This window comes from Humulus lupulus, chromosome 3 (genome assembly GCF_963169125.1).
Source record: "Humulus lupulus chromosome 3, drHumLupu1.1, whole genome shotgun sequence".
NCBI classification, from domain to species: Eukaryota; Viridiplantae; Streptophyta; class Magnoliopsida; order Rosales; family Cannabaceae; genus Humulus; species Humulus lupulus.
In genome coordinates, this window is record NC_084795.1 from 262223830 (window position 1) to 262295918 (window position 72089).

At 39.2% G+C, this 72089-nt stretch overlaps 1 protein-coding gene across 1 annotated transcript; it reads left to right on the top strand.

Moving 5' to 3' along the window:
- Positions 1 to 30214: 30214 nt before the first annotated feature.
- Positions 30215 to 33536, top strand: LOC133823904 (rho GTPase-activating protein 5-like). Its single transcript, XM_062256757.1, has 5 exons — positions 30215 to 31152; positions 31799 to 31919; positions 32022 to 32141; positions 32293 to 32523; positions 32661 to 33536. The coding sequence occupies exons 1-5, from the start codon at positions 30686 to 30688 to the stop codon at positions 33282 to 33284; spliced, it is 1563 nt and encodes a 520-aa protein (XP_062112741.1). The 5' UTR covers positions 30215 to 30685; the 3' UTR covers positions 33285 to 33536.
- Positions 33537 to 72089: the final 38553 nt, after the last annotated feature.

Genomic DNA, 72089 nt, shown 5'->3' on the forward strand with positions numbered 1-72089 from the left:
CCCCGGACGAACGTTGTCCGAGGGTATAATAAAAAGAGGACCAAGCCTCAGGCTGGTCCCGCCTCGGACGAACGATGTCCGGGGGTATAAAAAAGAGGACCAAGTCTCAGGTTGGTCCCGCCCCGGACGAACGTTGTCCGGGGGTATAACAAAGAGGACCAAGCCTCAGGCCAGTCCCGCCCCGGACGGACGTTGTCTGGGGTGTAAAAAAGAGGACCAAGCCTCAGGCTGGTCCCGCCCTGGACGAATGTTGTCTGAGGGTATAATAAAAAGAGGACCAAGCCTCAGGCTAGTCCCGCCCTGGAGGAACAATGTCCGGGGGTATAATAAAAAGTGGACCAAGCCTCAGGCTGGTCCCGCCCCGGACGAACGTTGTCTGGGGGTATAAAAAAGATGACCAAGCCTCAGGCTGGTCCCACCTCGGACAAACGTTGTCCGGGGGTATAAAAAAGAGGACCAAGCCTCAGGCTGGTCCCGCCCCGGATGAATGTTGTCCGGGGGTGTAAAAAAGAGGACCAAGGCGTAGGCTGGTCCAGCCCCGGACGGACGATGTCCGGGGGTATAATAAAGAGAGGACCAAGCCTCAGGTTGGTCCCGCCCCGGACGGACGATGTCTGGGAGACAAAAGCATCCGGTATGCCCCAAGGCAAGGACATAGCCCACGACTGGTAGAGTGAGTAATAGTCTAGTCCAGGCAGTTGGAACCGGGACCGAACACTCAAATCAGTCATACACGGTGATATAAAAAAAAGGAAATAACAGAAATAACATAAACCAGATAAGGCACTACAAATTTTCTTGGACGCCTACGCGTCCGTAAAAGTTATTACAAAATAATAAAAAAAAAAAGAGGCGAGGTGAAGATTCGGGTCTAGGCTTCATCCTCCAGGAGCTCTGCATCTTCTTTCTCCTTGGCCTCGAATTCGGCTCTCTTTGAGTCCGGGTCGGGAAAGATCAGGAGGTTCATGCTTTTGTCTTTGCGCCAGGCCATGTAGATGGCCTCCTTGAAGGTGATGCGCAGCATGTCGTCTGCCCGTTCCTTTCCGCGGCGGGTCTCGTCATGAGCCACCTTCTCTTCGTGAAAAGAGCCATTCAGCTCACGGACCCGGGCCTCCAAGCCTTGGACCCTCTCCCGATCCCAGACAGACTGAGTCGCAGCCGCCTCCTGTGCGGCCTTTGTTTGCTATGAGAAGTTCTACCTCCAAAAGGGCTACCTTCTCATTGGCCTTGGTTTCTTTCCGGGACATGGCCTCTTCAAGCCTAGCCTTGACTCGGTCAAACTCCGCGCGGTATGCGTTGACCTGAGCAACCGCTTTGTTCAAGGACTCCTTTACCTGGGTCGTCTCCCTGGCCAGGGCCTCCTTGGCGGCCTCCCTTTGATTCACGGCCGCCTCCAGCTCCAGCTGGAGCGTCTCCATCTTCATGGCCGCCTCGGCCATCAGGTTAGCATTCTGATGCGACAACAGAGTGTCCTGGAACAAAGAAAAGTTAGAAGAATCCTTACTAAACAAAAAAAAGGGAAGGAAAAGACACGAAGCAAACTTACAGCGGTGGCCTGATGGCGGAGAGCCTGGGAGATGAACAACATGTCCGGGTTGGCGATGGTGGCATACCGTTTCAATTGAAGGTTGGACATGGTGTTCCCCACTTCGCCGCAAATGGTGCCGTGTCCTGCCCCAGCTTAGGGTGAAAGCCCGTCTCGGTGGCTGGCCAATCCACGATCGACTGTGGGACACTAAAGGCCGCTGGGCGCTCAGCGAACTCAACCTGACGACGAATCGACAGGGCCTTGTATGTCTCATCCCTCCTTTCCCGGCCACTCTCCTAGGTCCAGGAAATGAGATTAGACTGCTCGTCCCGCAAGACGGCTTCCCCCTCTTCAGGTAGGGCCGGATGGATGGGAAGGGCCGATGTTGCCGGAATGTCTTTCGCGGCGAGGTAACTTTCCTGGAATGACTCCCTGGCTGAGCCAGCCCACCTCGTCCGGGGCCTCTTGTTCCCAGTTTTGGCCTCCGCCGCGCCTAACTCCGCGGCCCTCTATCCGGAACTCTGGCTTACCATAGGTTCCGGCTCCAAATCGATCACCGGGCGTTGAGCAAGGTCGGGAACGGTGGCCGAGTCCACAGCCATAACAGGAACCGCGGCGATTGCGACCTCGCCAGGTCGAGGATCCGCCCCTGGCGCCTCCTTGCTGCGGGCGAGGTCCGGTGTAACCCCCTACTTCCTTAGAGCCGTTACTAAGTGAGTTTAAAAATGTGCATTCAACTCGCTAATCGAGGTTTTAGGTCAAATAGTGTAATTATGCCATAAACAGAGGAAAAACTTTTGGAAATAATTCCATTTCATTGAAAATCATAAAAGTTTAACACTTGGGATCCCAAAATACTGTTTAGAAACATTTACAACATATAAATTGAACCAAGTCGACTAAACGAAAAAATCTAGGTTTATTTACAATCATCTCCCAAAATCCACTGGCTGTGGCAGCCAGGCAGGCCAAACATGTACACGCCGCTTCATGCCTGCTACACTCATGGTTGGTTGGCTTTCTCCTTGCCCTTACCTGCACCACAGAGCATCTGTGAGCCGAAGCCCAGCAAGAAAACCCACAAACAGATAACATATGCAAATCATACACCAAGTACATAAACTGGCCATCAATAGGCTAAACACATATGGCCTAGCCGTCCTAGATGCTTTACCAGGCTCTGGGTTCGCGGTCCACACCGTGAGGATATCCCAGGTATCCTTTAGGGACTCGCCCTGGCAACTCGCACTCCACGTGCTCAACGCTGCTCCCGGCCCCTTGCCGTACTCGGCCTTGCACTCAACGTGCTTAACGCTGTTTCCGGCCCTTTGTCGTTCCCGGCCCATACCGTTCCCGGCTCTTGCCGATCATTCACATAATTGCATTCATAGCATAAAAACAAGTACAGAATACTAGCAAATTCAATCAAAGGGCTACGCCCTGCAACTCAAACACATTGGGCTCAGCCCTACATACAAGCTCTATGGGAACAAGGGTTTTCTTACCTGAGTCCCGAGCTCTCCGAGCACCGCCATCCCGAGTACAGTCCTCTAACTTGAGCCTCGCCAAAACCCTAGTTACAACACATTAACAATATCCATCCATCAAGTTCCAATCCATTAAATAACTTTCAGCCATATCTCTAACCTCCGGGACCTTGAATTCTATCAATCCGGGTGATAAAATCCATCCCGAGCCTTAACCATTGAGTTCCCTAACCTAAGCACCTTTAAAAACACAAACTGGCACTAAGAGTCGCGGCCCTTCCCACAAGCGCCGTGGCTAGCCTCGAAACAGAGGCCAGCACCACTCTGAAACCCACACGGGCCGTGACGTGCATCACCAAGCACCGCGGCGTGCCTCAAGTATCTCGGCCTCCCATGGCCGCGCGCGCACACAGGCCGCGGCATGCCCCTCCTAGGGCCGCGGCCCTAGCCTCCATCCCATAAATCTTCATCATTTTTCTGCATTTTCTTCAAACCAACTCATCTAATAATCAAGCTAACAATCCCAGATAATCAACACAAAGATTCTAGCCCAGTTTCAACATCAAAACCCATCAAAACCTGCTCTAAAACTCAACTAAAATACCCAAGAACATATCAAGTTCCATTCACATGCATATCCTAAAAACACAGCAGAAATTCAAGCTTAATTCCCATGGTTAGAGCTTACCTTTGCTAAGTTTAGTATCTGAATTTGATCCTTACTCCTCAAGCTTTTAGCTCCCAAGATTTCCCAGCCCAATTCTTGGTTTTAACTAGCTTCCACCAAAATTCTCCTTTGATATGCCTTAGAGAGTGAAAGCGAGAGGGAGATGAGAAGCTATCTATAGCTGGGAATGAAAGTGAATGTCGGTTTCTCCAAGTTTCCCAACAGTTCCTTTACTTTGTTTTATTTAACTTAGTCTATGTGGTTTCCTCAAGGCTCGGGGTACCAAAACGTCCCTGAGGGCAAAATGGTAAATTTTCCCAGTATTCCCTCCTAGACATTCTATCCTCAAATATATCTCCAAATATTTATTTCCACAACCCGATAATCCCATAACACATCTAATACCCAAATTACCCCTCGACTCGCCCGGAGTCGGAATTTCAACCTTGTTGTGACTTTCTGGCTAACCGCTCCCCAAGGCTGTCTCGGATCGTGCTGCACAGACATATCACATATATATAGCATTTATCACATTTATACCCCTAATATCCAGACAGAGCCCACATGCATATTTAACTCAACTAAACATGCATCACTATCATATATTCACATAAATTCATGTATCAACATATTAATTCATTTATTGCCCTCTAGGCACACTAATCAAGGCCCTAAGCCCTATTAGCAAATTCGGGTCATTACATCTGGGCCCGTCGCCTCGGATGTTTTCTTGGCAGCCTTTTTTGCCGCCACCCTGGCTGCCCTGGTGGCCCGAACCTCGAGAAGCTGCCTCATCTCATCCACAGGATCAGACATGTCGGAGTCTCCTACAACAAACGTAATTGAAAATGAGTTAGTACGATTAACAGGAAAATAGAGGTCAAAACTAAGAGTGACCCGGGACGAACCCTTATCTAAGCCCTGGGCGTGACTCAACTCATCTAACGTGAAAAAGTAGACTTGATCCCCCATGTCGTCCAGGTTCAGGAAATTCCTATATTGAAGGAACCTGGACAAGAACATGAGAACTTCCGAGCCTACGGGTGTGGGAGACGAAGGTCTCGTCTCCCCGTCAGCCCCGAACGCGGGGCCTCGAAGTGCTAACCTATCCCTAGCTAAGTCCCCAACTTGGGGAGCATAAGTTAAGATCAAAGGTGAGTTAACTCGTCCTGAAACGCTAGCCACGGGGGTCCCCGTGTTCGGAAGTGCCTCCTCGAAGAGGGCTTCCAGCTCCTTGGAAGCGGCCGCCTCCGACTGGGCCAAGTCCCTCTTCTGCTTGGCCGCTTTCGCGAGTGCCACAGCCTCTACTTCCCTGATGTGCTCCAGGGCCAGTTGCTCCCTTATGGTGGGATTCTTCTCGCACTGTATTCCCCGAAGGCTCGGGGCGTCGATAGTCTGGTGGGCCACGAGCAGTCTGACCAGTCGGAGGTTGTCGGTATTGACGTAGCCCCTACGTCCAGGTCCTCCGCACTCAGCCCGGAGTAGAGCTTCTTCCTGTCCAAGTTGAACTGGGTGAGAGGATTCTGGGCAAAAGGTCCTGCCACCCGATGTAATACAGTGAGAAATAAGAAAGAAAAAGAGAAACCGACAAAGTAGGGTCGAGAAAGCACTTACCCACTCGCTGGTAGTCCAGCATCAGCATGGGGTTCTTCTCCACGAGGAACCCGGACATCATGAACCAGTAATGTTGGACGTCCGGGGGATGCTTCCAGGCGCTTGTCGGAGCGGGATAGTTGCCCCGTGGCTTCAGCCGATAGAAGCCGTCCAAGGTCTTGTCCTTGGCGTTGACCTGCGGTTCCATCTTGTAGAAGTACAAGATTTCCACGGGGGTTGACTCCGCGATCTCCTTCGCGGCACAGAAGACGCTCCATCCCGCAAGCAATCGGTAGGCTTGGGGCAGAAGCTGGAAGGGTACGATCCCCACGTATTTTAGGAACCGCACGAAGTAATCGTGAAGCGGGATTGTAGCTCCCGCACTGATGTGGCCTGCGCTCTAGGCCCCGAACCCGTTCACGGAGGTGTGCGCCCGCTCCTCTTTCTTGGCCAGGCGGTTGTGGAAGAGTCCGGGAGTGGACTCTATGCCTAGGCGTTTCTCCAAGACGTACATCATCTGGTAGTTCTCGAACAGATTCAGTACCGTGTCCATCTCCCATCGGTTGCCTTTAGGAGTCCGGGACCCGGGAAGGAGGACGGGGGCCCTGTTGACTTCTTCCTCCGAGTGAAGGGTGACGCTCGACGTCATGGCTGATGATCTTGGAGCAAAGAAAAGAAAAACCAAGCAGTCAATACCGAAACCCAAGAAAGTCGGTTAAGGTACGGGGGGCCTCCTACGGACTGCTTGGAGTCCCCTTCGGATCAGGTCCGGGTGCACCAGAGAACCACGAGACCCAGATCGGGAACGAAAAATGGGCTACTAAATAGGTTTCACCGCCTGTCCGGGAAGCATCCAGACCCGGAGCAACTCGGACCAGGCAGCCTTCCTAGCACTAGTCCTAAGCATAAACAAGTTCTAGCAGCCTAAACATATGAGCAAAATGATAGAACCTACATTCATATATCTATTAAGGCAGAGGACAGAAGGACTTATTATGAATGGCTGGTCGTGAAAAATGGTGGTTGTCCGGCGATAAGGATGGCAGAATCTCGGTCTTGAACTAGCGAAGGCGGTTCAGCAGCTCGTCGACAGGACAGGCTGAGGACGTGCGCTCAGGGAGAGGTGCAGATGCTGGAACTGTTGGAAAAAGGCGACGACGCAAAATAAGCAGACGGTGGAAGATGTCGTCGGCAAGATCGGACATAAACAAATCCTCAAAGTTCTTAGAATGGCTCGAGAGTGTAAACGTTTCAAATGGATGCCTGAGGAGTATTTATAGAGACCCAAATCCTAGTCTCTGATCCAGCAGATAGGAAATCCCCCATCGAACGGTCCAGGATCGTGCAGGGGCATTAATGAATCCACTCGAGTGCTGGATCCATTCCATTTCGATCCGACGTCCCAAGAGAGGGGAATTTCAAAGGTCGCCCCATCCTACAGTCCACCTCAGCGCAGAAACATTAATGAAGGACCCCATGCGGATGAGACGCTTCAGAATCTGTGCTGACGCACTAGCCTAGGCCTAGCGACCCTTGAGGTGGTTGGTGACCTTTCGAGGTCAATTGCCATCATTGCAGCAGTCGCTGGGCGACACGTGTGTCCTTCGTCACGAAACAGGACTTCGGTAAACGGACCTGGACATTAGTAAGTGGTCCGGGCTCCGCGTGCGCTCAGTGCACACTGCCCCTTGCCACGGACCCACGATTCTAAGCAGGAACTGGGAAGGTTACGGTCGAGATGTATGCAAACAGTCTCGGAGCCTGGTAAACAATCCGGGCTCTAGGTAGATGATCTGGGCTTACGGTAAACGAAGAGGGACAGAGGTAAACAAACTCGGGTCAAGTCCTCAGGGTTGGCAGGATAAAGCATCCGTGACCCTGACTCCGCCCCATGAAGCGTGGGAGTTGTCCCCCACATCTAACCTACGGAAAAGGCCACCTCGAGATTGTACGCTGCTGGTTCAGACCTGCGCCGCCACTACTCTGACCAATCTTGTCCCCTGAATCTGCCTCATAACTCGAAATTCCCAGACCAAAAGCCCCAATTTGTCGGGTGACGAATGGGCTTTGGGCTGGTCTAGTGGGCTCCAGTTAATGTTTGTCTTTTATGTGTTTATCCTTTGTATTGGGCTTTCGATAGAGAAGCCAGTGGTATTTATACCTTTGTTGGGCCCGGGTCATCCCGGCCCAAGCCCAGTGCTCCTGTGAGCCTATAAGTACATGTGACAGAGCACTGGGGAATGAATCTCTTTTTGGCTTGTATACAGTTACTCCACTAAAACAAAGAGAAAAACTCCATTGTTATAGACTTTCCAAGCTTTAATACAACCGTCTCGTGGACTAAGGCTCATTAACACCCCAACCACGTAAAAATCTTGTTTATATCTTCTAAATCCCTTATCATTAATCTTGCTTAATTTTTATTAATATAGTTTCCGAAAATCTCGTTAAACAGTAGGCTATGCTAAAGGCACTAGAGGAGGTTATTTCTATAGTCTGACATATAAGAAGATATTAGTATCAACTAATGCTAATTTTCAGGAAAAAAGATTATATGGGAGACTTCAAACCTCATACTAAAGTTGTAACCAAGGAATTACTTGGTGATAAGATCACACCACAACCAACTTTGAAAGTTGAGAAGAGCAGACAACAGTTTCTAATCAAGAATCTCTAGTGGTTCATTGTAGTGTGAGGGTTGTTAGACAGCCCATTTGTTACACTAGATTCAGAGAATCACAAGTTTCCATATCCGATGACAATGTAGACGACTAGCTGACTTACAGTCAAGCGATGAATGATTTTGACAAGGAAAAATGGCTCGAAGCCGTGAAACTCTAGATGGAATCTATGTACTCCAACTCTGTCGTGAATCTTGTAGATTTGCCTCAAGACGTAAGACTAATTAGGTGCAAATGGATCTACAAGAGAAAAAAATGAGTGGAAGGGAAAGTAAAGACTTTCAAGGCAAGACTCGTTGATTAATGCTAAAAAATGTCAATTTATTAGTTTTAAAGTGTAAAATAAAATTAAGTTTTAATTAATATTTTCAAGAATTTATTGTAATATATTTTATAATTGAAAATTTTAATTTTAATTTAATTTGTGTTTAATTTTCAGGAATAAATTGCATTTGGACATTAATAAAAAAAGAAAGAAGAAAGAAAAAAGTAAAATTGAAGAAAATTAGGAAAAATGGCATTCTTGTGGTCCAAAAGCCCAGCAGAATTAACACAAAAGACCCTAGACCCGCCTGGTTTTCTATCACCCTAGCGCACCACTTGGCGCTCTGCATGCTCGCCACCTGTCCGCTCCCGACTTGCTCTTGCTCGCCCACGTAACCCAGCGACCAGCGAGCAGCCTAGCGCCTAACCTGCCTACCCACCTGCTGTTTTTTCCCTGCTGACAGCCGCAACATGTGGCGTGCTCCTATTGGCCGCAAATGGGTCAATGCCACCAGCCACCTCCCACCCCATTTTGTGTGCACTTTGGGCCTTGAACCCTTCCATTTTGAGCTTTTAAAGCTCACATTTTGTATTCATTTAGAAAAATGTGCATGATGACCATTTACTAAAATAGCTAGGTTAATATTAATAATAAGATTTTGTTTTTCAAAATCATATTTTATTATTAATGTTTCAAATTTATTTTGTAAACCTCATTTGTAGTTTAATTTCTTTTCAGCCATTTTCTTCTTTTATAAATAGGGACTCTTCTTTTACATTTGGTATGTAATTTGGAGAGTAAATAAACTATAGCAAAATTTATACTCACTTTCATCTCATACTTTCTTCTTAGAATTTTGTAAGAATGATTAGCATAATGGCCTAATCTTCCACGAAGGTTAGGGATGATTCCATATGCTAGTGATGTTATTTTATTGCTTCGATGTACTATGTTCTTAATATAATGCATTTGAGTGTTTATATTCTTTCAATCTCATCTTTATTTTGTGATCTTTATTTACTTGTGCTAATAATATATATGATTAGTCATGCTTTTTCTATATGTTTCTAATTACTAAAAGTAATATTGATACTAAATTTTATGTCTAATCTTCTATTACATTATTTCCCTTGGGTATTTTGTCATTTTTAGATTTTTCATATAAACTTCTATTAATTCACGAGCATATAGCTAATCATATTTATAGTGACATAATCGCAGTGGAATATAAATATGATTATATGTTCAAAATAAGTTAGTCCTAAGATTAGTCAGTGCACAGGATTTACACTGACTTGCCAATCTACGACATGATCTACTTACACATTGTAGTGTTATTTTTTTTCCAAAACATTAACAAGTAGTAGATAAGATCTGATGTATTTGTTGCATCGGACCGGATTGATATTGACAGTAGATAGGATAAGTAAACATACCGTTATTATCTATTCTAGTCATGTCATATAGTTGACCATAGGTCAATTCAATCTCAATTCTGAGTGGTTAGTATTCTAACAGATTGTATTATTTGAGTTCGTTGACTTGTTCGTTACCAGCATACCCTACGAACTAGCCCATACTTACATCTTTGGAACTCAGTAGTATAATTGAGTGGGAGTGTTAATCATAGATATGAACATCTATAGCTTTTAATGAAGTAAAATGATGGTTTTCTTTTAGTTTGGTTCAAGGTGCTAAATGATAGAAATCTCATTTCAATAATTAATATTAGTTAACTGAAATATCATTTACAAGGAACTAAGTGTTTTAATGATAAAATACAATAAGGGGTAAAACGGTATTTTAGTCCTATCTCATTGTAGACCGTCTATAGAGGATTGAGTGAAAATTATGGTTGTAACAATGGATAATTAATAGCGTATCTATATTTGTTATAGAGCGTTCTATGAATTCAAGAGTGCAATTCTGAGTCTATAGTGGAGTCACGAGGAATTAATAAGTTAGTAAATTTATTTGTTAGATTTATGATAACTTATTGGAGCTTGATTTCATAGGCCCATGATCCCCATTGTACCTTGGATAAAATCATCTAGATAGTCTCAATTAATTGATTGAATTATCAATTAGAATTATCAAAGTTGACCAGGTTAATTTTGGATAGTTTCACAGAGTTGTGTAATTTTGAGAAGAAAAGAGAAATTATGGCAGATTTATTAATTAAGATAAATTGGTATCTAAATTAATAAATAACTTTAAATCAATGTTCAAATTATAAATAATTTGATAAAGGATTTAAATAATTATTTAATTAATTAAATCAATAGAAAATAATACAAGCCTTGATTTTAAGTCCAATGAGCTTATAATCAAATGGGAAATTTCACTGGCCTATAGCCCATGATAATTTCGACTTAGGGCTTCAAAATGGCTGTTATTTTATTGATTTTTAATTAAATTAAATGGCCTAATTGAGTCTATAAAAATAGTGCTTAGAGAGAAGTCAAAACATAAGTCACAAGTCAGATTTTCTGATAGTTTTAGATTCTCTCTAAACACAAGTCATTTTCTAAGCCTCTTTGTTATTTTCTCTTCTTCTCTCTATATCTATCTCATGTGTTGAGAATTGCTCACACTAGTCTAGGTGGTTATAAGGATACATTGGAAGATTGTGAAGAAAATAGAAGAACGATTCAGTTTCTTGATAATACTCTGCGACAGAGAGGATACAAGAGTTAAAGAAACTGAAGGAAGAACTCTTTAATTCCGTTGCGTATACTGTAAGTATTATATTCTCTGTTTCTCTTTGAATTTAATTTTAGAAACATGTTTTAGGCTATCTCGTATTAATTTGTTTAATATTAGATATACATGAAAATAAATAAAGATCATGTATAAGCTAATCCAACAACTGGCCTCAAAGCCTTTGGTAATCTTTATTTCCATGCATGAACATGTTTAAAATTGAATTATTTGATATGTTTGAATAATTGGATAGTTTTCATTTTTTTATGAAGCATATTGATTTTATGTGAATTTTAGCAATTTTCAGGTTATTTTGTTGTGTTTTCTATGCTATTAATTTTTATATATGCTTTATTTTGTTTAAAACATGTTAAAACTTAATTAGAAAATTGTTTTGGTTTGAAAAATTGCTAAAATAAAAATAAAAATTGCACTGGCTCCCATGCGCGCGCACCCCAGCCCCGCGCGCGCACCACCAGCAGCCCAGCCAGTGAATAGTACCCGTACAGACGGGAACTGTTCATCAAATTTTTAAAAAATAAAATAAAATTAAGAATTGTTGAAATTTATTATTTATAATTAAAACCAAAAATATCATTTTTGTTTTATCATTTAAAATTGTTTTTTAAAAAATAAGATATTTTTGTTAGTTGAGATTTAAATAATTAAATATTTTCTACAAATATTCAAATTCAAATTTAAAAATAGACTAACAACTTAATTTAAAATCTTTTAATATATTAAAATATTAGAATTATGATATCAGATATTTAAGATATTTTCATTTAAATTCTTGATTTTTTTTTATTAAATCTTTATTTGAAAATATAAATATCTTTTTATTCTATAGTTTTTAATATTTAAATTATTTGAAATTTGAATATTGTTAGTTAGATATTTTTATTGATATTTGAATTTGTTTAACTATTTTGAGATATTTTAGGATTGTTATAACTATTTATATTTTATTTTATTTTTTAATTGTTAAAATATTAGCTAATAGTTACAACAACACAAGATATTTTTGAAAATAGTTAAGATATTGATTTTAAAATTTAAAATTGGTTAAATTTTGAAAAATATCATTTTTTTCCGGCCAATTAATAAAATATATTTTTATAAATGTGATTTAAATTAACTTTGGTTAATTATTGATAAATCCTATTTAAATTAAATTAATATTTTTTTTTCAAATTAACCTAAACCAAGTTGATTGTTAATAAATGGAATTTAAATTAACTATTGTTAATTATTGATAAATTTCGTTTTAATTGACTTATTTTTTTGTAAAAATTTAATTAATTTGAATTTTTTTTGATAAATTCTAGATAATAAATTGTGGTATTTTTGCATAAATTCATAGAATTGATCATATAGTAACATGATTAGGCCCACCCAATTATAACATGCCTATTTACACTATATGTGGTATTTTTGCAATTGGGCTTAGATGCATATAGTGGCCCATATGTTTGTAAGATATATGGTATTTTGCCAAATAAAATATTAATAAAATGATAGGTTTTATTTGGGCCCATTAGAAAATGTAAAGTTTAAATTCCTCTATTGTGGGTGATTCCACTTGTGAAGGCCCATTTGCTTTGCATGACTATAGTGAGCCTAATCAATTAATAAAACGAATGTTTAAATTCCTGTCTTTTGGACCTTGTATGGAAGATAGGGGGCCTTTGTAGTGAGAACGACATACTGGACCCAGCCCTCCTCCATACAAGCCCAATTGTTAAGGTCCATTTACCTGAGTTGGACTTAATTATATAGGTTCATTTTATTAGTTAAACCTAAATATTGATTAGCAACAAATTAATTCTAACTTAATTGAATTTGTTTCAATGTGACACTTTAGAATTAATAAAAAATTATAAGACTTTGGTTTTAAAAATTTTAATCTGTTTAATTTTTTTTGGGAAAACCATAGTCATTAATTTTCTAAAAATAAATAATAAAAATACTATTTTTAATTTTATAATGAGCTTATTTTAAGAATTTTATTCGATCTCCACCGTTGGTTTAACATAATCAATAGCTTAATGGGGCCTCGAGGCGCTTTGATTCGTCCCCCTACGGAAGGTGTTCATTAGTTATTTTGACAAGGTTAGATTTCGAAAGATAGATAATTATAGGTCAAATTCTACTAGACTCACCCCTACGGTGACTACTAGGACTAAATCTATGATTATTGAAACCGTGGGTCTAGCTCATAAAATAAGAGATTTTGTTTTCTTATTTTGATCGAATAGTAGATTGTTAATAGTGGTGTCCATTATTAAATGAGTTTACAACTCTATTTAACTAGTGGTATTTTTGACTCTCGCCAACCGGGACAAAAATATCATAGATTAGTTAAAAACCTAAAGAAATAGAGACATGATTGTTTTTTGTATTTTTTCTCATATCTTACATATTTTTGGTATGTGTTGATCTATTTCTTGAAATTTGTGTGAATAGAAGTTTTATTGAGCAAATGTGATTGATTTCTATTTTATTGGTAATTTGTAGTTTTGAGTTATGGCTGTGTCTACTCCCATCATTTCTCAACTTTTGATGGAGAAACTCACTGGAGAAAACTTTCTTAAATGGAAGCAAAACATCAACATTGTGTTGATAGGTGATAACTCCAAATTCGTCATGACTGAGGAATCCCCGGAAGTTTCAGCTGAAGGAGCTACCAAGTCTATGAGGGACAAGTATGAGCGTTGGCAGGCGGCTAACAACAAGGCTCGGTACTACATGTTGACTAGTATGGTCGACACTTTCAAGACAAAGATGGAGAATGTCGAGACAGCCTACGAAATCATGGATCAGCTCCAAGACATGTTTGGTGCCAAGTCAACGCAGACTTGTTTTGAGGCCACCAAGAAATATGCCAATGCTCGAATGGCACCTTCTCAACATGTTCGTGATCACTTGATCAAGATGACAAACTACTTTCAGAAAGTTGAACTGCACGGAGCCATAATAGATGAGGAAACTCAAGTTGGCTTAATCCTCAACAGTCTTTCTCCAGCTTTCCTTCCATTCACCACCAACTATGTGTTGAATAAACTCAACTATGGTCTGACGCAGCTCAAGAATGAGCTTCAGACTTTTGATTCTATCATGGGTGGACCTAGTAAGGGAGGAGAAAAGAAGACAACAACTACTACTGCTGCTGATCCAGTTAAGGCTGAAGCTAACCAAGCTTCGTCTTCAAAAGCTGGAAACAAGAGGAAAGGTGGGCAAAACAACAACCCCAAGCCTGCAAAGGCGAGTGCACATACGCCTAAGGGGAAAAACAAGAAAAACAAGAAAGGTAAAGGTAAATGATTTCACTGCAAAGAGAAGGGGCATTGGAAACAAGACTGCCCCAAGTTTCTAGCAGATAAAAACAAAGGTAATGATTATAGTTCATTTATCTTGGAAACATGTGTTTTAGTGAATGATAACTCTGTTTGGATTATTGATTTTGGATCTACTAACCATGTTTGTAACTCTTTACAACTTCTTGAATCGTGGGAAGAAGTGAACGAAGGCGACTTAAAGCTTAGAGTTGGGAACATAGCGTTCGTTGTGGTCCAAGCTAGAGGAAGAGCTCGTCTGAAGTTCGGAAATAAATTTGTAATTTTAAAAGATGTATTTTTTATTCCGGATTTTAGTAGAAATTTAATTTCAGTTTCTATGTTGCAATTAGAACGATTTGTTATGACTTTCACAAGTCTTAATATATCTATTTCTTTCAATGGATCACAATTGTGTATTGCATGTTTGGAAAACAGGTTTTATATTCTGCGACCTAACGAACCCCTCGCTCTTAATAATTATTTATTCAAAGTAGCTAATCCTAGGACCAATAAATGTCAAAAGACCGATAATAATAATATGACGTATTTATGGCACTTTAGACTAGGTCACATTAGCTATGATAGGATTCAAAGACTTACAAAGGACGGACCTTTGAGGGAACTCACCTTAGGTGAATTACCTCTCTGTGAATCTTGTCTAGAAGGCAAATTGACCAAGCGTCCATTCTCTGCAAAGGGTGATAGGGCCAAAGAACCACTTGGTCTTGTGCATTAAGATGTTTGTGGACCTTTGAATGTACAAGCCAGGGGTGGTTTTGAGTATTTCGTCACTTTCATTGACGATTACTCTAGATACTCATGTCTTTACCTAATGCATAGGAAATCAGAAACATTTTCAAAGTTTCAGGAATTCCTAGCAATGGCTCAGAACCAATTAGGTAAAACGTTAAAGATCTTGCGATCTGATAGGGGTGGAGAATGTTTGGATATGCAGTTCCAAGATCATTTAACTGAACTTGGGATTTTATCACAACTTACTGCCCCAGATACTCCGCAACAAAATGGTGTAGCGAAACGCCGAAACAGAACTTTATTGGAAATGGTTAGATGCATTCTTAGTTACTCAACTCTACCAACTTCGTTCTAGGGACATGCAATTGAAACCGCGAATGACATTCTCAATGTCGTGCCGTCAATATCAATCCTCAAAACACCTTTAGAATGCTGGAATGGTCGTGAACCTAGTTTATGCCATTATAGAATCTGGGGGTGTCCCGCTCACGTCCTGAGGAAAAAGGAGGGAAAGCTAGAACTGCGAACTGAAGTTTGCATGTTTGTTGGCTATCCTAAAGGTACTCGGGGTGGACAGTCATTCAGAAAAGAAAGTGTTTACTTCTACAAATGCTACTTTTTTGGAAAATGACTATGTCCAGAACTTTAAACCTCGCAGCAAAGTAGTTTTAGAGGAGATGGTTAAAGAATTGACTCCAACCAATGTTCCATCGTCATCAACGCAAGTTAATGATGAAATTCCCACTCTTCACGTCCAACCGACGCAAGTCGGTTTAAATGAAGAAACTACCACTGTTCCTGAGCAAACAGTCATGGAGCCTTGTCGTAGTGGGAGGGTTTCTAGGAACCCAGTTCGCTATGGTTTGGATGGTGAAACCAATATGGTTGTTGGTGACACTAGTGATGATGATCCATTGTCTTTCAAACAGGCAATGGCTAGCCCTGAAAAGGAACTATGACTCGAAGCCATGAAACAGGAAATGGAGTCCATGTACTCAAATTCTGTCTGGGATCTTGTGGAAGCACCTAGTGACTTTAGGGTCATTGGGTGCAAGTGGATCTACAAGAAGAAACGAGGTGTTGATGGAAATATTGAGACTTTTAAAGCTCGATTAGTGGCAAAGGGTTATACCCAAAGAGAAGGCATGGACTATGAGGAAACTTTTAGTCCGGTAGCCATGCTCAAATCCATTCGCATCCTCCTATCCATAGCAACCGCTCTCGACTATGAGATCTGGAAAATGGACGTCAAGACAACTTTTCTTAATGGAAAGCTTGACGAAGTCATTTTTATGGATAAGCCAGAGGGATTTAAAGTATCTGGACAAGAAGGAAAAGTTTGCAAGTTGAATAGGTCCATCTATGGACTAAGCAAGCTTCTCGTTCCTGGAATCTTAGGTTTGATGAAATAATCAAGACCTATGGCTTTGAAAAAAATATTGATGAGCCCTGTGTTTACCAATTGAAGGCAAATCAAATAGTGGTATTCCTGGTTCTTTATGTAGATGATATCTTACTCATTGGAAACAATGTTAAGAAATTATCATATGTGAAGAATTGGTTGAGCACTCAATTCCAGATGAATGATTTGGGTGAAGCAAGTTATGTTCTAGGTATCCAGATCATCAGGGATAGAAAGAACAAACTTTTAGCTCTATCTCAAGCAGCTTACATTGATAAAGTGCTCGAACGTTTCTCAATGAAAAATTCCAAGAAAGGGCGTCTACCGTCCCGCCATGGAATTCATCTTTCAAAGAAGCAGTCTCCCCAAACTCCTGAAAAGGAAGATGCAATGAGAAAAGTTCCTTACGCATCTGCAGTTGGAAGTCTAATGTATGCCATGTTGTGTACTAGACCAGATATCTGCTATGCAGTGGGAGTAGTGAGCATGTATCAGTCAAACCCAGGATCGGAACATTGGATAGCAGTTAAGCATATCCTGAAGTATTTGAGACGGACTAGGGATTATATGTTAGTCTACAAGGGTGGTGTTCTGAACCCTGTAGGCTACACCGATTCAGATTTTCAGACTAATGTCGATGACAGAAAGTCTACTTCTGGAATTGTGTTTACTCTTGGGGGTGGAGCTGTGATTTGGAGAAGCGTAAAGCAGTCTGCAATCTCAGATTCCACCATGGAGGTTGAGTACATAGCCGCGTCAGAAGCAGCTAAGGAAATAGTCTGGCTAAAGAAGTTCTATTCAGATCTTGGTGTTATTCCATAAATGGATAAACCGCTTGTGTTGTTTTGTGACAATACAGGAGCGATAGCCAACTCGAAAGAACCTCGAAGTCACAAGAGGAGTAAGCATATAGAAAGGAAGTATCACATTATTCGAGAATATGTGGCCAGGGGATATGTGAAGGTTATGAAGATTGCAACTGAAGACAATCTTGTGGATCCGTTTACAAAGACACTACCAGAAGCTACATTTGATAAGCATATCAAGGAAATGGGATTAGTAGAATTAAGGCATTAGTTTCAATTAGTGCAAGTGGGAGTTTTTTGGGGTTTTATGCCCTAATTAAAATCCAAATTCTTTGTAATCTCATTTTATTATCAATAAAAGAATAGAAATCATTTTTTGACTTGGTCAATCACTTTGCTCACATGTTTTATTTTCATGATTATTTGTTTAATATAAACTTCTATTAAATCCCGAGCATATAGCTAATCTTATTTATAGTGACGTAATCACAGTGGAATATAAATATAATTATATGTTCAAAATAAGTTAGTCCTAAGATTAGTCAGTGCACATGATTTACACTGACTTGCCAATCTACGATATGATCTACTTACACATTACAGTGTTATGTTCTTTCCAGAACATTAGCAAAGTAGATAAGATCAGATGTATTTATTACATCGGACAGGACCGATATTGACAGTTGATAAGATAAGTAAACATACCGTTATTATCTATTCTAGTCATATCATATAGTTGACCATAAGTCAATTCAATCTCAATTCTAAGTGGTTAGTATTCTAATTGATTGTATTATTTGAGTTCTTTGACTTGTTCATTACCAGCTTACCCTACGGACTAGCCCATACTTACATCTTGGGAACTCAGTAGTATAATTGAGTGGGAGTGTTAATCATAGATATGAACATCTATAGCTTTTAATGAAGTAAAATGATGGTTTTCTTTTAGTTTGGTTCAAGGTGCTAAATAATAGAAATCTCATTTCAATAATTAATATTAGTTAACTGAAATATCATTTACAAGGAACTAAGTGTTTTAATGATAAAATACAATAAGGGGTAAAACGGTATTTTAGTCCTATCTCATTGTAGACCGTCTATAGAGGATTGAGTGAAAATTATGGTTGTAACAATGGATAATTAATAGCGTATCTATATTTGTTATAGAGCGTTCTATGAATTCAAGAGTGCAATTATGAGTCTATAGTGGAGTCACGAGGAATTAATAAGTTAGTAAATTTATTTGTTAGATTTATGATAACTTATTGGAGCTTGATTTCATAGGCCCATGATCCCCATTGTACCTTGGATAAAATCATCTAGATAGTCTCAATTAATTGATTTAATTATCAATTAGAATTATCAAAGTTGACCAGGTCAATTTTGGATAGTTTCACAGAGTTGTGTAATTTTGAGAAGAAAAGAGAAATTATGGCAGATTTATTAATTAAGATAAATTGGTATCTAAATTAATAAATAACTTTAAATCAATTTTCAAATTATAAATAATTAATTTGATAAAGGATTTAAATAATTATTTAATTAATTAAATCAATAAAAAATAATACATGCCTTGATTTTAAGTCCAATTGACTTATAATCAAATGAGAAATTTCACGGGCCTATAGCCCATGATAATTTCGACCTAAGGCTTCAAAATGGCTGTTATTTTATTGATTTTTTAATTAAATTAAATGGCCTAATTGAGTCTATAAAAAAAGTGCTTAGAGAGAAGTCAAAACATAAGTCACACGTCAGATTTTCTGATAGTTTTAGATTCTCTCTAAACACAAGTCCTCTTTTAAGCCTCTTTGTTATTTTCTCTTCTTCTCTCTATATCTATCTCGTGTGTTGAGAATTGCCCATACTAGTCTAGGTGGTTCTAAGGATACATTGGAAGATTGCGAAGAAAATAGAAGAACGATTCAATTTCTTGATAATACTCTGCGATAGAGAGGATACAAGAGTTAGAGAAACTGAAGGAATGACTCTTTAATTCCGCTGTGTATACTGTAAGTATTCTATTCTTTGTTTCTCTTTGAATTCAATTTTAGAAATATGTTTTAGGCTATCTCGTATTAATTTATTTAATATTAGATATATATGAAAATAAATAAAGATCATGTATAAGCTAATCCAACACTAAAGCCCATGATAATTTTGACCTAATGGATGATATTATATATTATTTTATTGATTTTTTTAATTAAAATAAATGACCTAATTGAGACTATAAAATGAATGCTAAGTGAGAGTTGAAATATGATTTTTGAAAGACGATCTGTTAGATGATCAGAAGATCTATTCTTGATGATTTTTGATGCTCTAGGTTTACAGGCCTTGATTTTAAGTCCAATGGGCTTATAATCAAATGAGAAATTTCACGGGCCTATAGCCCATGATAATTTCGACCTAAGGCTTCAAAATGACTGTTATTTTATTGATTTTTTAATTAAATTAAATTGCCTAATTGAGTCTATAAAAAGGGTGCTTAGAGAGAAGTCAAAACATAAGTCACAAGTCAGATTTTCTGATAGTTTTAGATTCTCTCTAAACACAAATCCTTTTCTAAGTCTCTTTGTTATTTTCTCTTCTTCTCTCTATATCTATCTCATGTGTTGAGAATTGCACATACTAGTCTAGGTGATTCTAATGATACATTGGAAGATTGTGAAGAAAATAGAAGAACGATTCAGTTTCTTGATAATACTCTGCAACAGAGAGGATACAAGAGTTAGAGAAACTAAAGGAAAGACTCTTTAATTCCGCTGCGTATACTGTAAGTATTATATTCTTTGTTTCTCTTTGAATTCAATTTTAGAAACATGTTTTAGGCTATCTCGTATGAATTTGTTTAATATTAGATATACATGAAAATAAATAAAGATCATGTATAAGCTAATCCAACACTAAAGCCCATGATAATTTTGACCTAATGGATGATATTATATATTATTTTATTGATTTTTTTTAATTAAAATAAATGACATAATTGAGACTATAAAAGAAATGCTAAGTGAGAGTTGAAATATGATTTTTGAAAGACGATCTGTTAGATGATCAGAAGATCTATTCTTGATGCTCTAGGTTTTTAGACTCTCTCTGAAGCATAAGTTATTTTCTAAGCCTCAATATGCTCTTATATTATTCATAAGAAGCCTCAAACTTCATAACCCTAACTTATATCATGCAATAAAACTTATTCTTTTCCAAGCTATGAGCATATATCACAGAACCAGTCCTTATATCATCATTAATTCTTCCATAACATGTTTATAACATTAAAACATATTCATAAAATACCCTAACCTTATATCATCATCAATTCTTCCATAACATGTTTATAACATTAAAACATATTCATAAAATACCCTAACAAGAAATTTTAACACTTAACTCATAACATCTACCCTTAAACCCCATGAATAATTATAAACATGACCTATATTGTAAAAAGTAATAAAATCTTATCTTCAAGTTGATTCTTAGTTATCCAACCTTCTAGACCTCAATCTCAAAGATAATCATTGCTTTGATTGATACATAGATTTAACCTAATTTTATTTTAGTTGCAACCCTCTCATAATTAGGACCAAATCCTTTTTACGGTGATGTTGCAAGCTTTAAATGAGGACTTCGAAATTATACACGTTTTTTTTTAAGTTATGCTTGTTCTACGAGGGTCGGTGTAATTTGGGGAGCCCATCAAGACTAGTAGTCGAGTATTTCTGCTCAATACTATAGTGGAAGAAAAGCTCATCTTGGAAGACCCAAAATTACAGAGCTTGACATTGGGATTATAAAGGACATTGGAAGCTTTTGATGTCACCGTGAACGATTGACAAGTTGATTTTGCACTTGTTGATACGTAGTTATATACGTGTGTCTATTTATATATATTATTTATGTACTATATAGTTGTGTAAACTAAAAACAAAAGGCCACTAGTAGTGGACTTCGTGTTGATATACATGCAAGAGAGATGTTAGAATATTATTTATTTGGTATATAAAATCAACTAATTGATTTAATATATTAAAGTCAATATTTAATTTATTGACAAAATATTCTAATTAATGGTCAACATTGTTTGTTACCTGATTTTGTTGTTACCCGATTTTTCATATCCCAACTGATTGAGGAAATATCTCAATCTGTGGCAGAGACTCTGATGGTAGGTCTCACTCTATAAATATAGAGTACCGGTCCCCAAGCTCGCTGCTCATTCTGACTTTCAGTAACTCCATCTAAAAGAGTTAGTGAGAGCTTGGAAGCCCGTGTACTCGTTCTAACTTCTGTTCCTTTTCTTTTGTAGATCTAAAGCTAGATTGAGGTTATCAATAGCAATGGCTGGAGGTATACAATATTCGATTCTTTTTGTATATGTTCATTCTATATATTAATTCCGCCTACATGTATATAAGATTGTTCATATGCCCACTTTCATATTAATCTAACATTTGGTATCAGAGCTTGGGACATATCTCTATTGATAGAATTAGAAGGTTAGTAAATGATGGGGTACTCAATACCTTAGATTTTACTGATTTTGATACTTGTGTGGATTGCATTAAGGGAAAGCATACCTCCAAGTCTAAGAAAAGTGGTGTCCATAGGAGTTCTGACCTATTAGAAATCATACATACTGATATATGTAGTCCAGACATGGACTCATATGGTCAGAAATACTTCATCTCTTTCATAAATGATTACTTACGCTACATGTATATCTACTTACTTCATAACAAAAGCGAAGCGTTAGATGTCTTTAAGATATTTAAAGCTAAAGTAGAGAAACAATGCAACAAGCAAATTAAGATAGTGAGATCAGATAGAGGTGGAGAATATTATGGTAGATACACTGAAGATGGACAAGCACCTGGTCCTTTTGCAAAGTTTCTTCAAGAAAATGGGATTGTTGCCCAATGTACCATGCCCGGTACACCCGACCAAAATGGTGTTGCAGAAAGGAGAAACCGAACATTGATGGACATGGTGCGAAGTATGCTTAGCAGCAACCCTAAACTTCCTAAATCCTTGTGGACTGAAGCTCTAAAGACATCCGTGTATATATTAAATCAAGTTCCAACCAAGGCAGTCTCCAAAACTCCTCTTGAATTATGGAAAGGTTGGAAACCGAGTTTGCAACATGTACGCATTTGGGGATGCCCATCTGAAGTTAGGGTATACAATCCACAAGAAAAGAAACTGGACCCAAGGACCATAAGTGGATACTTTATTGGTTACACTGAAAGGTCTAAAGGTTACAATTTTTATTGTCCATCTCATAGCACTAGGATTGTGGAATCAAGGAATGCAAAATTTCTTGAAAATGCCTTGATTAGTAGGAGTGATCAATCCAAGGACTTAGGTTCTGAGAAAGATCCTTCAGAACCCTCCTCCTCAAGAGCAAGATTGATTGTGGTCGATAACACCCCTGCAGTCCAAATGGATGTTGAACCACCACAGCCAATTGTTGAAGATCCACAAGTCAATGATGAAGTTCAAATGGATCAAGTTGTCAAGAGTTTCATATAATTGTTGAACAACAAGCTGAACCACCGGCTCCTCAAGAGCCTGCTGGTGTAGTCTTAAGAAGATCCACTAGGACAATAAAATCGACGATACCTAGTGACTACATTGTGTATTTGCAAGAATCTGACTACAATATTGGAGCCGAAAATGATCTAGAAACGTTTTCACAAGCTATGAATAGCAAAGAATCGGAACTGTGGTACATGCCATCAATGAAGAAATGAATTCTATGAAAAGCAACGGAGTCTGGGATCTTGTTGAGTTGCCTAATGGGGCGAGGGCTATTGGGTGTAAATGGGTCTTCAAAACAAAGAAAGACTCATTAGGCAACATTGAGAGACACAAAGCGAGACTCGTTGTTAAGGGATTCACTCAAAAAGAAGGAATTGACTACACGGAGACCTTTTCTCCGGTATCTAAAAAAGATTCCCTCAGAGTTATCCTGGCATTAGTTGCTCATTTCGATTTAGAGCTACAGCAGATGGATGTGAAAACTGCCTTCCTAAATGGTGACCTAGAGGAGGAGGTATACATGAAACAACCAGAAGGATTCTCCTCTAGTGATGGTGAGCATTTGGTGTGCAAACTTAAGAAGTCCATCTATGGTTTAAAACAAGCGTCCCGCCAATGGTATTTAAAATTCCATGATGTCATCTCTTCTTTTGGATTTGAAGAGAATGTCATGGATCAATGTATATACCAGAAGGTTAGTGGGAGTAAGATTTGATTTCTTGTTTTATATGTGGATGATATTCTTCTTGCAACCAATGATAAGGGCATGCTACATGAGGTGAATCAATTTCTCTCAAAGAACTTTGAGATGAAGGATATGGGTGATGCGTCTTATGTCATTGGCATTAAGATCCATCGAGATAGATTCAAAGGTATCTTAGGTCTATCTCAAGAAACCTACATTAACAAAATTTTAGAGAGATTTCGGATGAAAGATTGTTCACCAAGTGTTGCTCCTATCGTTAAGGGTGATAAATTAAATTTGAGCCAGTGTCCAAAGAATGATTTTGAAAAGGAAGAAATGAAGAACATCCCATATGCTTCTGCTGTTGGAAGCTTGATGTATGCTCAGGTGTGCACACGACCCGACATTGCCTTTGCTGTCGGAATGCTAGGAAGATTTCAGAGTAATTCGGGATTAGACCACTGGAAAGCTGCAAAGAAAGTTATGAGGTATCTTCAGGGTACTAAGGATTACAAACTCATGTTTAGATGAACTGACAACCTAGAAGTAGTTGGCTACTCAGATTCAGACTTTGCTGGTTGTACTGATTCACGTAAATCAACTTCTGGTTATGTGTTTATGTTTGCCGATGGAGCTATATCATGGAGGAGTAACAAACAGACCTTGACTGCTACTTCTACTATGGAAGCCGAGTTCGTTTCGTGTTTTGAGGCTACATCTCATGGTGTATGGCTAAAGAGTTTCATTTCAGGCCTTAGAGTTGTAGATTCTATATCTGGGCCATTGAGAATGTTCTGCGACAATTCAGCTGCTGTATTCATGGCTAAGAACAACAAGAGTGGTAGTCGAAGCAAGCATATCGACATCAAGTACTTAGCTGTGAGAGAACGTGTTAAAGAAAATAAAGTGGTCATTCAACACATTAGCACTGAATTGATGATTGCTGATCCTATGACGAAAGGCTTGCCACCTCATAAATTCAAGGATCATGTAGTGAACATGGGACTTGGTTCCCTTTTGTAAATTTATTGTACAAACTGAAGTTATTATCAATGAAACTCTTATTTTGATGTTTTCTCATATTTATGCGCATCTTAATTTTATTTGAGAAAATTTTACCTTCATAGGACCTGAATAAACATAAGGTTTATTCGTTTAAGTACATAACCACATAAATTACATTGTTGTGTAATAAATACATTGTAATACATGGAAGATAATACTCATCATAAAAAGAGGACCTATCGCCATGATTCATGTGTTTATTATCTAACAGGGATGATCGTCGGGCTTAAGTAATACATTAATTTAAATGCTGACCAAGTGGGAGAATGTTAGAATATTATTTATTTGGTATATAAAATCAACTAATTGATTTAATATATTAAAGTCAATATTTAATTTATTGACAAAATATTCTAATTAATGGTCAACATTGTTTGTTACTTGATTTTGTTGTTACCCGATTTTTCATATCCCAACTGATTGAGGAAATATCTCAATCTGTGACAGAGACTCTGATGGTAGGTCTCACTCTATAAATATAGAGTACCGGTCCCCAAGCTCGCTGCTCATTCTGACTTTCAGTAACTCCATCTAAAAGAGTTAGTGAGAGCTTGGAAGCCCGTGTACTCGTTCTAACTTCTGTTCCTTTTCTTTTGTAGATCTAAAGCTAGATCGATGTTATCAATAGCAATGGCTGGAGATATACAATATTTGATTCTTTTTGTATATGTTCATTCTATATATTAATTCCGCCTACATGTATATAAGATTGTTCATATGCCCACTTTCATATTAATCTAACAAGATATGGGTTGCTTTTTGACTTGGGAAGTGTAAGGTGGGACTTGATGGGAGGCATCATGTTTGAAGTTTATTTTTAATAATATAAAATTTAATTATATTAATTTTGACACATTTTTGAGTTTAATTAAACTATATTTGTTTTAAGAAAATTGATCTCCCGCGTACTGGACAAAATACAACTAAAAAAAGAGATCCAACTATTTTCTTTATCTGTGTATATACGGGTTTATATATATAATGTGGTTGTCGTCCATACTTCATACTTGTCCTAAAATCCATGTGCCTCTAAACTAAAATCACATACTATACCACGATTAATATAAATATTAAGAATTAACCATACTTTGTTTTGTTATCAATACATTAAACATAATAAAAACAGTAGGCTAAGATGATAGTTTTGATTAAAATTATCGCGACAAACCACTTGCTAATATATCTTTTCTATAAAATAAGTGTTTAGATAACGAATTTTTTTAATTTTAATAGTTTTTTATATTTTTAATATTAATTTTTACAGAATATTCTTATATTTAACAGAATATTATTATATTTAATATTAGTTTGTAAACAGTTAAACTTAAATTAAATAAAATAAATAATTAAATAAAATAAATAATTAAAAAAATATATATTTTAGATATTTTATAATTATTTAAAAATAATTAAATAAATCAAAATATGATATTTTTGAAATATTTTACAATGATAATTATTTAAAAATAATAAATAATTAAACAAATTAAAATATGATATTTTTGAGATATTTTACCATAATAATTATTTAAAAATAATAAAATTATACGTTTTATAACTTAAATAAAATTTAATTAAACTTAAATTCATTTATTAGAATAATATCATATTAAACATATAATATAATTTACTATCAATTAATAACAAATTGTTTTTTTTAAAACTAGCAATAAACTTAAATTTAAAATTCACGTATAATATTTAATATTATATTTAACATATAATATATATCTCTTATCACTCTCAAATTTAAAAACTAGAACAAACATAAACTTAAACAAAAATAAATAAATTATTTAATTAAAATATGATATTTATTTAAAATTTATATGACATTAATATAAATAATTAATAAATTCTACAAATAAAACTAAACAAACGTGAATATTATACGCTACTTGCATCTAGTATATATATATATAGCTTACTATTAATAATTTAAAGAGTTTATAACTTTTTGGACCTTGTGTTTTGTCTACCTGTTTGGACTCTGTGTTTTGACAAATTATTTTTTGGACCCTATATTTTGTAAAATTGTTAAAATAGAACCCTAAACCCGATTTTGGTCAATGTTTTCTCAACTAAAATCACAAATAATTTACCAAACTAACAATTCAGAACAAAAATAAAATCATTATGCTTAAAAACTGTGTTGTTATATTCAATTTTTTCTTCATCAAAATTGAGTTTAGGGTTCTATTTTAACCATTTTACAAAATATATGGTCCAAAAAGTAATATATCAAAACATAGGGTCCAAACAGGTAATAAGACAAAACACAAAGTTCAAAAAAATATAAACCCATTTAAAATACTATTAACAATGTCTACATAAAAATATGGTAGTTTTTACAAGTTGATTTTTAGTTTATTTTGAATATATGTTTAGTTGTTTTGAGAAATATTTTGAGTGTACTTAGAGTATATATATTATTTTATTTTAATTATATTTTAATTTTGTTGGTTGTTGTATTATTAATTTTCAATGATTTTTTAGTTTATTTATGGTTGATGTCTAATTGATTTCTAATTAAGTATATTTTTTAATAATTTAATTTAAGTTTCTTTTAAGTATATTTTGGATATAATTTTAGTTTATATTCAATATATGTTGGGTTGATTTTCTTTCTAAGTTTAATTAAATTATACATGATTTTATTTTGGTTATATATTTAGTTGTTCTTATTATATTTGAAGTATATTTTTAGCATATTTTAGTAAGTAGTGGGTTGATGTCTGGTTGATTTCTAATTAGTTATATTTTTTGTTTATTTTCGGTACATGGGGTATATCTTTAGTTTATTTTGAGTACTTTGGGTGAATATATTTTTAATTTTTGTTATTGTGTGGGTGATTTTTAGTGTTGATTTTTAGTTTATTTTAGGTATATTTGTAGTTGTTTTGAGGTACATTTTAGATTGATTTCTAGTTTAAAATATATTTTTTTGTTTAATTTTAGTTTATTTTAGGTATTCCTTGAGTTTGTATATATATATATATATTTTAAAATAACTTTTGTGTTTAATGGTAATATTTTTCAAGCTATTTTTAGTTTATTTTGGAAGTATGTTTAGTTGTTTTGAGGTATATTTTAAGTTTATTTTTGACACATTTTAAATTGGAGGATAAGTTTTTTGAAGTTGCTATTTTGTTATTTTTTAGCTTATTTTGAGTTAAGTAATTGATTGATCTCTAATTAATTTGTAATTGTCTTTTCAACACTGTATTGTTGTAGGGTTAATATCTAGTTGTTTTTTTAACACTATATTGTTGTGGGATTGATATTTTGTTAAAACCATATTTTTGTAATTATAAAACTTTAAAATCATATTTTTGAAAAGTAAAATTGAAAAAAAATAGGGAGTGTAAAAATGTAAATAAAAAATATATGCATGTATGAAATCCCCCCAAAAAATACCATTATTTTTGTAAAAATCTCAAAAGAAAATTATCAGCACAAAAATAAGCCCAATACATTGGGCCAATATTACCTAGGTTTCTATTCTCCTCTCTCATCCACTCACACACAAAAGAAAAAAAAAATACAGAGCATCGCTTTCTCATCCACGTCCCCGGTTGCACGGCGGCACTCTCTTCCTCTGTTACCGTCTCTCTCCGCCACCCTCTCTTCCCTCCTCTGTCTTTCTTTCTTCTTTGAACTTTTTGGTTTTTTTTTTTTGATGATGAGAATAGAAGAATTTTGGGTTTCAATCATTTATGGGTTTTTGGCTAGTTTCAGTTTTGAGCTGGAATAATTATATGAAACTTTATATTTATGATGATGCTGTGCTAGCTAGATTGTGCAATAAAAGTTATAGGCACAGGAAAAGTTTTTTGCATGCTCCAAACTTGTATAATCAAATTGACATGTTCCACTTTGATGGTTTAATATCTGTACAACTGTCCTCCTCGTTTCTGTTGTTAGACTCTTCTTTGGGACTCAAATACTGGATCTAAACTAATATATATTCTTCTTTGGCGCCAAGCAACGGAAAAAGGACGAGGAAGTATTATGTAAATGTGGTGTAGTTATCTCTAAATTTTTTGTAAAATAGAGAAACTGATGGAGTGCCATTTTAGTACCTTTTACTGGACCAGTTACAGTTAGTACAAGAAGAATCTTTGCTTTATTAGCTGTGCTTCGAGGCTTTGAGCTTTTACTAAAACATTTTTTCGTTTGGAGTTTGAGGTAACGGTACACATTCTGTATGTATGATTTAAATCTGAGCTTTTGGAGTTTGAGGTAACGGTACATATTATGTAAGATGTATGATTTAAATCTGAGCTTTGTTCTTGTACTGTGGACCCAACAAAACACATTCTTCTTTTTCTCTTTCGTTTTAAAGTTTCTGCCAAGATTAAAAAAATAAAATAAAGTTGTAATTTGCTTATTAATATTGTTCACATGCTTAAAATAAAGTTTCACCAACCAATAAAGAAAATTTTAACGCAAATTATTATATATATATATATATATTGAGGGGAAGGCAAATTATTATAGTGTTTAAGACTTTTGATTGAGTACTGAGTGAGTAGTAGTACTCTATTCTTGTTCTAATGGCTGAAATGAGAAATTTTAGAAGCTAAAATATTGAATTTCTTCTTACCCAAAAAAGTAATTTTATATATCTTCCTTTTTTATTATGCCATAAACTTAGAATTCACTGCCCTTTATTACAATAAAGAAAAGTTTTCAAAAAAAATTTATCTTTTTGCTGAATCTAAACCTCGCATTGTCTCTAATTGCACAAACCCCAAGTAGTACAAATCAATTATCAAATTCCCATGTCGACAACCCCATTTAAGGATTACATGAGATTTCTTTTTTTTCTTCTTTTAGTTGGGAAGGAGGGACCAGAGGTTCAATTATTAAGAGAGATAATTAGTAGTTAATGATCATCTTTATGGTGCAGCGTACTCTAAGAAAGTATTTTTCCATACAATAATTTTGAACCAAATAGTGACTTAGGTAGACTAAATCTTTGGTTTTTGAGCCTAAGGAAACTAATGGAAGAAGCCAAATGCTGACATAACTAGTTATGTTATACATTAACTATTTTTATTAATTAAAACCAAGCCTAGCGCTTTAAAGTGTCCTTAAGCGTTGAAAATAAGTAAATAAATTTAAATGAAATGGGGGTGTAGTTGGTCTTCAACCTAGGCCCAACCTGTCTGAATCAGGTGGATTTAGGTAGTATAAGCTTTGTTTATATACACGTACACCTCTAATTACCTGTCATTCCACCTTGACGAAAACCCAAAAAACTAAAATAAAAATTAATATAATCTTTTAATGGTCTAACATGGAGCAAAATTGCAAAGCAATTCACCTAACAAAAACAAATGTATCATTATCCAAAGTTTGGGGGAAACATTAAAAAATAATCATTTTCATTTGTTTGAGTGACTTTATATTATTATTTTGAGCAGCATATGATGTGTTTAGCTTGAAAATTTTGTGAAAGATACAAAAAGATGTGATGGAATCTGTGTTGTTAGTAAAAAAATACTGAAAAGGAAAGGTTTGGATTTAATTGGATCACACTTGAGAGGAAATGTTGAAAAAAAATCAGTTGAGATGAGAGAGATGAAGGTTACAAAGGCTATAATTTTACTCAAAGACTCTTTGTAGAGTGAGATAAGCAATGCTTAAAAAGGTTCATATAGTGGGAGTTGGCTTTGTTCCGAAGCACCAACCAAACTTACTCTCCTTTTTTTCGTCTCTACTTGACTACATCTATAGATATAGAATATACAGAAGAGACCCTTTTCTCTCTCTGTCAACCTACCACTCATTATCTCTCTCTCTCTCTGTGAAAATAACATACAGCAATCTGTAACACAGTAACACACCTCTTTCTCTCTCTAGCTCTTGCTTCTTCAATCCTGAATTTCCAAGGCAGCCCAGAGAAGAAAAATATATATATAAAAAAGGGTTAGAAAGAGAAAGTGATGATAGTCACGTCTCAACCTCCAAAGCCCTTCCTTGAATCCAACTCCAACTCTTCATTCATTCATTCATTCATATCCAAATCTTGGTTTTTTTTTCATAACCTCAAATAGTCAAAATCATAATAATTTAGGGACTTGAAACAAAAAACTAAAAAAAGACTCTTTCTTTTTCATTCCTTTCTTCACAAACTTGTTTTTTTTTGGTCCCCAAAACATGACCGAGGTGCTTCAATCCCCATCTCATTTTCCTTCAACCTCAAGCTCTTCCACTCCATGTGCTCCACCTACACCCAATGATGGCTCTAGCTCTAGTGCCCTTATTAACAGTCCCATTGTAGATGAAATGGTCCAAACTCATTTGGGTTCAGAAGAAGAAGAAGAAGAAGAAGAAGAAGAAGAAGAAGAAGAAGAACAAGGAGGTGGGTTTGATAGAAAAAGGTTAGAAAGAGACAGAGAAGGAGATCAAGTCTCTGTTTTGGAGCTATTAATAGCTGCTTTTCGAAAGTCTTTAATTGGGTGTAGTCAAACTGAGAGAGGGAAGCTTTCTTCATCTTCAATGGAGATTGGATGGCCTTCTAATGTGAGGCACGTTGCCCATGTTACCTTTGACCGCTTTAATGGCTTTCTTGGTTTGCCTGTTGAGTTTGAACCTGAAGTTCCCAGGAGGCCTCCAAGTGCCAGGTCTGTTATCAAAATTTGTTCTTTTCTTTTTAATTAATAAGAATCTTTTCGTAATTTTACAAGAATTTCTCTTCTCAGTGGGGTTGTAAGGTTATTTGTTTATGTAGTATTATTAAAATTGGTTTGAATTACTATAAACCATCTCACAAGAGTTCTCATATATCTTTCTGTAAATTGCATCTTGGGTTTTAAATTTGGAAACTTTGTTCTATGTTTGTTCACCAAGAAAATTCTTTGCGGGATTGGGTTGTTGATAAGGCTTTCATTCTTGTTCTATTATGGAAATTGTATTCCTTCTCTGAAAACCATATCTCACACCCAAATTCTTTTGCTTTACTGCATAATTTGCTTAACTTGCAAGCCTTAATATGATATCTACCAACATTTGATTGTACCGATGGAAAAAACAGGTTCTTTATTATCTGTCCTTAAAACATATATTATGGGTGAAAAAAGAATTAATTTTCTGACATGCAGTAGGTGCATTTTGGGTGGTTTCCTTAAATATTTATATTAAGCTTTTGACCTTTGATGAACTAAATTGATTATACGTGTTAAGTCCAATATTCCTTGTATGGAAACTTCTTGTTTATACTAGTTCATTGTTCAATCAACTGACATGGATGAATTTTTTTAATACCTGAAGTGCAAATGTTTTTGGGGTTTCAACCGAGTCCATGCAGCTTTCATTTGATTCCAGAGGGAACAGTGTCCCTACAATTCTTCTGATGATGCAAAGACACTTATATGCTCGAGGGGGTTTACAAGTAAGTGAAGGTCCAATATTTGGTTTTCATTACTTTCTTCTGTAAATTTGGTAAGTCAGTAGTAGAAGACATTTGGTTTTTGAAACTTAAATCTACATTCAGGCTGAAGGGATCTTCAGAATTAATGCTGATAACAACCAAGAGGAGTATGTTAGGGATCAGTTAAATAGGGGAGTGATACCTGATGGTGTTGATGTGCACTGTTTGGCAGGTCTTATTAAGGTAACTTAACTTACTTCATTATATCAAATGCTAATTCTGCTCTTAAAGCAATTTCAGTAAAAACCCAAATCAGTTTTCAGTTTGGTCAACTTATTTTTGAGTATTCGCTGATTGAAATCTCATTTTGTATACAATTTTGGTGATTGTTTAGGCTTGGTTTAGAGAGCTTCCAACTGGTTTGTTAGACTCCCTCTCACCCGAGCAGGTAATGCAGTCCCAAACAGAAGAGGAGTGTGCTCAACTTGTGAGAGTCCTTCCCCCAACAGAGTCTGCGTTGATTGATTGGGCAATAAACTTAATGGCTGATGTTGCACAGTTTGAACATCTGAATAAGATGAATGCACGCAATGTCGCCATGGTGTTTGCACCGAACATGACTCAGGTTAGTATCATGTTAATTTGTGTTATGAGTTTCTTGAAAGAAGTATTTGTCAAGTTGAATCCTCCCTAGATTTTAGTAACTTCTACGCTAGATGGTGAACTTTTGGTGATGACTGTGTTGTTAACTTTTTGTTGCAGATGGCAGATCCTTTGACTGCATTGATGTATGCAGTTCAAGTGATGAATTTTCTCAAGAATCTTATCGTCAGGACACTTCGAGAAAGAGAAGACTCTGTGGTAGAAACGTGTCCCCACACCCGCCTAGAGCCTTCCAATGATGATGGGCACCAAAGCTCTTCCCATCCATTTCTGGAAGAGACCAAGGAGGAGACCAACTTGGAAGATGAAGGTGATAAAGCCTTTGTCACCGAAGAACCAGCTTTCGACAGCCCTTGTCACTCAACTCAAGATGAAAATTGTACAACAGGAGGTGGAGCTCAAAGTTTCCTATCTTCCATTGAGAATATCATTCCGGGAGGAAAATGGTCTCTTGTTGATAGCTGTCCTTGTGAAGTTGTATCCCAAGTTAGCTCTTTACAGAATGCTCTCCAAGATGGTTCCACAGGTCAGAGTGGGGATGCTCAAAAGAGCTTGCATAAGAACAAAACAGGTCAGTCAAGCACTTCAAGTTTCAAGAATGGTTCCAAGAAGTTGAATGAGCAGATAATCATTCAGAGCGCTCGAGCTAATGAGAAGAGCAAGAAAACCAGCATTCTTGGCCGCATTAATTCAAGAAAAGAGCTGGTTGAAGCTTGGCGTTGAAGCGAAAGTGTTCTTGGTTCTGTTTTGGGGAAAAGAATGGAGAATGGGGTAATGGCTTAACTTGTCAACTGGTGAAAATGTTGGCAGTTTTGTTTCTTTTACCTCTGTTGTCGTAAAATGTTTGTGTATGGTTTCCTGTGTGTTTTTTCACGTTTGGTTCATTTTTAACTTGTTTTTGTTATTTCACATATTGGTAAAGCCATGTTAACCAAAGTAAAGATTCTAACCCAATTTCCATGGCTATTACTTCTATATATTGTCCCACTCTCAATCCACTTTCCATATATAATTATATAAATATTTAAAAATTGGGATAATGATTTGTAAAACGTTGTATTTATAGCTTTTTTATGGTTATAACATCTGGTGCGCTCGTTTCTTAAACAAACGTTTGTTAGGTTGGAAAAGGGAGAAAGAAAATTTAGGTGAGAAAAATGAAAATGAGTATTTAATAGAAGGAAAATTGAAGACGAGAAAGATAGTGTTAAAAATGAGGGACCTACACGAACATAGTGCAACGTTTTTTCAAATTACTTTTTTCAACAAATTATACGAATTTTCCAAAATTCAGTCTCGCTTCCATTGTATTTATAAAGAAATTCTTTTATAGGGCTTCACTTTAAGCTCTATTGGTAGAACTCTTAGTGTTATCGATCTGTGAACATTTTTTGGCGGGATTTTTTTTATGATCATGTATATTGTAGCTATTTAAAGCATCCTGCAAGTTTTTAGAAAATTCCGAATAGTTTACAGTACCGAAAACTAAGTTCAAACATGTTGCATGCGTGACTAATTTTTTTTATGCACGTAGAAAGCAACATGTTTGAACCTAGTTTTCGGTACTGTTAACTATTTGAAATTTTCTGAAAATTTGCAGGAAATTCTAAACAACTACAATATACATGGTCATAAAAAAAACCGCGCCGATAACTGTTCACAGGTCGAAAACACTTAGAGCCCTACCAGTAGGGTTTAAAGTGAAGCCCCTATAGAAGAATTGTCCCATATTTATATACTAGTATAAGCAATACAAAATGTACAAAGAAAAATTAAAACAAAAACATTGTTTATTTTTTTTTAAAATAATATAATAACATTTTATATCACAAACTACTTTATTTAAGGCACAAAATATTCATAATATTATTCAAATCACACTTCAATGACTGGAGAATAAATTTCTTTATTCATGATAGAAAATAAATGTTATTCTAATTTCTTATTTAGTTATATAATCATATTATTTGTACGACTTCTTATATATAATGTCTTTATTATGTATTATATATTATTGTAAGAACACTCTCAATGAGTGCTCTACTCCATCCTTCAAAAACCTCACCAAAACCCTATTTTTTCTATTTAACCTCACACATTTATATTACACCATATATCATATTCTCTATAGTTTTTCTACATCATTTAAATATTATAAATTTATTATTTTTTATTCAACCATATATTAATTTAATCTAATATATACAACATAAATATATTATTATAATAGAGCATTAGCCGAATTTTCCTATAACATTATTATAATAATAATAAACCAAATCATAATTTATATTTTAATATATTATCTCTTGATCATGCATTTTATCCATAGTTTAGTCAACTTTATAATTTACCTTCAAAGAGTAAAAAAAAATGAGAAAATAATAAAATATAGTTTACATAATGAGTAGTATTCTATAGATGTGGTCAAATTTGGTGTGGTACTATAGCTTTAAGGTAAAATAAATCAAATATAAAGCCGCCAATGAAGGACTTCTTAGTTATATTTTAAAGAATTAGCTAATTTGACTCTTTAATTGTGAGTGTTCTAATAATAATATGTTTGAATTTATATTAATATAATTATTAAATATCTAGTTTTCTATTAAATATTATTATAATAATATTTTATAATATTTAAATTTATATTAATATAATTACTAAATATTTATTATCACAAAATTTTATATAAATTAAGATTAAATATTATATGACATATATTATTATTATTATTAATATTTTATAACATTTGAATTTATATGATATAATTAATATATATTTAGTCTAGTATTAAATATTATTATAATAATGATATTTATAATATTTGAATTTATAATATCTAACGATATTTTATAATATTTGAATTTAATAATGATATTGTAACGCCCTAATTTCTCATAGATTATCGAGAACACAGTGTTGGGTCATAATCGTAAATATTGCTATTTTATTTCATAAAAACTTAAAAATAAATACATGGATCCATGGTTTTATAAAAATAAAATACTTGTCTTTAACATAAAAATGAGCAACATTTAAATAAAACAAACTTTAAAAAATAAAAATAAAAAAATAATTTGGCTCGCTTGATCTTGCTCGACTATATGGTCCCCAACGAATACATCACAAAGCTCTTAGGTCCCACTCGCCACCGGCCTTTTTGTCCTTAATTTCCTGAAATAACAACATCATAAGGAGTGAGCTTCTAAGCCCAGTAAGGAAAATACAAACAAGGGTTAGTCATAGGGGTGAGCATCTAAACCGACAAACCGCGGCGACCGACCGCACCGCACCACACTACACCGCAAACAGCGGTGTCAAAAGTGTAATGGTTCGGTATGGTTTGTATCTTAGCTAAACCGTGCGGTGCGGTGCAGTGCGCGGTTTGGCGGATTGAAATTTTGGTTTGCATCGCACCGCACCGTATACTTACAAATATGAAGTTGTATCCCTTGATTAGGTGAAGTGAAGCAAGAGGGTTTCTTCCATGATGGTAGTTTAGTGGAGTGAAAAGAAGTTTATTATAACTTGTGATGTTTTGAACTTAAGTTCCATGAGGGTTTTGACAAGAAGTTCATGGGAGACTTGTATTTTTTTTTTTTTTTTTTTTTTGGACTTAATTGATAACTTGTGATGATGTTTAGAACTTATTAAGGAATTGTTTTAAACTTTTAATTTTAAAATTTGTTATGACATATTTTTTAACACATTTACATCGTGGAAAACCACCCAAACCACACCGCAAAAAATGGTTTGGTTTGGTCGGTTTGGTGCAACCAAATCACACCGCATGGTGTGTTCTAGCTACTACACCGCACTTGTGGCGTGGTGTATTAAAAAGTGTTCAAACCGCCCAAACCACACCGTGCACACCCCTAGTTAGTCATATAATCAAACATAACATATATTCACCAAAGTCATACAAACACAACATCTAGATCATATCATATCTTAAGTCATAATCTAAGCCATAAATCATAAATCATACTCTAAGTCATAAGTCATAGGTCATAAGTCATAGATCATAAATCATAGGTCATAAATCATAACTATAGGTCATATATCATAGTCATAACTAAAAATAATAAATCAGATATAATAAAAAGATAAGTGCTTATACAAGGGTGGCAATTAAGCCTTGGACAAAAGTCCATCATACACCGGACATAGGTCCGTCATAAAGTTTTGGCAACCGAGCCTACCGGACATAGTCTGTCATACATCATTGGACACCTTAGGTCCAGACACACTTATCCCTTTATTGTACCTGAAATGTTAGGTCATACAAACATAAACTATATCATACATTACATAAACTAGATCATAATACTAAATTATCTAATTTTCCTTACCAACACCGGGATAATTGAGAAAAAATGCGGAACTTGGAACACTCCTAAAACCAGCAATAAAAATAGTGAGTATTTCTAAAGGACAGAGATGAAAGGAATAGAACTAAACCACCAAGAGGAAACTTACCGAAAAGACACCTTAAGTTCAAAGAACTTAAAATCCTAACCACAAAACCATAACAAAAGTTAGAACCTGAATGAAAACTAAAGAAACTAAGGAATCAAACAGAATGAAACTTAAGAATAAGAGTACCTCAGTTGACCTTATGAATTAGTCTAACTCCAATACCGAAACACTCTAACCTCACTTCCCAAAGTGTTTTATAAAGCTTAAGAATAGAAAATCTTTTTCCCAACCCAAGTGTTTGTCACTCTTATGGTCTCACTAGCACCTTGGAGTCTGATCACAGCTGAAGAGTAAGTGAAATGGTTGGGTCCTAAGTCCTATTTGTAGAGTTCTAGGAATAAAAATCTTCTTTTTTGGCTTGAATAAAAATAATGAATTTTATTGAAGATATTTGAATATTCGTCAGTCAAAGGCTTAGGACTTGGTCAAATTGTTTAAGGAGTCAAAGCTTGATTTTTAAAATTAAAAACAAAAATAATAAAAGCAAATAGAATCTTAACTTCTAACTCCCTAAATCTCGTAACTCTAAACTCACCTGAAGTAAAATAACATAACTAGAGATGTAGGACTTCGATTTAGACCATCTTTATACTGTTAGAAATATAATTCAATTATCTACAACTTTCTAGAAATACTATTTTTCAAAATTCATTACATAACTGGGTCAAAAATAGGTTGGAAGTTACAGTACCCTAAAGTTGCGGAAAATCTATTTAATTATCTAAATAACAACTTAATCCACAAATAAATAAAATTGTGACAAATGTCATGCTCCTAACAGATTCTGGTGAAGACTAAGTCTTATATTTCCCTTATTTAATCATTAAAATAATAATTTCTTAATAATCATGCATATGACAAGTGTCATAATCCTATTGGCTCTATCTAAACCTTAGGAATAACCATTCTCATGACAAGTGTCATATTCTTATTAGCTCTATCTAACCCTTAGGTTATAATAATTATCATATTAATAACCAGCAATATTAAATCAAACCTTATGTTATAATTAATATTCTTAAACTATAGGTTAAACTTATAAAATTCATAAGTATTGTTATGAGTTTCTAACTAAGTCCCGGTTTGAACCAAAATTCACGGAATCTAAAATACTACAACTACTACTATCTAGCTAACTAAGTAAAATTCCAGGACGCTACAAATATTTTATAACATTTGAATTTATATTAATATAATTAATAAATATCTAATGATATTTTATAATATTTGAATTTATATTAATATAATTAATAAATATTTATTTTTAATAGATTTTAAAAGTATATTCTGTTAAATATTTAGAATAATCCGTTAAATATTTGGAATATTCCGTTACAGTTTTGAGTTCATCTGATAACTTTTCTTCTCCTGTCTGCTCGTGACTCAACCAGTCCTCTATAAATGTCTTGTCACGTGTTATTCATGTGTCTTATATTTGTGCCACGTCATTATGCTAATTTTTTGGGAAACATTTGCCCCTCTAGTTTATTTAATGTTGACCGAATCATAATAAATAAACTTATCCCTCAAGTTTATTATCATGCGATCAACATTAAATAAACTTACTTGATCAACATTCATCGACCTGTCACATCCAACTGTACTTTTACTTCCTCAAAAAGGTAAATACTCATGATTTCACAGTTTCCAAGGAAAGATTTGACGGCTTTACATTACCCAATGTTCCAAAAATCTTATTTTCATTCGTAACCTTTCAGTTGCCTTGAGCAATATAAATAGGCTTATTCCCTTTCCATCATTTTTTATCTAAACTTTCTCTTTCATCAAGAATTTCAAAGTTTCAAGCATTCTCCCGAGCTACCCGAGATGAATCTTCATGAATTTCTATACAGTTTCAACGCAGTTTCTTGAGCAATCTTCACTTCTAGTAAGTTTTTGTCAAACTTCTTTCCATTTTTTGCTAATTTTCTTGCATCCTAACAAGGCAAATAGATTTTTTTCGTAACTGTCATTGAAGTTCTTGGTGTGTTCTAGAGGACAATTGGTTATAGGTAGGAGTGTGTGTGATTCTGGTTATAATTGAGGGTTTAGGTAATATTTAGGAGTGTAAAGATGTCTAGGAGGGTTTGAGCAAGATTTAACTACTGATTTCGGGTCCGAAATCGAAGTAAAAATTTGACTTTTGGGCTCCAAAAAAAATCTAGGGCTTTCCCGCCTGTGACGAACTCGAAAGGTTTTCTTGAAAAAACTTTTTACTTTTACTTTTTGATATGTTACACTCACCTGCTCGTATCTTAAATTCTGTCTGTTGCTAAATACTTGCTAGTTAGCTAAATGTTGAATTAATTTCCACGAACAATAGTTATTTTCTTAATTCTCCCCCTATTGGTCGTAGATTCTCACTTCTTCCCAGATATTCATGCACGATCCCTGGGGAGGTGAGAGGCCATAGACGAAGACCTTCTAAACTTGCTATTCGAAGACTCCGAACCACCTACTTTACCAATTCCACAAAATACAACACATCCAATACCATCAACCAGCCATCCCAGTTCAAACCCCTCTATGACACGAGTAAAACACATTGCTCAGAGAAGGAAAAAGATCTCTGATCCTCACATTGGCCAGCATGCGGACAATGTTGAGGTTCCTTCAACTAACAACCGACCTGCAGCAACCGAGTAACCTGTCGAGATCCTCCTTTCCCGCGCTCTTGTAAAAGAGGTCGTAAAAAAGGACGTACCCTAGTACATTGCTGTAATGCCCCGAATCCCCAATGCGGTTTAGTGGCTGGAATAGTAGGCCGGGAGGGCCATAACTGTTTAATTATGCCATTAAATGATAATATGCATATTTATGTGAATTATATTATAATATGATGTTATATGCATGCATGTGGGTCCACATTTGAATATTAGGGTGTTTTGATAATTTGACCCGTTAAGGGTATATTTGTATATTTGGGTGCATATTGTGATTTGTAAATGAGATTCCATTATTATGGAGATATATTCGAGCTATTCGGCATGAGATGGTCCTATTTAATGGATTAGCGGTTTTGTCATAACGGGGTCAATTATTGGGTAGTAAGAATGTTTATTTGATGATAAATTGGGAGTTATTGAGATCATGATGAAATTCTGGAAGTTTTGACTATAATGTCCCTGGGGAGGTTTTTGGGACCCCGAGCACTAGGTTTTATTTGAGATTACTTAACCTTGAAGTAGCTTGTCAGATAGAACGTACGTTAGAAAACCTCTCGTTCTTTCCCGTTAGTTCATTTTTACCGTTCGAAGCCTTTTCGAAGAACTCTCGAGTTCTAGGAGTCAGAATCAAGCGAGGATCGAGGCATAGCGATCCTAGGAAAGATTAGAAGCTTCTTGACCGAAGAATTTGACGGAAAATAACCCAATCGAAGGTAATCTAAGTTTAAGTTTTGAGTTTTTAGAGTTTCTAAGCTTTAAATTGGATTTTGTGAACCATTGAGTTTTTGGTTTGATTGAACCTTGTGTTTTGATGGTTTTGGACCATTGGGAAGCTTGGGAACTTTGACTTGATGATTTGTTAATGTTTAGGCATGATTTTGGAGGCTTTGGGATGTTGGAGAACGAGTTTGGGCATGTTCTGGGTTGGGGGCCGCGACCTTGTTCTTGGAGTGCCATAGCCTTAGCTCGAAGAAGCAGGTGGGGGAAATTGCCTTTGCTGGGCGCCGCGACCCTTGATGTTGGGCGCACGACCCTTGCTTCAGTGGTGGCTGGGGGTCGCGGCCCAAGGTGCCAGGGCTGCAGCCCTTGAGCAGGGTTGAGCCTGTTTGTGAGTTTTGACCCCGGGAACATAGTTTTAGGCCTCGGGATTGTTCCTACTACTTGGATTAGTTTGGATTGATGTCCCGGAGGCTAGATATTGGTCTGGAAACCTATGTTGATCATTTTTATTGATGATGTCCCGTGTTTGGTTATGACTAGGTGACCGCTAAAGGACTAAAAGTTGATCGTTCTCAAGGGTCGTTCCTTTATTCATTCTAGCTCGAATCTGAGGTAAGAAAACTGCACCCTGTGTATATATGACATGCGTGATTGTTATTAAGGCATGTTGATTGATAAATGTGGACATGGATTGCATATTAAATGCTAGTGAATGTTGTTTATTTGTATATGGCACTGACTAGTCAGGGACACTGACCTAAGAGTCAGAAACGGCATAAGCGTCCTAAACGCAGGGCTGAATGAAGATTAGATCTAATCGATATCAGCATTGAATGGCTCTAAGGCATTAATGCTGGACTGACCCTAAGGTCAATGAAACTTATAAGCGCTTGGCTAGTCTAAGACTAGTTACTCAGAGCCACGACCTAAGGCCCAGGTGACCGCTTGTCACATGGCTAGGGAATGATGTTCCAGGGTTATGACTCTATGGTCATGAGGAAGGTTATGTTGGTGATCAGTCACCATGCACCTATCCTGGTTAAGCTAATGAAAGGTTCACTTACCTGTTAAACCCCGGTGACCCTATCATCACAAGGCTGAGGGGAGCTATTCCTAATTTAGTGACTTTTACGACTGTCACCTATCTGTTTTGGACTGACAGTCTTGAATGATTATTATGATCATTGTTGATATTATATCATGCTATATTGTGTTTTCTTGCTGGGCCTCGGCTCATGGGTGCTATGTGGTGCAGGTAAAGGGAAAGAAAAGCTCACCCAGCCTTGAGTGGAGAGCTTAGGTGGTGATGTGTACATATGCGGCCGCTTGACCACCACGGCCAAGGAGTTCTCAGAGGAACTAAGGGGTTTACCCTATTTTGCCGCTTAGGTCGGCGGGTTTGTAAATTTGAAACAGTACCGACCATTTTGAGTTATAAATAACTTGTAAACGTTTTGATATGCTCATGAGCAGTTATATACTTAATAAAATATATCCTTTCCTTTTTATTGTTTTTCCACCTTAACCTGTCAATAACACTTAGAACACGTTTATAACCAAAGGACTCGGGTAGTGGGTCAAATTTTCGATTCACCGTAACTGTTCTGGGGTAACCAGGGCGTTACAATTGCCCCTCCTAGCATCATATCGAGCAGGATGGTGGCCAAATATGTCAAGAAATATTGGCCCCCGATTACATTATTCAAGCCAACCCTTGACCAGAGGGCAAACGTGCCTGGAAGCGCTTATAGTGCCTAGTCGAGGTATCACATAGAGGCAGGGGCTACTTTGCCTTTGTACGGTTTTTTCCGAGGAGTGACGAATTATTTTGACATTTCTCCATTCCAAATTACACCGAACGGGTAAAGAGTGATATCGGCACTCTATATTCTTTACCACCACAAAAAATGGCATGTACCCACTCCCCACGAAATCAACTACTTGTTCGATCTAAAATACATCCCTAACCAAAATAACATGGGGTTTTTTCAATTTTTGCCATTAGGAGTCTTCTCGCACACTCCTAACCGATATAACTTACATGTCCAATGTGGGAAAATACTTCCAAGAGTATTTCCTCACAATCGATCTTATAGCATACAACTTGTCCTTTACTTGAGGAGGTAATTTTACTTCTCGAATTTGTTCAAACTTCTAGTTGTTTTTTTTTTTGTCTTTGTTTACTCTGTTGAATATAGGCCCATGGTTCTGACCAGAGCCCACTCATGGCATGGTAGAGAGGGTCTTTACCCTGTCCAGCATGACCTCTATAGAAAAGAGTATCAAGGAGCTGGTCACCAAAAACAATCTAAGGCTGGTCGGCCTTTTGGAGCCTCACCAATATGTGAAGGAAACAACTGTTAGGAGTGTCACAGGAGAAGGTGCTGACGATGCCTCCCAACCATAGGATGTGTCTCAACCTCCCAGACGTTGACCGATGATAGTGGTCACTATTAGTGTAACGCCCCAACTCCAGGGACCGCTACAGTGCACATTGCAAACAGTGCTAAACTCGCTAATCGAGTCATTTGGCCATAAACGTGTAACTAAGTATGACTAGCGGTTTAGGGGTTAAAAACTTTGGTTAAGGTATAACGTTTCACTAGAACGTTTACTGTATACATTGGGATCCCAAAAATATAATTTTAGAGTCTATTACAAGAAAATGTTTACAACAGGCCGTTCTAAGCGGCAAAACAAGGTTCAGCCCTAGTTCCACTTTCAAACCTCGCCCAAGTATTGGTCGAGCAGCTGCATATGTACACGTCATCACCTAAGCTCTCCAACTCAAGGATGGTCCAGCTTCCTTTTGCCTTTACCTGCACCACACAGCACCCGTGAGCCGAAGCCCAGCAAGAAAACTCATATGCTCATAAACAGTCAAATCACGATATCAAGTCATATCTGGCATGCCTAGCATTCATAGCTCTATTCAGCATGCAAATGAATTCAAGCAGATGCTGGGGTATCCAGGATAAGAAATCCTGGCCTTCTGATTGGAGGACTATCAAGTCAATCCTAATCAGATGAGTGTCGCAACACTTGAGGTTCTGGTAAACCATACTGAGTGACTGACAAGCAAGTGACTAATTCAAGTGGAAGGGTGGCTGTTGGGTAAGCCTCTAACCTTCAACAGGTTCTGGTAAACCATACTGAGTGACTGACAAGCAAGTCACTAATTCAAATGGAAGGCTGGCTGTTGGGTAAGCCTCTAACCTTCAACAGGTTCTGGTAAACCATGCTGAGTGACCAACAAGCAAGTCACTGGGGCCTCAGTGCCCAAAGCCATGCATATGATGATCAAAATGATCATACAGAGCTCATAGCTCTGATCAGATGAGTGAATATCACTTTGAGGTCCTGGTAAACCATACTGAGTGACTGACAACCAAGTCACTAGGGGCCCAGTGCCCATAGTCGTGTAACAACACCGTTACCTAGGCTTTCCTACAATGGCTCTAAATGACTAGCCCTTGGCTAGATAAATGCTTGTTTATATTCATCGAACTTGAGGTCAGTCCTGCATTACTGCTCTTTGAGTCATTCAATGCAGAGGGTCGATTAGGTCCAATCGACATAGCTTGCACTAAACACACTAGGGTTGTCATGACTAGTGAGTTAGCACAATGTGACCAGTGCCCAGTACCACTGCCGAACCTGACTAGTGAGTCACGGCTTCACAGTTGATACTAACACCTTTGCCAAATCTGACTAATTAGTCAGTGCCATGCACAAGTAAGCAATGCTATCAATGTGTATCATATGCCAATTATCCAAGAATAGGGCACCCAACATGCTTACTAAACAGTTGCTAGCATAATTATGATCATGCACAAACTCAGAGACTCAAGCTCTGACCAATCTCATATTCATCATTCATGGCATGCCCTAATCACATGTTTCTCGTGCATCACATGCATCACACTTAATCATCCAGCATGCCTCAGTAATAATCATATGCAAATGGGCAAGATTGCCAAGCATTCATTATGCTATCAATGTTTACATTTAAACATCCAACATGCGTCAATCATAGCCATGCACGTCAAATATGGGGTGTAGTTTTCTTACCTTGGGTTCGAGCAAGAATTAATAAAAGATACGACCTTTGAGAACGATCAGTCCTTTGGTCCTTTAACGGCCACCTAGTCATAACCAAAAATATAAGATACCATCAATAAAAATGATCAACATAAGTTCCCAAACCAATATCTAGCCTCCGGGACATCAATCCCCACTTAACAGGGTACTAGGTTCAACCCCGAGGCTTAAGGCTTGAATCCCCAAGCTTAAAACACTATTTTGGGCTAAAATGACCTTAAGGGCCGCGGCCCTCCCCAGCTGCGCTGCAGCGCGCCCTCCAGACAGAGAGGGCCTTCCCTGCCAGACGCCAAGGGCCGCGGCGCACCACAGCCGCACCGCGACGCCCAGCCCAGACTAGCCAAAAACTCAGCACGCAACACCAGATTTTCCCCTGCGTTTTCCCTTGAAACCAGCCCTTCAAACCTGTCCCAAACTCCAACCTAACACCCAATTCAACCACCAAACATCACCCACAACTCACCCTCACCATAACCCAAGTTAAACCTCAACTAAACTTCCATTAATTCTCAACTAACACATCAAAATCCTTAGCTGAAAACTTAATAGAAAAACAGGGTATAGCTCAAAACTCAGGTTCAATTCCTTACCTTAAGCTGGTTTGAATCCTTCCCAATGGCTGAGCTAAGTCTAGAATCCCCAAACTTTGATTTCCCTAGCTTGTTCTTCATTTGGCTCTCAAAAATTGTAAGGAGGATGAAGGAGATTTGGTACACGGAAGGGAGAGAAGCATAACGATAAGGATGCTCTGTTTTTGTTCTGTATTTTCTACAGCCTTCAAGTCATATAAATCTTTAAGGTCAAAAGACCATAATGCCCCTAGGCCAATTTAAAAGCTTCTAAACACTCCCAAGGGTAAATTCGTCATTTCCAACCTATACCGTTAATTATAATTAACGCTCTCCGATTCCCGCTAATCTCAACATTCTCAAATGCCAATAAATCATACCCCATTACCCTTTAATTCCCGGTAATGTTCTAATCATCAAAATGACCCCGAGACTCACCCCGAGCCTCGAACTAAATCTCGTTATGACTAGACCGAAAACTTGCATTCCCATGATCGTCTCATGCCGAATGGCTCGAACCAATCCACATATAATGTGGTAAAACTATAATTCACCCATATGCATAAAATTACACAATCACGCCCCCAACGACCAAATTACCAAAATGCCCTAGCAATTAAAATATAAGCCCATATGCATACATTCACCATCATATAATAATATAATTCACATAAACATGCATATAATCATTAAATACCATAATAAATCAATTATGGCCCTCCCGGCCTCCTAATCAAGGTCTTAAACCTTATTAGGAAATTTGGGGCATTACAATTAGGGAACCAGCCAATCCATTCCTCCTTCCCACGGGAATGGAAAACAAAAACTACCCGATTACCCTGGTCGGGTATATGACTCGTCCGAGGACAAAAATGGTATAGATTTTTGAACTCTTTTAGATATGTTTCCCATTCATATTAGTATGTTCGATAGGAATGGCACCTTTATTTTTCCAACGAGTAACTTTAATCTAGATTTCTTCGAGGAGGATAATGTTTGTAGCAGTAATAACTTCTGTTGACGCGGTTCTTCGCCAACAGGTAATTAAGAAAATAAGAGAAAGAGATTAGTGCTTAATAATGAACCGAAACAGGTGAATGATCTTTAAATGGACTGATGACACAATTACATTTTTAGGTGATTCAAAGGTTAAAATCCTTCTACTCTACCAGCCACTATTATTGCTATATTTCTAGTATTCTTTACAGGGTATTTCGTTACACAATAGAATCCCACCCTTTGCAACTCCCAAGGTCTCCATATTTATAGGAGAGGGCACCTGGGAGTTGGTAAGGGGGGTCATCCTGTGACCTTCTGACCCATCATGTCGCTTTTGTGACATTCATGAACGTGGGCCGCACGGCCCAACCCAGCCGTGGGTGCCTGAACATGCACGTTCATGCGGCGTGTCCGAGAATTCAGGGATATATCAGACACGTGATGTCTGATATATGCACATTTATATTGCGTGGTTGACTTTATAAAGGGTCACAGCTTCCAACTCCAGCTCGTGCCTCGAGCTGGACGCCTTCTTGACCTGCAGTCTTTATTTTCCTGACTCGGCCCTTAAATAATCTTGGTAAACCTTTGGTTACCTTGAGCTAAAGAGGTAGGACCTAACGATAGCAGCTCCGACCATGTGGTATCCACGTGGCTGATATAATTAGGCCATATCTCAGCTCGCTAATAGCCCGTGGAAAATCAGGGCATACATGTGCCACCCAAGCCTCTGCTTGTGGCACACGACATCATCTGGGGCCACAGTGGGGGTTTTTAGGCTTCTCCATGGACTCTCCATATTCCACCTATTACGCAGGCGCCGAATACGTGGAGCATCGTGGTTGGTGACGGTACGTCTTCCGAGAACCGCATTAAATGGCCTAGCCTATACTCAGCCGTCGTTTCGCCTTTCGAGTGGAGAGCCTCGGATCCCACATCAGGGCAATCCAACGGCCCTCCTCATGTGGCCTTTCACGTATATAAAAGGGGTGGCCACCTTACGCATGGGCCACCCATTTATTTGAGAATTTTCTAAATTTCCCATCTTCTTCTCTCTTCTCACCCTAAAAAAACCCTCTTTTTCTCCCGGTTACCGTTTCCAGCATTCCAGAAGATCGGGTGCAAGGGCTCCTTTGAGGCTTTGGTACCAGTTATCCCGTCGAGGCCCCAACCCAGACGACCCCTTCATCTCCCCCACAGAAAAACATTTCGTAAGTTTTCTGACTGTGCATGCTTTAAATTTTCTTTTCACTGTAGCCTAGGTAAATAGTTACTGTAGCTACATGCAATATTCTGCTGGTTTTTGTGAGTATGGAGGGTGTAGGTTTTTATTTTAGGGCATCAATTGTAGAAGAAAACCATTTAGGAGCATGGTTCATAGGGTGCGTTTTTCTGGGGAAATTTTCTGGGTAGGATTTTTTTTGGTATGCTTGTTTAAAATATCCAACATTTTGGGTGCAAAACCGGGTAGCTTAGGGGACACGCTTCACAGGCGGTTCTGCACTTCTTGCTTACTGAAACTTTCCTTCCAAGGCAAACTTTTATCCTGACCCTTCTGACACACGGATTCCGAGTAATCGGGGATCTGTTGGGAGCACAGGCGCGTGTTCATAGAACCGCGTGGTCTCACTCTCCACGGGCTGAGCTTACCTCAGCCCGTGCAAAGGAAACACTTCTCTTCAGATTCTTTCTTATGTTTAGGTCGCCCTTTCTAAAATTTCTTCTTTTGTTCGCTAGGTGACCAGATGGGACCCAAGAAGAACGCTCCTAAGAAGACCACAGTCAGCTCGTCCTCCCAACAGTCCAAAGGAAATGAGGTGATGACAGACTCCCCAATCCCCGTCTTTGGGCCGGCCGTGGAGCAGGAGCTCGAGATGGCACCCGATGCTTTTTTCGAGGCTGAGAGGATTGTCTCGAAGATCACCGACTAGGGGAGAGTGAATAAAATATTCCTCTCCCACAACATCGAGCTGGGGAGGGGCGCCCTGATCGCTCGACCTCACCTAGAAGGTGAGCGGAGCTGCGCGCCACTTGACGAGGAATACGCGGCTTGGAGTGACGAGAACTTCAAGGCTGGGGCCTTCCTCCCGCTGGACCAATACTTCGCCGACTTCCTCAACTACGTGAAGTTTGCTCCTTTCCAGCTCCCCCCCAACTCTTACCGTTTGTTGGCGGGGTTGAGATATCTATTCCTGAAACAGGAATGGGAGGTCCCCACTCCGGCGGACATCTTATATTTTTTCTGCCTCAAGGCCAGCCCGGAGCAGCAGGGGCGAGGTGACGAGTTCTACTACCTGAGCCACTTCCCAAACACGGCTGCGGTCATCGAGCTGCCCAGCCACCCCAATGACTTCAAAGACCAGTTCTTTATGTCCAAGGGATTTCACAACTGCGAACTTCATTACTTCAACCGTCCTCGTAAGTGCCTTTTACTCTTAGCTCGTAAGTTAAGTATTGGTTAGCTCCCCTTTATTAGTTTCTGACTTAGAACAATTCTGTAGCCATTTTCGCGAGGACAGACAAGTCTGTGATCCTCGGGAGTCAGTACGAGACACTGGCAGGTTTGCCCCCAGTGAAAAGGACTATCGCCAGCTCATGACAGACGAGACGATGTTGGCATGCAAACTGATCTCTCCAGGCCAGACTTTGGCCTTGAGGAGACCCTGGGGGCTTCCCCCAGCTCGCGAGATGAGGCCCATCCCCGAGGAGGAGGCCGCGGGGGAAGGAGAGGATGAGGACGAGGAGGACGAGGTGCCCCTCATATGGACGAGGAGGAAGCGGGCGCTGGAAGTCGCACAAAGAACGGATGAGGAGAGGATCCGGTCCGGAGCAGCCACAGGTCCCTCTGGGCAAGGTAATCCTTACATGTTCAGGGGCTTAGATAGGGCCACCGCCGATCCTCGGTTAGATAGGTTTAATCCCAACCAGCCCATCCAATGCCATCGAAACAACCCCGACCTCGACGTAACCCTACTCCAGTGTGTCGACCGGCTCGTGCTGGATTACGAGAGTAGCCGCCCTAGGGGTACTGTAGTCGTAGACAACACCTTAGCCTTTAGGCCGGCCCTCTTTGAGGAGTATGGGACTAATCTCCGGTCGTGGCCCTCTCTTCGGGAGGGTACTGTAGCTCCGGGTCTTAGGCAGTATGTAGAAGAGTCTAGTCCCGAACCAGATCCGGACCTAGAACCTATTCCAGCTCGCGAAGTCATTGTCTTAGATTCCCCCGTAGGAGCTCCGGGGCCGATGGTCGTGACCATAGATTCCTCTTCTAGCTCGGGGTGTAGGATCCCTTTCAATATATATACTTGAGTTCTGCTTTTTCCCCCTTATTTTTGTTCTTGCATAAATGCTTACTTGTATACTAATGTTGTCTTTGTTTTGCTAGAGGAAATGTCTCAGCCCGGGAACAGAGACCTGCGAGCTATGTTCACAGGAGGGAACTCTTCCGCTGGAGCCTTTGGGCCCAAAATGAAGAAGCTCTGGGTGGCGAAGAAAGCCGCTGGGACCCCAACCAAGTCCCCTGCAAAGGGGAAAGACCAGACCCTAGCTGCCCAGGCCAAGGTACCTCCACCTTCTGCCGCTGTGGAGAAGATGCCCCCGCCCCCTCCACGAGCTCCCGCCTTTGTTTGGGATATGGGGGCGGAGCCCAGGATTTTGGCAACCGCAGCCCTTGAGGTGTGCATTCCGGTGGACCCCCAGGCCCTGGATAAAATTCCTGACGTCTTTTGGGGGACGGTGTACGAAACAAGGAGCCCGGAGAGCGTGATGGAGTCTTCACTGGGAATGGCTCTAACGGTAAGTTGGCTTTACATTTTGTACTCTTTTGGTTATCATTCATCGCACGTTATTTCTATTTTTTTTTTCTAAGGCAGTTGCTTCTTTGCTTTGTAGGGTGCCTTGGCTCTTCACCGGATCATTTCCAGGTCCAAGGCTCGGCTCGAGGACATGAGGGGCGAGCATCAGGCTGTTTTGGCCGCCCAGCAGACTACCTTGGCCTCCCTGAAGATTGCCCAAAAGCAGGAACATGAGGCTAAGGATGCCTTGGCGGCCGTGCGGGTCGACCTGGACGCGTCCCGCCCCAAGTTGCAAGAGGCCGAGGCTAACAAGGCTACCCTAGCCGCTGTAACGGCCGAACTCGAGGAGGCCAAGGCTGCCCGGGAGGCACTAGACTCTGCGAAAACCGAGGCTGCGGAGGCCAAGGCCGCCTTGGCAACGGAGAAGGCAGCTTCCAGCTCCGCCATGGTAATTCATGCTATACCACTGCTGGGTTTTCAACCCGGATGGCGACTTCTCCTTTCTAGGAGCGGATGTCTGGGAGCCCCTCCTCGAGGGGTTTAGAGCTCGTCTTCAGCAAGAGGCACCCTCTGAGACCGGGGAGACCTCCACAGCGGCCGAGCAGAAGGGCGAGACGGCGACCTCAACGGAGCAGCCCGGTGGGGCCTAGGGCATTTCTTTTTCAAACACTTTTATTATTATTTTTTTTTGTAACTTTTGTATGAGGTTTTTCCACCTCGAGACAATTGGCTTTATCCATTTTTGCTTCTATACACTTTTCTTAGAAAAAACATATTAACCAATCTTGACCCAACTTCTAAGATAAGTCCTGGTTGCACTATGGACAATGCATTAAAAACTTAGTTCGCGTTAACCTCTTATTGATATCTCGTGTTTTTTAAGAAAAACAATGATTAATCAATTTGAATTAACTTCTAAGTTTTATGACCTGGTTATGTCCAAGACATTAGTTTGAAAACTTAGTTCGCGTTAATTTTTATCGATATCTCGTGCTTTTTAAAAAAAACAACGATCAATCAATTTGAATGAACTTCTAAGTTTTATGACTTGGTTATGTCCAGGACGTTAGTTTGAAAACGTAGTTCGTGTTAATTCTTGACTAATATCTTGTGCTTTTTAAGAAAAACACCGATTAATCAATTTGAATTAACTTCTAAGTTTTATGACCTGGTTATGTCGAGGACGTTAGTTTGAAAACTTAGTTCGTGTTAATTCTTGACTAATATCTTGTGCTTTTTAAGAAAAACATCGATTAATCAATTTGAATCAACTTCTAAGCTTTGGGCCGACCTGGTTATATCCAGGATAGGACTTAGTTCGCGTTAATCCTTTATCAATATCTCGTGTTTTTTAAGAAAAACAACGATCAATCAATTTGAATTAACTTCTAAGTTTTGGGCTGACCTGGTTATATCCAGGATAGGACTTAGTTCGCGTTAATCCTTTATCAATATCTCGTGTTTTTTTAAGAAAAACAACGATCAATCAATTTGAATTAACTTCTAAGTTTTAAGGCAATCTGGTTATATCCAGGCACCATATGCCCCCCAAGTAACTAGGAAAGGGTCTTTCGTGGTTACTTGAGATTACACCCACAAATATACACAATAATAAACAAAGATTTAATTCTCATTGCTTAAAAAAAAAGTGGCCTTTAAGCCTTACAAGGGTGCTACTGATAATATTTCTTCAAATGAATAACGTTCCAGGTTCGTGGGACTACTTCTCCATTGAGCCGAGCTAATTTGTAAGTTCCTTCCTTAATGACCTCGGTGATTTGATATGGCCCTTCCCAGTTCGGTCCCAATACTCCATCTTTGGGATCCTTACCGGTTAAGAAGACTCTCCTGAGGACCAGGTCGCCAATGCTAAAGGCGCGTTTTTTGACCTTTGAGTTGAAATAACGAGTGATTTTTTGCTGGTAATGTGCGAGCTGAAGCTGCAAATCTTCTCGTCTTTTATCAACCAGGTCAAGGGAGGCGCAAAGTAGTTCGTGGTTGTGGTCCTGGTCATATGCCTGGACTCTATGCGAAGATACCTTAATCTCGACAGGGAGGACTGCCTCACTCCCAAAAGTCAGGGAGAAAGGAGTATGACCCGTAGGAGTTCGATGCGAGGTCCAGTATGCCCATAGAACCTGGGGGAGCTGTTCTGGCCAGACCCCCTTGGCTTCTTCTAGTCTCTTCTTAAGGCTCGCCTTTAGCGTCTTATTGACAGCTTCGACCTGGCCATTTGCCTGGGGATAGGCCACAGATGGGAAGCTTTTCACAATTCCGTACCTTTCGCAAAATTCGGTGAAGAGGTCGCTGTCGAACTGAGTCCCATTGTCGGATAAGATTTTCTTGGGTAGCCCGAATCGGCAGATAATGCTCTTGACCACGAAGTCGAGGACTTTCTTGGAAGTTATTGTTGCCAAAGGTTCTGCCTCAGCCCACTTCGTGAAGTAGTCGATGGCCACCACAGTGTAGCGGACCCCGCCTGATAAGGTCATTTTTGTATTAATATTTGTTAAGTTTTTCTATGCTTCGATGGTGTTATGATAGCATTTTTAATAGTTTTCACTAAGTTTCGTGATTCTACAACATATTTTCTACGTTGCATTTTATGATGATAAATCTGACATTTTGATGGCAAGTGTAGTTAAAATAAAGTTTTAGGAGTATTCAAAGCTTTCGGGATTGAAATGTGGAAGTGGTGGCAACGTGGAAGCTATCTAAGATCAAGAATTGAAGAATTTGGAGGTAGGTGGCGGCTCATAAAACTCAGGCCGCGACACTTTAAGTGGAAATTGCACTTTCAGAATTTTTCTTCCAGACAGGCCGCTGCACAAAAATTTCAGGCCCCTGCCTGAGGGACAGATTTAGGCACATATTTCGTTCTAGGCTGTGGCTCGCATTTTTCAGGCCGCGGCTCGCGACGTTGTTTTCAGATTTTTTGTTTCTTTTTTATTAGAATTTAATTGAGACTATAAATAATTATTAGGGTTAATTTTAGATTAAGTTTTGATGACGGTTTAGAGAGAAAAAGAGACTCTGAAGGGGCTGGAGAGAAGACTACAACGCGATAATTTCCAGTAGGGAGGGCGCCAACCAAGTCGATTCCCTAGATCGCAAATGGCCATGGGGACGAGATCATCTTCAGCTCGACTGGGGGAGCTCGGGCAACTGTGGTGAATCGCTGGCACTTGTCACATTTCTTGACGTATGAGATCGAGTCCTTTGATAGAGTGGGCCAGTAATACCCTTGCCTTAAGACTCTTAGGGCCAAGCTTTGCCCCCCAGTGTGATCCCCACAAAAACCCTCATGCACTTCCTGCAGGATGGCCTTTGCTTCGCCTGGCAGAACACATCGTAGGAGAGGTAAGGAATGCCCACGTCGGTACAACACCCCATCTATTATCGTATACCTTGGAGCCTGATACAGTACCCGCCGTGCGTCGTTACGCCCCTCGGGTAACTTTCCATTGGTGAGATACTCGAGGAGGGGGGTTATCCAGGTCGGTCTGGCGTTAATCATCTCGACCTCAGCCCTGACCTCTTCTATACTTGGTTTCTCCAGGAACTCTACCGGTACTAACCCCAAAGCCTTCGTCTCCCCGAAGGTAACGAGCTTGGCGAGGGAGTCTGCGTTAGCGTTCTGCTCTCGAGGTATCTGCTCGATTGAGCCTCGTTCAAATGCGGACAGTTCAAATTTTACCTTGGCCAAGTAAGCAGCCATCTTGGCTCCCCGTGCTTGATACTCACCTAGCACCTGGTTTACCACGAGCTGGGAATCGCTGAAGCACGGAACGGAGCTGGCCTTCAACTCCTGGGCTATCCTTAGCCCGGCCAGCAAAGCTTCGTATTCGGCCTCGTTGTTGGAGGCCTTGAATCTGAATCTCAAAGTCGAGTGGAATCTATGCCCTTCTGGGGATATCAAAATGATTCCAGCCCCGGAGCCGTTCTCATTGGATGAGCCATCCACGAAGATCTTCCATGACGCCTGGCTCGAGGTGACCTGGGGTGACCCTTCCACAAGATCCTCCCTGAATCCTGCGCACTCTGCCACAAAATCAGATAGGGCCTGACTCTTTATAGCAGTTCGTGGGGTGTACAAAATCTCAAACTGACTGAGTTCGATGGCCCACTTCAATAGGCGTCACGATGCTTCAGGTTTTTGCAAAACCTGCCTTAAAGGTTGATTGGTCATGACGTGTATTGATTGGGACTGGAAATACGGCCTGAGCTTTCGGGAGGCCATGATAAGACAGAACGCCAACTTTTCCTTCAACGGGTATCGAGATTCAGCCCCGAGAAGTCTCTTGCTGATGTAGTAGACCGGTTTCTGAACCCGGTCTTCCTCACGGACCAATACAACACTAGCTACATCCTCTATGACAATTAGGTAGAGGAAAAGAGGCTCTCATGCCTTTGGTTTGGACAATACGGGCGGCTCGGCCAGATGTGCCTTCAGGTCGAGGAAAGCATTTTCGCACTCCTCTATCCATTCGAATTTCTTATTTCCTCGGAGCAGGTTGTAGAACGGTAGGCACTTGTCGGTGGATTTTGAAATAAACCGATTAAGGGCTGCCACCCTTCCTGTCAAGCCTTGAACGTCCTTACGCGACCTGGGTGAGGGAAGCTCGAGCAATGACCTGATCTTATCGGGGTTCGCCTCAATTCCTCTAGTGTTGACAATGAAACCCAGGAATTTTCCAGACGCGACCCCGAAAGTGCACTTCTGAGGGTTAAGCCTCATGCCGTATTCTCTTAGTATCTTGAGCATTCTTCCAGGTCGAAAACATGGTTATCGGCAGTCTTTGACTTGACCAACATGTCATCAATGTACACTTCCATGTTCTTCCTGATCTGGTTGACGAACATTCTATTCACTAATCTCTGGTATGTAGCACCGACGTTCTTCAGCCCGAATGGCATGACCTTGTAACAATAGATGTTAGTTGGGGTCATGAAGCTGGTGTGCTCCTGGTCCGCCGGGTTCATGGCGATCTGATTGTAGCCTGAGTACGCGTCCATAAAGGACATGAGCTCGTGCCCCGCAGTGGCATCCACCAATTGGTCGATCCTTGGCAAGGGAAAACAATCTTTGGGGCAGGCTTTATTCAAGTCGGAGAAGTCGATGCAGGTCTGCCATTTCCCGTTGGGCTTCGGGACTAGCACGGGGTTGGCGACCCAAACCGGAAACTTGGCTTCGCGGATAAAGCCGCATTTCTTGAGCCAGGCTACTTCTTCTTTTAAGGCCTCAGCCTGAGTTGTTCCCATGCGCCTCTGTTTCTGGGACTTTGCAGGAACGCTCTTATCCAAATGAAGGGTGTGCATGATGACATTTGGACTGATTCCCACCATGTCCTCGTGTGACCATGCAAACACATCCAAGTTATCCTGCAGAAATTTGATCAGCTCCGCCTTCCTCTTGTCACAGAGGTTTTTCCCGAGCTTAACCATCCGTGAAGGATTTTGTGGATCGATATTTACTTCCTCGAGCTCTTCAATAGCTTGGAGCTCGGACTTGTCCTCGCCTATTCGGGGGTCAATATCCTCACTTAGGACGATACTTTCCCCCTCGGCGCTCTAAGGTTTTTCAATCTCAGGATTAGGCAAAGTTTCCTGAGATTCCTCTTCTCCACCTTGGAGGGCCATCGTTAGCTGCCCGGGTTTCGATTTTCGCTTCATAGAAATGCTGTAGCATTCCCAGGCAGCAAGTTGATCACCACGGACCGTGCCTATCCCAGCCTGCATCAACACGCATCCCAGACCCTGTCTAGAAGCATTACAGTAGACCACAAACTTCTCATCATCCGTTGGTAGGCTCAGCACTGGTGCAGTAATCAACCGCCGCTTCAACTCTTTAAAGCTGTTCTCACATCGATCTGTCCACACATACTTGGTCTTCTTCCTTGTCAATTCTTTCAATGGAGTAGCAATTCTGGAGAACCCCTCTACAAACCGCCGGTAGTAACCTGCTAGTCCAAGGAAACTTCTAACTTTAGGAACACTGCTGGGTCTAGGCCAGTCTCTCACTGCTTCTGTCTTACTTGGGTCGACCAGTAACCCATCCTTACTGATAATATGGCCTAGAAATGAAACTTGCGATAACCAGAACTCACATTTGCTAAACTTAGCATATAGCTTATGCTCTCTCAGCCGCTGCAACACCAGGCGCAGATGATGCTCATGCTCTGTCTCTGACTGGGAGTACACTAGGATATCATCAATAAATACAATCACAAACTTATCCAGGTAATCTTTGAAAATTATGTGTCCGAAAAGCAGTCTTTGGTACGTCCTCTTCTTTGATCCTCAACTGATAGTAGCCTGGTCGAAGATCAATCTTTGAAAACACTATACTCCCTTGAAGCTGATCAAATAAATCGTCAATCCTAGGCAATGGATACTTGTTCTTGATGGTCAACTTATTCAACTCCATGTAGTCAATGCACATCCTAAGCGATCCATCCTTTTTCTTAACAAATAATACTGGAGCACCCCATGGCGAGAAACTCGGTCTGACAAACCCCAAATCCAGCAGTTCCTGCAGCTGAATCTTCAATTCCTTTAATTCTGCTGGAGCCATTCTGTAGGGTGCCTTGGACACTGGCTCTGCTCCCGGAGCCAACTCTATGACGAACTCAATCTCTCGCTGTGGCGGCAATCCTGGCAGATCTGCTGGAAACAAGTCTGGAAACTCACAGACCACTCTGGTTTCATTCGATCCCTCTGCCGCCACCTTGGAGGAATCTACAATACTCGCTAAGAATCCTATGCAACCCTCCTACATCAGGTCTCTAGCCTTTAGTGTTGAGATCATAGGCACCCGCGGTCCATTCACCGCTCCCACAAACACAAAGGGTACCTCGCCTTCTGGTTCAAAGGTCACCATTCGTCGCTTACAGTCAATTGTTGCTCCATACCGCGTTAACCAATCCATTCCTAGTATTATATCAAAGTCGTCCATATCTAGTTCAACCAGGTCAACAAACAATTCCCTACCGTCTATTACTACTGGTAATGCTCTAACCCACCTCCTAGAGACTACCAGTTCTCCTATTGGCAATAAAGTCTGAAAACCCCTAGCATACAAAATACTAGGTCTACAAAGTTGATCAATCACCTTAGCAGATACAAATGAGTGAGTAGCACCCGAATCAATCAATGCAGTATACAAAGAACCGGCGCTAAAAATCTGACCTGTCACAACTGAGGGACTGGCCTCCGCCTCAGTCTGAGTCAAAGTGAAAACCCTAGCAGGAGCGAGGCTGTCTCCCTGCTTTGGCTCCTCTTTCTTAGCTTGTGGGTAGTCTTTCTTCAAGTGATTGGTGCTCCCACAAATAAAACATGCCCTGGTCCGGCACTCGCCCTGATGCCGTCGCCTGCATCGAGGACACATCGGAAAGCTCCTCCAGTTGTCATTTCCGCCCTAACAGCCACCAACAGAACCGCGAACCCTCCTATCAGAACCATAAGGAACAAATGAATCTGGTACTCTTCTTTTCTGCTCACTGGGGCCGCTGCCCCGATTAGGCCCAGAAGAAGGAGGCACTGTCCTCCTGGTATCGCGCCCAGCAGCGCTATCCTTCCAGATCTGATCCTCAGCCCTCTCAGCAGTAAGGGCCTTATCCACCACTTGCGCATAAGTAGTCTCTGGAGCCAACGTAATACTCACATCACGGGCGATCATCACATTCAATCCCCATATAAACCTATCCCTCCTGGCCGTATTAGTCGGCACTAGCTCTGGCGCAAACTTCGCCAATCTGTCGAATATCAGGGCGTACTCGGTGACAGATAACCTGCTCTAAGTCAGGTTGATAAACTCATCAGCCTTCGCAGCTCGAACTGCTACACTGTAGTATTTCTTATTAAAAATGCTCTTGAATTCTTCCCAAGTCATAGTTGCAGTATCCCTTCGCTGCCTTACTACATCCCACCATATTTGTGCATCATCTCTAAGCATATAGCTGGCACAATCAACCCTTTCCTTTCCTTCAACCCTCATGAAATCCAAGATTACAGAAATCATATTCACCCACTGCTCAGCCCGCAGTGGGTATGTTCCACCCTCAAAGGTAGGAGGTTGCTGTTTTCTTAATCTTTCATACAGAGGTTCCACCCTGTTCTCACCCACAGGCTGAACCGGAGCTGGTGCTACACTCGGCTGTAGTGGTAACCCGGTGACTGGTGGAGGAGCCTGTTGCCTTAACTGACTAAGTTCTTCCTCTATTTTCTTCAATCTAGCCTCCATTTCGGCTAATATCTGCTGCCAGTTCTGAGGAGCAGGTGGAGGGTCCTGCCCCTGATTGTCATCCTCGGCCCGAATGCCGCGGAGTCTCGATGATTGTCGAGGCATTACAACTAAATGCCTGCAATCAGTGACACCGCTCATCAGGCATGATAACAAGATCCAATTCCACCTCTCAATCTCAACAACAACCAAGATCAACAATCCAAATAACATACAGATATCGTACAACACACAACAGGCCTTGCCCTGGCATCATGCATATGTTATTTCACTCATCATGCTCATAATAACCTAAGCAGGCACACAAGGCATTCAAACACATATTCAGATATATTAATCAACCATACCAATCAACCCTGAGTCGAGCTTTTCAATTGCAGCGTGCGTACATGTTCGGTCAATCTCCAGAACCAATAAACCTTGGCTCGCTCTGATACCAAGTTGTAACGCCCTACTACCTTAGAGCCTTTACTAAGTGAGTTTAAAACGGAAATTGTGCATTTAACTGACTCTACGAGGTTTCTAAAACCAAAAGTGTGACTTGATCAGATGTTAAGGCTATAGTCTTTGAAAATGCTTAGTTTCATTGAAAACATTAAGTGTCAAACATCTGGGATCCCAAAAATAAGGTTTACAAAATATTTACAACTCAAAAATAGATTTACACCTGGTTAACTATCAAAAGAATAAGTTAATACAGCCATATACAAAATGCCCCCAACCAAAGCAGTCGGGCAGGCCGAACATGTATGCGCCGCCCCCACGTTCTCCACACTCATGGGCGGTTGACTGACTCTTTGCTTTTACCTGCCACACAGAGCACCCGTGAGCCGAAGCCCAGCAAGAAAACTCATACAGTATATAACATATGCATAGAATATAGCTGACATATAATCCACGGATAAATAGGAAAACCATCAGACTGAACAAGCACGGCCATGCTGCCCCAGAGGCCTTACCAAAGCCTGGGGTCTCGGTCCTTACCGTAAGGATAACTCATGTATCCATTGGGTCCCACCCTGGCTATAAGCACTCCATGTGCTAAGTGTTACTTCCGGCCCCAAGGCCGTTCTCGGCCTTAACCGTTCATTTCATTATGATCACACATATAGTACATTTCGAAATAATCATTCAAACATATAATAATTCATTTAAGGTTATACATTCGCACGTAATACAATCTAGGGCCATGCCCTGCAATAACACTGTGGGCCCATGCCTTGTTCTCGAGTGTTACAGTTTTCTTACCTTTCAATTCGATAGCTTTGATCACTTGACTCCTCGAGCACGATCCTACTCGAGCCCTAGCGCTCACCTAAACAAAATCCATAAGTCAAAGTCATTACCAAACCTCAAGTCCAAAACCTAGCCTCGGGACCAATCCCGAGCCCCCGGGAAGTCCTAGATCCACAAAACAAGGTGATGGAATCGAGCCCCGAACCCTAGGTCAAAATCCCTCAACAAAAGCCCAAAAACCCCTTTCTGTGAACAGTGCAGCGCTACAGCGCTCTTAAGAGGGTGCTATAGCGCTACAAGCATAACCACACATCCCCAGAAACAGGGCCTAGCGCTACAGCGCCCAAAGACTAGCGCTGTAGCGCTAGTTGCAGACTGGCAACACCAAAAATCGTTTTCTGCGATTTCTTTCAACCATTTCAACCCCAAACTTGTCCAAATCTTTCCCAAACCCAAAAACAAACTTATAAACACCTCACACTCATCCCAAGCATCCCAAGAACTCATAACCCAAGCTCAACCAACCCAAAACTCAAGATCTACCATAATGAACCCTAAACCTAGAAATTCAGTCAAACATCAAAGTTAAGGACTTAGAAATCATACCGTGGATGGAAATTCGACCTTGAGTTGAACCCTAGACCTCCTTAGCTTGCTCCTTCACAACCTTGGCCTAATTTCCCCAAAAATCCCCATCTATTTAGCTTAAATACATAGCTCAAACTAGTCAAACCGTAAAACTGAAATTTCTAAAACTTACCTCAATGTTTGATGTGTTCTTGCTAATCCCTTGCCAATCTTCAAGTCTAGCTTAGGATCCTTGATGCTCGGCTTACCCTAGCTCACCACTGAGCTTAGCCCCAAGGGAAATGAAGGAAAATGGTGGGAGAACCACAAACCGTTCCTTTGAAACAAAATCCCTCTGTTTTTCTCTCTTTTCCTTTTTCTTCCTTCTTTCTTTCTTTTTCAGCCTTATAACTCTACTCCACCAATCCCACTTAATATAAAGCTTCATTTAACTTATCTCTAAAAAGCCTAAAGACCAAAATGCCCTCCCTATAAATTCTAAACCTTTTGTCCATGTAGGGCCATTTTAGTCATTTTACCAAATTCCCACTAATTCCTCGAGTGTCTCTAATAATTTCACGCTTGCTACCAAATACCTGATTAATCACCAAATATACATTCCTCATCATCAAGATTAACCTCAATATATTTTCCAAATTCCCATTTGAACTCCCCAGGCATGACCCAAGCCGGGTATAAATTCCCGCTTTGACTTTTCCGCTAACCCGCTCATTCTAGGATCGTCTCGAGTCACAGATCACAGATATCAACACAGTCATGCCCAAAATGGCCAAATTACAATTATGCTCTTTCTAAGACAATCAGGTCTACATGCATACTAATACACATAGTCATGCATCTCAAATAGTCAAATAGTCATATAACATGCATTAAATCATAATCATGCATTTAATTCATTAAAGTCACACACAAAATCCCATTATGCCCTTCAGGCACACTAATCAAGGCCCTTAAGCCTTATTAGCGAATTTGGGTCATTTCACTGTCCAACATGACCTTTATAGAAAAGAGTGTCAAGGAGCTGGTCACCGAAAACAATCTAAGGCTGGTCGGCCTTTTGGAGCCTCACCAAGATGTGAAGGAAACAACTGTGAGGAGTGTCACAGGAGAAGGTGCTGACGATGCCTCCCAACCATAGGATGTGTCTCAACCTCCCAGACGTTGACCGATGATAGGGGTCACTATTAGGGAACCAGCCAATCCATTCCTCCTTCCCACGGGAATGGAAAAAAAAAACTACCCGATTACCCTGGTCGGGTATATGACTCGTCCAAGGACAAAAATGGTATAGATTTTTCAACTCTTTTAGATATGTTTCCCATTCATATTAGTATGTTCGATAGGAATGGCACCTTTATTTTTCCAACGAGTAACTTTAATCTAGATTTCTTCAAGGAGGATAATGTTTGTAGCAGTAATAACTTTTGTTGACACGGTTCTTCGCCAACAGGTAATTAAGAAAATAAGAGAAAGAGATTAGTGCTTAATAATGAACCGAAACAGGTGAATGATCTTTAAATGGACTGATGACACAATTATGTTTTTAGGTTATTCAAAGGTTAAAATCCTTCGACTCCACCAGCCAATATTATTGCTATATTTCTGGTATTCTTTACAGGGTATTTCGTTACACAATAGAATCCCACCCTATGCAACTCCCAGGGTCTCCATATTTATAGGAGAGGGCACCTGGGAGTTGGTAACGAGGGTCATCCCGTGACCTTCTGACCCATCATGTCGCTTCTGTGACATTCATGATTAATTCCTAAAACCTGACAAATGAAGTGTGGTCTAATCAATAGGTAAGGGGGATAATGGGCCGCACGGCCCAACCCAGCCATGGGTGCCTGAACACGCACGTTCATGCGGCGTGTTCGAGAATTCAGGGATATATCAGACACGTGATGTCTGATATATGCACGTTTATATTGCGTGGTTGACTTTATAAAGGGTCACAGCTTCCAACTCCAGCTCGTGCCTTGAGCTGGACGCCTTCTTGACCTGCAATCTTTATTTTCCTAACTCGGACCTTAAATAATCTTGGTAAACCTTTGGTTACCTCTAGCTAAAGAGGTAGGACCTGACGACAGCAGCTCCGGCCATGTGGTATCCACGTGGCTGATATAATTAGGCCATATCTCAGTTCGCTAATAGCCTGTGGAAAATCAGAGCGTACAAATTCGATAGAGTAGCGACCAATATCTTTAGTTAGGGTATAATACTTAGAATTTTTCCTTGTCGATCTTTATAAATTATTGTAGACCCTTTAACTAATTTGTTTGCCCCTTTTTCAGTCACGCAAGCAAGCAATGCTTTCGACATCTATGCCTCGGGAGGCAAAACGACCAGCTTAAAGAAGTCGAGTAGGAGAGAAGCCGGAGGTACCAGCAAGGCACCCCCTAGCAAGAAGTCTCGATCAACTGAAACTCCTCTTCCTACCAGGTCCACTACTCCTCCTCCCTCCTCTTAACCTGAATCTTCCATCGAGCAGGTGGGAGATCCTGCTATGAACGAGATGCTGACCAACGCCTCCTGCTCCACCATAGAAAAGCTACAAAAAGTGGCCAAACATTGACTTAGCAAAGAGGCCTTTGCCTCTCTTCCTTTGTTGAAAACCGACCAGGTCATTGGTCGTGGTTGGTCAATGAAATGTCCACCGTAATTCTTTTCTAATTGTTGTATTTTTTATTAATATTTTTTCTTTCACTAACATCACTTTATGATGTTTGCAGGCTCCCCTAACCATGAATAATAGGTGGCGTTGTGCTGAAGAAGATGGCTCCTAATTTGCTTAGGAGCGAAAAGCAGTAGAGGACCAGATAAAGGCCCTCAACGAGGAGCTAAGAAAGACCAAGGAGGACTTGGACTAGGTTGTAACCTTAAAATAGAAATACAAGGTTGCGTCCAAGGTCAACCATGACTAGGCAATCAAGCTTCTGGATGATTTGGGCGCTAGTCAGAAGGAGGCCAACAAGTTGGAGGAAAAGGTGAAACAACTCAAGGAGGTTAATGTGAGCCACTTGGAGAGGTTTCAAGGTGCTACCTTCACCTGCTTTTATATGTTATGGAAGAACAATCAAGGTGCAAACTTTGATTATCTTCCCGAACAGATAAGGGACTCCGAGCTTGCTCAATGTGCTGCTCGACTGGAGGAGGAGAAAAATGCCCCTGCATCTCCTGAGATTTCCATGGCCACATGGATTGATGGAGAAGAGGAGGTTGGAGCAACTGTTGACCAGCAATCCCATCAAGACTCTTGCTCAGTGAATATTTTTTTTTTCTATTTTGTAACTATAACATCCACACAACCCGTTTGTGGTGTTAAAACAATTTACTACTCAAAGCAGAGATATTTTTATGCTAGTTTATCATTTATATCCGAGCAGTACTGCTCGCAGTTAAAAGACTTCTTTTTTGTTTTTTTATATTATAACTATTATCATAACATCTGTTCGTATGATTGAACTTAGCATAACACTTTATACTTTTCGTGCAAAATATAAGAAATTTTTTAAAAATATTCTAAGTGTTGTTGCATGCTTTCCCTTATTTTCCTCGCGTGTTGACATACTGTCATATGCTCTGCTTCTTAGTATCTTATATGCGCCCCAAGTGATTGAGTAGCTTAATGTAACGCCCTAGTTACCCCAAGACAGTTACGGTGAACTTTGAAACATGACTTAACTCGCTAACCGAGTTCTTTGGTTAAAAATGTGCTTCTAGGTGTTATTAATAGGTTAAGGTGGAAAACCAATCAAAAGGAAATGATATATTTTATTTAAAATATAAAACTGTTCATAGGCCCATCAAAACATTTACAAATTATTTATAATCCAAAATGGTCATTACTGTTTAAATTTACAACCCGCTGACCTAAGCGACAAAATTAGGGTTAACCCCTAGTGATGGACCCAAAACGGGTATGTTTTAAAAATTTATAACTCGCAAGCGCACGAATCGTATATGAAATATAGTGTTCGTGTAAGCATGAGATCGAACCCAAAGGAGTTGTCTAAAATCGAAAAGAAAACTATTTTAAATCAAAATTAATAAATTCTAAACTAGCTCCAAAGATTGAAGAGATTTTTTAATAATGAAAATAAAATAAAAGACAATAATATAGAAATTAAAGACAATATATATTACTAAATTAATAATTGTAAACAAGATGGTAAAATAAGATTATTAACGATTAGAATCCACAAAATACAAGTTCAATAATATTTATAAGTACATTGATTCCCAAGTTTTAGTGATAGTTAAAATAAATCAAACTATCATTTTCCAAATAGATTTATAATTTTAAGCACAAATTACTTCTAAAAAGATAAGATTTTTCTTCACTTTTCAAAATTATAATTTCAAAGCATTTAGTGTAAATCAATCTAATGAAATAACAAATAAATCAATGAACATTATTTATAAGGCAAAACATAATATTTTTGTTCTAAGCATGGATGTGTACAATTTAATGACACATCTTACACAAAGAATATTATGTTTTTGTACTAATGAAGAACAAAGTGTAAATATGTGCTAACAATCCAAAATACATGATATTTAAGATGAAAGAATATATTTGAAGAAGAAAATTCCATAAACTTTCTTGCACAAAATGGGAAATCAACATACAAAATAAATACTATCTAGTTACATATTGTTTCATCATCACCTTAATAATCTTAAAAAGATTAGAAACTCATAATTAAAATAGCCAATACAAACTAAAAATTACAAACATAAATAGGAAAATTTGGAGGATGAACCCCCAAATTTTTCCTCTAAAAACACATAGAAAATTTACAACAAAGAAGAAGAAGAAAATTGAGAGGTCTTGAAAGTGTAGAATGTGTAGTGTGGTAACCTCCTCCAAATTATCCCTAAAAAAAATGGGTATTAAAGTAATCAATTTAAATTAATTAAATTAATAAAATATGGCAAATAGGGGTAAATTGTAGGGTGTAATAATGATTTTTTGGGTAAAATGTGTAGATAGTGGGGTAAAAATGTGGCATTTTTAAACATAGGGGACAAGTGAGCTTGTGTTGGGCACAAGGGGAAATGTTTGGGTTTTGGTGGCTGTGAGCTGGCTGAAGGCTCGTGGGGACTGCAGGTTTTCGGCTGGGCTTTATGGGCCAAGTGAGGTGAACACTGCTGGAGGCAAACAGTTAGCTGGCGTGGGAGAGCTGTAGGGGCCAGGCGGTTGATGGTGTGGATGGTCTGGTAGGAGGCTGGCGCAGCTAGCTGTTGGGCTGGCAGGAGGCTTTGGCATGATGAAACAGGCGGCTGGAGCATGTGGTTGGGCAGGAGGGAGGCCAAGCATTGGGCCTGGGGCTGGCGGGCCTGGTGCTGGCAGCTGGGCCTTGGTGAGCTTTTGCTTACTTATGGCATTTTTAAAATGCCGTTTTTCTTTTCTTACTTTTAGCTTTTTATCCTTTTTTCCAAACACAAACATACCACAAATTCCCTAACAAAATAAACATAAAATAAATCATAATAAAATATTTTCACTATAAAATAAATCAAGTTAATTTTTTGAAAATATTAATTATAACTTAATTTATATTTAACATTTAAGCCCAATAATACAACATTTTTTTTACCTCAAATTAAACAACAATAATTCAAATAATTAACTACAACATTTTACAACAAAATAACTATAAAAACAAACAAAAATATATAAAATTAAAATAAACCCAAAAAAATCAAAATTACTTTAAAACTTAATAAATCAATCAAAAACTCAAGAATTAGGCAACAATTAGCACATAAAAAGTGGTAAAATAACTCTCTTTTGTAGAGTTATCACCTAGTACCTCTGAGAAACTCCTTGGCTGTGGTGGTCAAGCGGCCGCATATGTACACATCACCACCTAAGCTCTCCACTCAAGGCTGGGTGAGATTTTCTTTCCCTTTACCTGCACCACATAGCACCCAAGAGCCAAAGGCCAGCAAGAAAACTCAATACTTCATATAAATATTATCAAATGATTATCATTATAATCATACAGAGCTTATAGCCCCGAACAGATGAGTGAATATCACTTGAGGTTCTGGTAAACCATAATGAGTGACTGACGAGCAAGTCACTACGTAAACCAAATTAGTGACTAATGAGCAAGTCACTAGCTTACACATATGAGTGAGTGATGAGTGAATCACTACAGGGCTCGACACCCATTGCCATGTGACTAAACAGTCACTGGGCTCTCTAGCCCTGGCTCTAATTAAATGAGTGACTGATGGGTAGTCACTACGGGCTCAGCACCCACAGCCATGTGATTAAGCAGTCACTGGGGCTCTCTAGCCCTGGCTCTAAATGACTAAACTTTGGCTAGACAAGCGCTTTTAGTTTTCATCAAACTTGAGGTCGGTTCGGCATTAATGCTCATTTGAGTCATTCAATGCAGATGTCGATTAGATCTAATCTTTATCGGCTTGCACTAAACACGCTAAGACCGTTCTTGACTTATGAGTCAATACCATGTGACCAGTGTTCAGTACTACTGCCGAACTTGACTAATGAGTCATAACTTCACAGTTAATACTAACACCATTGCCAATTCTGACTATTCAGTTAGTGCCATGCACAAATGAGCAAGATTTGCCAAGCATTCGATATGCAATCAGCATCCACATTTAAACATTCAACATTCCTCAAGAATAACCATGCATGTCACATATGGGGTGCAGTTTTATTACCTCTGGTACGAGCGAGAATTAGTAAAAGAACGACCATTTAGAACGATCTGCCTTTTAATTCCTTAGCGGTCACCTAGTCATAACCAAATATGGAATTCCATCAACAAAATGAATAACAAAGGTTCTCGAACCAAGACCTAGCCTCCGGGACATTGAATCCCACTAAATCGGGTAGCAGGAACGATCCCGAGGCCTAAGGTTTGAGTTTCCATGATCAAAACACTTATTTGGCCATAAAAACCCTCAAGCGTCGTGGCCCCATCACCCTGAGCCGCGGCCCCCAGCCAAGATAGGGGCGCCTAAAGCAAGCGTCGCGGCCCTCCTTTCCCAGTGCCACGGCCCTCAGACCCCTCAACTCCACCGCCCATCTGCACCATGCTCGAGTCGCGGCGCCCCCACTTGGAGAATCAACCATAACCCCGATTTTCAACCTTTTAATCCTTCCAAAAACCTAATTAAACATCTCCAAATCCAAAAATCAAATTTCCCAAACATCCCAATGATCCAAAATCATCCAATCCCGAGGCTCAAACAAATCAAAGATTCATCAACGCACAAAATCCAAATCAAAGCTTAGAAACTCTAAAACTCAAAACTTAAACTTGGATTACCTTCAATTAAGTTGTTTCTCACTAAATCCTTCAGTTAAGAAGCTTTTAATCTTTCCTAGGATCGCTATGCCTCGATCCTCGCTTTATTCTGACTTTTAAAACCCTAGTTTTCTTCGACATTGCGACGAACAGTAAAAAGGAATAACGGGAGAGAGAGTAAAAGTGTTTGAACGTAGTTTTCTTTCTGGCAGGCTACTTCGAGCTTAAGTAACCTCAAATAAATCATAATGCTCGGGGTCCCAAAAATGCCCCCAGGGACAAAATAGTCAAAACTCTCAGAATTTCCTCCTGATCTCACTAACTCCCAATATATCCTCAAATAATCATTCTCATTATCCAATATCCCAATAATTGACACCGTTATGAAAAAATTGCTAATTTGCATCCTAAGATCGTCTCATGCCGAATAGCTCAAACATATCCACATAATAATGGGACCTCATCCGTACATCACAAACATGCACCAAAATATACAAATATGCCCTTAACGGGCCAAATTACCAAAATGCCCCTATGATGAAGTGTGGACCCACATGCATGCATTTAACATCATATTATAATATAGTTCACATAAACATGCATATAATAGTTTAATGACATAATAAAACAATTATGACCCTCCCGACCTACTAATCCAACCATTAAAACGCATTAAGGATTTCAGGGCATTACACTTAAGGTGCTCGGTCACTTGCCATAGACCAATACCTGTTCGAACCTTATGACTTGCGTACTTATAATTAACTTATGAAAATATAGCAAAACAACACACGTAACGAGCAAATACTTGTAAATAAATACAATAATTGGCAAGAATAACTGGCTACGCACAATTCCTTTTATTTCTCGTAAAAAAAATGGACAAATTCATGTCTGTACAAGTGATCAAATGATCTTACACTTATAAGCAACCAGCCAAATAACTGATCGAACCTTGTGCAAAACTTATAAAAATAAAAATTAATACAAGCCATTCTTTAAAAATAAATGTTCATTGACAATACTTCTCCATTCCAATAGCGGGGAACGAGATCTCCGTTTAAGCGAGCAAGGTTATATGTTCCCGGTTGAAGAATTTCTTCAATTTGATATGGCCCTTCCTAGTTTGGCCCAAGGACTCCAGCAGCCTTTTCGCGGGTATTGAGGAAAACCCTTCTAAGTACCAAGTCTCCAATGCAAACTTTCTCTCACATACTTTAGAGTTAAAATATTGAGTGACCTTTTGTTGATGAGCTGCTACTTGTAACTAAGCCTTCTCTCTTCATTCTTCTATAAAATCTAATGATTCCATTAGCAACTGGTGGTTAGTATTCAGTCATATGTTAGCCTTTGATGCAAGGGTGGATCTAACTCAACTGGTAGCATGACTTCATACCCATATGCTAAGGAAAATGGCGTATGACATGTTGTTGTTCGCTGCATTGTTCTGTACAACCAGAGAACCTATGGTAATTCTACTGGCCAAGCTCCCTTTGCCTGCTCGAGTCATTTTTTTTAGGGTGTCCTTTATCATCTTATTCACAACTTTGACTTATCCATTTGCTTGCGGATGGGCGACTGATGAGAAGCTTTTAGTTATACCATGTCGTTTGCAGAAATCGATGAATAGGCCGCCATCGAATTGTGTGCCATTGTCTGATATTATTTTATTCGGCAGTCCATATCGGCACACTATATTTTTTACGACAAAATCTAGCACTTTCTTGGTCGTGATTGTTGTGAGCAGCTCAGCTTCTACCCATTGGTGAAGTAGTCGATAGCCACTACTGCATATTTCACACCCTTTTTCCCGTCGTTAATGATCCGATCAGGTCTATTCCCCAAATCGCAAATGGCCAAGGAATTTGCATCTGCTTCAGTTCATTTGGGGCTGCTCGAGGTATTTTGGAGAATCGTTGGCAATTGTCGCATTTTTTCACAAATTCTGTTGCATCCTCATTCATTGTAGGCCAAAAGTACCCCTGTCGTAGAATCGTTTTTGATAAACTCTACCCCCCAGCGTGGTCTTCGCAAAACCCTTATGTACTTCTTGTAATAGCTTCTTAACCTTTTTTTTGGGGAATACATCGTAGTAGTGGCATAGAATATCCTCGTCGATACAAAATTCCATCCATCAGAATAAAACGAGCGGACTGTCTTTGTAGTTTCTTCGATTTATTCCTATTTATTGGCAATATTCCATGGTCAAGGTATTGGATAATATGAGTCATCCAGGTATCAGTTGTATGTATAACCAGGGTGGAATCAGCTTCCTGTATGCTTGGGGTTGATAGATGCTCGACCAGTACTATGCTTAGCATATCTGCATCTTTGGAACTTGTTAACTTGGCCAATCCGTCACATTCTGGTCGCGGTGGATTTGATGCAATGTATATTTTTCGAATTATGCTAACAAGTCTTTTGATTTTTTTAGACATGCGACCATTTTCAATCCTTTTGGCCTGATATTCTCCCAGAATCTGATTAACGGCCAATTATGAATCACTGTATACCTATAGTGATTTTACGCTTACCTCATTGGCTAGTCTTAATCCTGCGAGTAGGGCTTCATTTTCAACTTCATTATTGGATGCAACAAATCCAAATATAATTGCACAATGAAATTGATGCCCTTATGGTGTTATAAGGATCAATCTTGCCCCAGAATTGTGCTCGTTGGAAGACCCATCGACAAATAACTTCCAAGCTGGAATTTCTGCTTCCACTTGTGTTCCTGGTGTCTACTCGCATATGGGGAGATTAGTGAACTCGGCTACAAAATTTTCTAATGATTGATCCTTCATTGATGATCGTGGTGAGTAAGTAATTTCACATTATCCTAACTCCACATCCCATTTTAATAGTCGACCAGCAGCTTCTGGTTTTTGCAAAACTTGTTGTAATGGCTGGTCGGTGAATACTCTTACGAGGTGAGCTTGAAAATATGGTCGCAACTTTCGTGATGCCAGTACCAAGCAATAAGCTAATTTCTCAATAGATGGATATCGTGATTCCACTCCTACTAGCTTTTACTTATATAATATACTGCTTTTTGGACAATATTTTCTTCTCTAATCAAAATAACACTCGCATCATATTCTGTCATCGCTAGATAAATGTACAAAGTTTATCCCTCGACTGGTTTGGATAGAACAAGAGGTTGAACCATATGTTTCTTGAGTGCCTAAAAGGCTTGCTCTCATTCTTCTGTCCATTCAAACTTCTTGTTTCTCCTGAGCAGATTGAAAAATGGAACAGACTTTTCGGTGGAATTTGGAATAAATCTCCTTAGGGCAGCAATTCTTCCTGTTAGACTTTGTACATCTTTAATCTTGGTGGGAAATTTCATGTCGATCAACACTTGAATCTTCTTGGGGTTAGCTTCTATTCCTCATGAGTTCACTACGAACCCCAAAATCTTCCTTGATCCAACTCCAAAAAAACACTTGAGAGGGTTAAGCTTCATCTGGTATTTTTTCAAGATGTTGAAACATTCTCGTAAGTTCTTGACGTGCCCACCAGCCTTTATCGATTTGACCAACATATACTTCCATGTTGTTGCTGATTTGGTCTCTAAACATAAGATTTACTAGCCGTTGGTAAGTTGCACCAACATTTTTCAAACTAAAAGGCATTACTTTGTAGCAGTATAACCCAGTATATGTTCGAAAGCTAGTGTGTTCTTCGCTGGGTGGGTGCATACTTATTTGATTGTAGCCAGAGTATGCATCCATAAACAACAACATTCCATGTCTTGATGTTGCATTGACCAGCTGGTTGATCCTCTAAAGTGGAAAATAATCCTTTGGGCAAGCTTTATTGAGATTTGTAAAATCCACGCAAGTCCTCCACTTGCCATTTGTCTTTGGGACTAAAACGGGATTAGAGACCCATGATGGATAATATGCTACCCTCATGAATCCATTTTCCTTAAGCTTCTCGACTTCCTCTCTTAGCGCTTTGGACCGATCTTTGTCGAGTAATCTTCTTTTTTTCTGGACTGGTGGGTGGTTTTTATCGATGTTTAAGACATGACTAATAACCATCGGGTCTATTCCCACCATATCACTATGCGACCAAGTAAATACTTCTTGATTCTCTTTTAAAAATTCCACCAGTTCTTTTTTACCGTTGTTTCTAAGATTTTACTGACTTTCACAACTCTGGTCGATCATTTTGCTTCTAATTTAATCTCCTCAAGGTCCTCCATATGTAACGCCCTACTTCCTTAGAGCCGTTACTAAGTGAGTTTTAAACATGCATTTAACTCGCTAATCGAGGTTTTAGGTCAAAAGTGTAATTAAATCATAAATAGTGAAATAAACTTTGAAAATAATTCCATTTACTATAAAAGTGTTTGACACTTGGGATCCCAAGATACCGTTTAGAAATATTTACAACATATAATTACAAATCAAGTCGACTAGACGAAAAAATCTAGGTTTTAATACAACCATCTCCCAAAAACCACTGGCTGTGGCAGCCAGGCAGGCCAAACATGTACGCGCCGCTTCACGCTCTCCTTAGTCATGGTTGGTTGACTTTCCCCTTGCCCTTACCTGCACCACAGAGCACCCATGAGCCGAAGCCTAGCAAGAAAACCCTCACAAGCAGATAACATATGCATAACAAACACTTAGCATATAATCAGGCCACCAATAGGCTAAACACATACGGCCATGCCGTCCCAGGCGCTTTACCAGGCCCTGGGTTCGCGGTCCACACCGTGAGGATATCCCAGGTATCCTTTAGGGTCTCGCCCTGGCAACTCACACTCCACGAGCTCAACGCTGCTCCCAGCCCCTTGCCACTCTCGGCCTTGCACTCCATGTGCCTAAT

What these genes read in the sequence shown, in the direction of transcription:
- LOC133823904 (XM_062256757.1), top strand. Translation starts at nt 30,686, where the DNA reads ATGACCGAGGTGCTTCAATCCCCATCTCATTTTCCTTCAACCTCAAGC. An exon ending in AGGAGGCCTCCAAGTGCCAG is followed by an intron (nt 31,153 to 31,798) that starts GTCTGTTATCAA and finishes TAATACCTGAAG; the next exon opens with TGCAAATGTTTTTGGGGTTT. An exon ending in GTTTGGCAGGTCTTATTAAG is followed by an intron (nt 32,142 to 32,292) that starts GTAACTTAACTT and finishes GTGATTGTTTAG; the next exon opens with GCTTGGTTTAGAGAGCTTCC.